Source organism: Leucopleurus acutus, assembly GCF_964270905.1.
Source record: "Leucopleurus acutus genome assembly, chromosome: 3".
In the NCBI taxonomy this organism is placed as follows: domain Eukaryota; kingdom Metazoa; phylum Chordata; class Mammalia; order Artiodactyla; family Delphinidae; genus Leucopleurus; species Leucopleurus acutus.
The window spans coordinates 73,534,805-73,606,893 of record NC_139145.1 but is presented as its reverse complement, the minus strand read 5'-3'; positions in this window follow the sequence as shown (position 1 = coordinate 73,606,893).

Below are 72,089 nucleotides of genomic sequence, written 5' to 3'. Positions count from 1 at the left end.
GAATTTGAAAAATATGGAAACTAATGTTTGGTTTGAATTCAGTTTAGTTTTGGTCAGTAGGATAGATTATGCCTTTGTCACGCTTTTGGACTGCTTCCTGCTAATATCAGGTATTAAACTGATGACCGTGAAAATCCTTGCTTCTTTGATATTTGGAATCTGATTAAACTTTATTAAGAACACTGTAGATGTTAGATGTAGATTACTGTTTACAGTGGACTGTTAAAGAGATTCTTCCTAAAGCTGTCAGTCCCTGGTTCAACACCCCCAGCTGCACCTGTACACCTCTACCCTTTCAGTCTGATGTAACCATGGATGGAATCTTGGAGTCCCACCAGGTCCTTAAGTCCAAGCAAATCAACAATCATTGAATTTGTCTAACTTGAGAAGCCCCATTCTGCCTTTATTCCCACACTGGGGTTGCCGTTTGCACTGGGTGACCAATAGACACTACCAACACTCTGGAGGCTCTCAGAATTCAAAATCAACAGTCCACATCACATGGGTGTCTCTGGCTCTCTTATGTGACCCAGTCCCAGTCTGTCAAGCACTAACAGTCCAAACACTAAGACGTTGCCCTAAAATTCATGCTTTACTGCTTGCCTTCTCTTGCCAAGACTGAGATCACACGGCCTCCTCTCTGTGCTTTCCGTAGGGAATAGTCGAATGCAGGGGGATGATGGGACTACAGGGGACCCAGATTCAGAGGGAATTGAGAAGTTGGCATTTAGGCAGGCTCCACAATAGGAACTGGCCCTCGCCTGATTTCTACCTCCTTGCTCTATCACAACCTCATGCACACAACTCCCTCTGGCTGGTAACTCAGAATCCACACTCCTGCTTTGAAAATCATGAAGTTGCTATGGCTCAGGATTCTGTGATTGCAACACCACAGTTTTCTTATTTATAAAATGAAGAGCCTGGACTGATGTCTAGGATCAAAAGATAAAAGTTCTAAGATCTTGTGAGTTATTAGCAAAATTCGACTGATTCAGAAATAGAACACCTTGACATGGTAGAGAAGTGCTGCTGTGTAGGACGATATTCACTGGAAGGAAGGCTACAGTCTCTTCTGACAGTGAGTTTCAGAGATTATGGCATCTTTTCAGGTCAGCTCAACAAACATTTCTTTAGCCTTATTACATATTGGGAGCAGTGGGTTTGCAATCAAGTGTTTCACAAATATTTGAGGAGATAACATTTGAATTGATACATAAATAGTGCGACTAGGCAGAGAAAACAGCAAATGCAAAGACCCTAAGACCTAAGTTCGGCATGTTGGAAGAGTTTGAACAACATGAAGGAGGCCAATATTTGTAGGGAAGTTTAGTGGGAGATGAGGCACAGCAGGAGGCCAGGATCAGAGCATGCTGTCCGGGAAAAGACTTCACATTTTCATTCTGAGAGCAACTCAGATATTATCCTTTGTGCTGCTGGAGAATAGGAGATGGAGCAGCCTCAAATTCAACAAGATTGATGGGGTGAGGCGACCTGAATGAACTGCAAAAGTTGATGGCTAAGCTGAATCTCAAAGGATTAACATGTTTCAGTAGGAGGAAAAGTTGAAAAAAAAAAAAAAAAAGGAAAATAGGAGAAAGAGAGAAGTCAATTGAGGTGGAGGCAACACCAAGAATAAAGATACAGGATTGTCCTGGTGTTTGGTGGAAGCCATAAGGGGACTAGAGTTGGTAGAGCATAAAATAGGAGATAGCACAGGCAGTATCTGAGACAGGGCAAGTGGGCAGGTGCTAGAAATGATCACATTACAACCATAGCCACTCAGATATAAAGCACATTTGCTTATACATGCTAAGATTCTATACTGTATTAAACTACACTTGTGGCCAGAGGGCTTACAATTTTAGGCAGTTAGCTTCTCCTTTCAGCATCTAGCATAGGGCTAGTAGGTATTCAATAAATACTTGTGGCTTGAGGACCCTTAAGTAAACCTCACTGATACTTTCTACTCATTTCTGCCAAATGTGTCACCAGAGTTTTAACCAAGTTAGATAGATCAAGACAACTTGTAGGCATTGATAATTGCTGCTTAGAATTCATGGTGAAACAACGTTCAAAGGGCCCCATCACCTCCCTTATTTCTGGACTATAAAGTTAACAAGGCATCCAATTTGTTCAGATGACTTGTCTTGCCCGAGAAATGCTTTATTACTTTACCTGAAGTACAAAGCAACTTCCTTAGGGAAGATAACTTCACAGGAAATAATAATAACTTACACAGAAAAGCTTTACAGTTTTCAAAATGCTTTTACATGTATAATGTTTTATCCTCGTAGAAACTCTTTGAGTTAGGCAAGATATTATCGTTTTCATTTTCCTTATGAAAACTGAGGGTCAGAGAGGTCACACAACATCTAATCCTGGATTAGACGTGAGGCCTTTGACTCATATTTTTGTCACCATGGACTTTCCATGGAACACAATTTTATGACAGACAAATGCATAATAATTTTATTATTTTGGTAGAAAAAGGGCATGAATTTGCTATAAGCTAATCTTTCATATAAAAGATATTCATCTGTTCTTCCATTTCTTTACTGAACAGATATTCATCCAGTGCCTAGTACATATCAGATATTTTTCTAGTCACTGGGGATATAACAAAACTCCCTGACCTTGCGCTGTTTATACTCTAGTGGGAGATGGACAGTCAACAAGTAAATCACATAGAATGTCAGGTGACAAGTGTTATGGAGGCTAATGAAGCAGGGAAGGGAGATGGAAACTGTAGGGTGAGTGGGTGTAGGTTAAATAAGATGATCAGGAAAGGCATGGCTGAGATGATGGACGGTCTTGGCACAAAGGTCTGTGGAAGGTAATGCAGAGCCTAGAAGAGCTGGGGGAAAAGACTCTAGGCAGATAAAATATCATTTGCCAGAGCACTGACATGGTAGGATGCCTTGCTTATTGGAGGAACAGGAAGGGGCTCCAGGTGGCTGGGGCAGAGGGCGAGACTGCAGGAGACGCAGGTAGAGTTAATGATGTGTGTGTTGGGAATGAGGACGCCATTGGAGGGTTTTGAGCACAAGACAGACAACATCTGTTTCACCTTTTAAAAGGATAATTCTGGCTGCTGTGGGAAGAGTAGATTATATAGAGGAGGTGGTGGTAAATGACAGACGTAGCAAGGCTCATATAGAGATGATCACAATAACCCAGATGAGGGATGCCATCGGCTGAGTTGCTGGTGGCAACAGTGGAGGAGGTGAGAAGCGGTTGGGTTGAGAATATATTTTGAGAGTAGGGCCATAAGGACTTGCTAAAGGATTAAATGTAGGTTGTGAGAGACGAATATTTTTGTTGAGTCCCTATCATGTACCAAGGACATGATCAAGAGATAGGGATGCAATGATGCTTCAGACAGACACGGCTCTTGCCTTTGTTGAGTAGCCACCTCCCAGTGAGACAAGCGGCCACACTGATCAAAATAGCCTCATTTGCTTCAGTGTTTCCCGGAACCACAATTCCTACTGCTGACCCATCACCCCAGGCCTGAGCGAATCAACTGTTTTTACTGAGCCTCAATTTCGTCACAGGGAATTGATAAAACAAACAACCAAACATAAATCTCTTTTAGCTTCCATACTTTAAGAGTTGGTGCACCTAACATGAAAGAGGGAGGGTTCTCTTTTTTATTATCTTCTATGAAAAAGGACTACATCTTTCAGGGAACGTAGGATCTCTCCAAAAACTGGAAATGTTGGAATCAGGGAATATGAGGAACCTCCCCTGTATCTGTGTTCTTACCTTGAAAACATGCGATTGCCAATACATCTGTGACAGACTTTGAATTGCAGCCGTTGACTCCAACAGAAAAAAATGAGACCCAAGAGAGTTCTACCTTTGAGGAAATCCCTGGCTGCTTTCTTAGGATGCCAAGGAGGGCAGTGAAGCAGGAGGCTTGGCTCTGCTTTTCCCCAGCAGAGAGTTAGAGAGCCAGGTTTACAGCCCCATCTTGAACTTGGTCTCTCTGTGTCCTTGCTTGATCTCTCTAAGCCGCTGAAAGGCTTTGTCTTTTTATCTCATTTTCTCACTATTTACCGTTGCTCCTTTGTTTCCTCAGAGCAGAAAGCTACATAGACTGTGGGTGATACACGAGGTGCATTCTAACCATCACATTCACTCTCGCCACTGTAGCTGAAGTCCAGCTGGGGAAACGGGCAGAGCAATCGCCCAGCTGGAGCCCAGGAAGACTCAGTAACTTCTTCCCACAGGTTGGAGCTCTGCCCAGGGAGATGCATGGGAACCAAATTCTTCCCTTGCCTCCTGCTTTGCTCCCCAATGTTCACTCCTCTCCACTGCCTCACCTCTCACAAAATGACCCTGCCTGTCACTCAGGCCCGCACCTTCCCATCCAGGTTAATGGATGATTCCACCTCTCTGCATCTCCAAGCTCAGCTAACCCTCATAGCGAGTGTAGCTTTTCTCTGATCATCCCTCTGTTCAACTGGCCTCATATACAGCACCTAGAAAAGAGGCAAAGCTTAAAAAAAAACCCGCGTCATTAAATTTCTGTATATAGAATCCTGTGATGCCACCCATTTTGCTTTCATGAAGATTTTTTTCTAGGAGAAAAACTTGTTCCAGGGCAAAACCAATCATCGGCCCCACTGCAGGCTTGGTGCTACTGCAGCCCGGGGCCACTGTGCCTCCAGACACTGGTTTTCTTCACTCCATTCCCTTGGCCTTTGTCTTATCTGGTTTCCATCCTTATTTTCAGGTGTCCAGGGAGTATTTCTTCTTTCTCCCCTCTCCCCTATAAATTTGTCATTGTTTTGAACTTCTCCCACCTGTGTCCCCTTCCTAGGTTCTGTGCTTAAGATGTGTGGACTGTTAGATGCAGATCCATGGTTAATTTCTTTTTTTTTTTTTTCTTTTTTGGTGGGAATTTGTCTTTTTTATTTCTGTTGAAGCAGTTGATTTACAATGTTGTGTTAGTTTCTGGTGTACAGCAAGGTGATCCAGATTCTTTCTCATTATAGGTTATTACAAGATATTGAATATAGTTCTCAATACCATGGTTAACTTCTGTACAATCCTGTGTTTATTCTGGTGTCTGGGAGGTTTTTTTGCTGCCTATGCTTATAACTCTTTGTTTGTGTTTGGGAGGGGGGGTTATTATTTTTAAATCAAAAATCTTCTATAGCGCTGTGTAGCCCTTGCCAGAGACAGTCACAGTCTGGCTGCCTCTCTACCCAGAAAACACTACCCACCATTCCTGGAGCCTTGGCCAGCGTCAGCATGAGGTACTGGTCTGGGGCCAGGGGACCTCTGCTACTGGTAGGGAGGTGGTGACAGGCTGAGGGGAGCTCAGAATCCTCTCATCACACTTTCTTGGGTAAGCTAGTCCAAATTCATGTCCCTGCTTCATACATTCCATTATAGTCAAAGCCAGCAAGGATCTCATAAAATGGAGATTTTGAAATACACGTAAAACTACAGGATTGGGCTTCCCTGGTGGCGCAGTGGTTGAGAGTCCGCCTGCCGATGCAGGGGACACGGGTTCGTGCCCTGGTCCGGGAAGATCCCACATGCCGTGGAGCGGCTGGGCCCGTGAGCCATGGCCACTGAGCCTGCGCGTCCGAAGCCTGTGCTCCGCAATGGGAGAGGCCACAACAGTGAGAAGCCCGCGTACCGAAAAAAAAAAAAATTACAGGATTGTTTTCTCATGATCAGGTTTGTAAATTACGGAGGAGAGGAAAGGTGCTGGGAGCTTTTCCTACACGCAGAAATGTGTGGTCATGCCTTTGGAATTAGGAAATAAGGTGAACACTGGCAACCTGTCCCCCAGGTGGAGGCGAGGAAGAGAGAGAAGATTTCGGGGTTTCTTTGCCAAATAGTGGTTTTGACTTGCCAAGATCTTCCACGAGTAACTCCTGCTTTCCCGAGAAGGTCCAGGATCCACATGGCAGCAGCTAGATGTGAGAAACCCCTCCAACCCACCCACGGCCCCTCCCCCCAGCTGAGAACTGGAAGGGTGATCCACCTGGCGGCGGGAAGACAGAGGTCCTTCTCTCTGCTTGTAGCTTTATGAGTTGGCAGCTCTGGAAAAGCCTCCCTTTGATCTTGAGCTTTGAAGGGATCAAACAAGCTGCTTTAATGGGTGGGAATGCTGCTCTGAAAATCCTACCTTTTGTCATTAAAGCATTTCTCCTTCTCCTCCTGGGGCAGGTGCAACGGGAGGATGGAGTCTGCTTTCCAGGCCCTGTGCCAGATGTTCGTTCTTGCAACCAGTAGAACAAAGGAGTGAAAGTGAGATCAGGGCAGCAACTGACAAGGCCTTATCCACAAATGAGCTCTGCTGGGTTTGGGAGTTAGTTCTTGATGTGTTCCTTCCTGAAACCTGCTTTAAGTACGCTGCATTGTACAAAGGCCAGAAATCAGCCGCTTTGGTGTTAACCGTGCCGACCATGACTTCTTCGAGGCTTTTCGATTTTGTTTGCAAGAGCTCACCTTAAGCAATGGGATTTGGGCTAACATCCTTTGATTTATGAGATATGTTTCCAACCCCGTTCAGCCTAGGATCCCAGACTTTTCCGAATGCCCAAACAGCCTTTAAATAACCACTTTTATTCCTTCGGCCTGTGTTGCTACTATGACAGCAGAAAGAGAGAAAGAAAAACTGGATCATGGTTGTTTTCCTGAGGACCCTTCCAACATGCTTCTAAGAACATGCTGTTAAAATCTCACATAAGAGAGCTATTTAATACGCTTCCAAAGCTCACCTGAAATAAGCAAATCCTGCACATTTTCTAATTCCTGGATACGTTTAACACTGTTTCTTTATAAATGTTTTCCAGAAATTGCCTTCAATACCTTTAGGGAAGAGATACTGGTGATTATGCCTCCAAATGATTCCATAACTGTTCAAGCTAGCAGTTGAGGTTTTCTTGGTGATGCTTATATTTCATTAAGCATCCCGTGGAACTAGACCTCCCAGGGTGTATTGTGCAAATCCCCATTCCCAGGAGATGTTCCTTGGAGAGAGCGCCCCATAGCCAGAGGACTTAGGAAAAAATTTGAGAACCACAATTACCTCCTGATAATCTCACTGGGCATTGAATTTAAAGTCTTTTAGAAGAAACTTGTTAAATATCATTTAACCTATATATCCCTAAATTATCTGACCAGGGGAAATGTTCTCCATATTATAATTAATATCCCATGGAACTAACTCTTGGGGAAACGCGCTATGAGATATTCTGCCTTAGAGCACGAACACCGGATATACCAGGAGCAATTTCTTAGCCGATTCCCAGGCCCTTCCCTGAGGATCTGATGGGACAGATCTGGAGTGAGGGCTGGGAACCTGAGTTTTAACACGGAATCCTGGTGATTCTTATCAATGAGGTAAGTTTGAGAAATTCCGGCTTTCTGTATACCCATCCTCTCTCTCTCTCTCTCTCTCTCTCTCTCTCTCTCTCTCACACACACACACACACACACACACACACACAAATAGATGCTAATTATAAAAGAACACCTTAAACTACACAAACCCCTGAATGTAACAGAGCTGATTTCTTCTTGCAATAAGAAGGCAGAGGTAATATAGGCAGTAGCCCTCTAGCTTTAGTCAAAGTAGATAAATTAAGTCTATCTTTTTATTGTCTCTAAGAATAAGGAACAGCAGCCTGAGAGTGGGCGCTGGTAGAGGACAGTGGGTCAGCTCACAGACCAGGAATGTAGCCACCTGGACTTGGGATCCTCGCTCTCCTGCCCTTTGTTTTCCAAGTCTTAATTTCCTCATCTGTAAAATCAGGGATGAAAAACATAATAGTTTTCTAACCCAAGCTATTAGAGAGGATTAAATTCGACAACATAGGTAAATTGTTAAGTATAACACCCAGCATGTTCTAAGTGCTTGATAAATATCAGCTTTTTTTTTTTTTTTTTTTTTTTTTTTTGCCGTACGCGGGCCTCTCACTATTGTGGCCTCTCCCGTTGCCGAGCCCAGGCTCCGGACGCGCAGGCCCAGCGGCCATGGCTCACAGGCCCAGCCGCTCCGCGGCACGTGGGATCCTCCCGGTCTGGGGCACGAACCCGTGTCCCCTGCATCGGCAGGCGGACCCCCAACCACTGTGCCACCAGGGAAGCCCTCAGCTATTATTTTGAAGCAAAGAGTTTCAGAGGCACAAAAATACCTGAAAAAAGCAAAAAGAGAGTGGAGAAAAGGCCTGCCCTTGGATATCTGGAAAATCACCCCTGCAGAAGACTCTTCTGAGTAAAACACAAAATAAGCCGTAGTAAGTGTGCTTTGTGCCTTATCCGTTCTGCTATCAGCTGCTCCCAGACTCCTGCAGCTGGAGTAGGTGAGCATTTCTGGAAACGTCCCCTGTTCCCTGTGCATTTAGACCTTCCAAGTTCCAGGCCACCAGCACCCAGGGCTAACCTCAGCTTCCTCCGCAAACAAACTCAAGGCAGCACAAAAAGCGTTACAGCCATGTTTCTAAACAAATAAGAACTGCCAAGGCTTGGTGCTGATATGAAATTATAATCAACGCATTCACGGATTGGTAGTATTTATCATGTTGTTAGCATTGTAAATTTGTACCATTGTAGATAGGAGTCACACAGCTTGGGGCCCTGTAACTTCACCTATTGTTTTCCCTGTGTTATGATAAATTTCCAGCAACACTTGATTAAAACTGCCAATTTGTTGGGAATAAAGAGAATCTCTCGACACCACCAGGACTAATTACGTCGTCCTTGCCAAAGGGGTAGTTGAATAATTGCACGCGATTATTGCTCAGGCCTGGCGCTTTTCACATCAGTAGCAAAGCAATGAAGATTGATTCCCTTTAATTAATCATTCAAAAATAGCCCCCTCGTATCATTCCCTAAATAGGAGGGAGCATGTTCCTACATTTTTCTTCCAAAAGGCGCCCGGATGCAATTGGTTCCCTGATGAGATATCAAAATGTGTGTGCCTGTCTGAGATAGGAGGACCTTCTCTGTAATTGATTGTGGATCCTATTCTGATTCTTTATCCCCAGCCCTGAACTCTCTTTGTAATCTTAACAGCCTGGAGCGCATTTACATAGCTTTCATTAATTGTACTCTGGCTTCTCATTAGAAAGGGAGGCAACAACACTTACCTGATCCAATCTAGGCTTCATTCTGCATTCCTACTAACCTGATAGATGGGGTTCAAGTATTCCCAGCATTTGCTTGGAGGACCAAAGGCTCCACAGGACAGTATACTATAAGAAGGCATTGATATACACTATTATTTATTATTTGTATTGTTTGTTTCTCTCTTTTTCCAACAGTATCCAAATTTGGTCTTGTTTATATTTTTTAAAACACCAGTGTCTACTTTCTCAACTCAACCCTTTAAATTTAAGATACTTAAGTCATCTTAAAACATTTCTTGGGGCTTCCCTGGTGGCGCAGTGGTTGAGAGTACACCTGCCGATGCAGGGGACACAGGTTCGTGCCCCGGTCCGGGAAGATCCCGCACGCTGCGGAGCGGCTGGGCCCGTGAGCCATGGCCGCTGAGCCTGCGAGTCCAGAGCCTGTACTCCGCAAGGGGAGAGGCCACAACAGCGAGAGGCCCGCGTACCGCAAAAAAAAACCCAGAAACATTTCTTGTTTTTTTGTATACTCTTTCATTAACTTGACTGTTATCCGTCTTTGCTGTGGAAAAAGATTCTATCAGCAAAGTTGGTGGATGGTCTTCTGCACAAGAATTCTACTTGATGCTTTGAATTGATGCAAAAGGAGGGCGATGGCACTGTTTTTCTAATTGGAAAGCAAAATTGTCAAGTAGGAAATGTCCAATTTGGGCACATCTCCGCTTCCCACAGCCTGCTCTTACCAACTGTTCCTCTCCCATTTGCAGAAAATATCATTTAATAAGTTTTTATATAATCTGATTTTTTTTTTAGTTGTACATCCAAATTCTTCATTTCACACAACAACCAACCTTAGTCTCAATCTCAGAACAGTTTTAGTCAATATGATCTCTCCATCCTCTTAATAGATTTACAAGAGTGAACATATAGTCTCATTTCAAATATGTATTACGATATATTATGATATGCTTATAATACCAATAGTCCTCTATTTTAACGTCTCACAAAATCCATACTCATAACCACCAGCCAATGGTGGGAGGGGTGGAGAAGATGTGACTCACAAGAGAGTGAGAATTTTCTCCCAAACCCTCCTCTACCTTCCTTAGCAATCATCTCTATCACATGGCTGGTGAGGCCCGTCCCCATCCCTGGACTAGTGCTTTCTCGTTATTGCTCAGGTGTATTCCAGGAAAAAAATGAAGATGGTCTTTAAAAGTGTAATGGCAAGAGAGACATAAAGAAGGGGCTGGATATGAGATTCACAGAAGGTCAAGTACCATATCAAACAAATAATTTAAAATTAAGCTAATATATTTCTGAAACTCATAGTATAAGTCTGCTAGGGCTACCATCACAGAGTACCAGAGTCTGGGTGGATGAAACAACAGAAATTTATTTTCCCACAGTTCTGGAAGCTAGAAGTTGGAGATCAAGGAGTGAGCAAGGTTGGTTTCTTCTGAGACCTCTCTCTTCAGCTTGTCAATGGCTGTCTTCTTCCAGTAGTTCTTCCTCTATGTCTCTCTGTGTCCAGATTTCCTCTTCGTGTGAAGATACCAGTCATACTGGATTAGGGCTCACCCATATGACCTCATTTTATCTTAATTCCTTCTTTCAAGGCCCCATCTCCAAATGTACTGACATTTTGAGGTATGGGCATTAGGACTTTAACATATGACTGTTGAAGAGACACAATTCAGCCCATAAAACTACCCCGTCCTCACTGGTTCTGCACCCAATGCACTGTGCTTAGCCAGTCACCTCCATAACCTGGCAGTGAGAATGTGCTTTCAAATGCACATGCTGGGTTAGAGCAGCTGGGTTAGAACCCCCCAGAGCAGTTCACATGTTTCCATCAGGTCCTCTCAAATCAAAAAGGTACCAAACAAAGATGTAAACAAAAGCTTTTATACTCATGCATTTCTGAAATAGTAGCTCTTGTTTCTGGAAGAGAGGTTCAGGTCAGGGAGATCTGATGCAGTCAGATTGGATCTAATAATATCAACAGCATCCCTGCAGCCTGAGAAGTACTCCTGGTTGCCCATATAGACAGGTCAGAGCAAACTGAGCCGGCTGAATACCTCCTTCCTTTTGTTTCAGCTGTGTTTTTATAGATTCAAAGAAAACCATTTTTACATGTGCAAGCATTTTTATACTAAAGAAATGCAAAAGTCTCTCTCTCTCTCCCTCTCTCTCTCTCTCTCTCACACACACACACACACACACACACACACACACACCCCATACACAATTTCAGGAAGTAGCCCCTTGCCTCTAACTAAACATACCAGCAGGTGCCTGACTGCATTACCATGTTTTTAAGTCCTGAGGTAGCAACAACCAATAAGCAATATTCTAGGTGTCATCTCAAATTCTGTGCTGTTTTCCAAAAGAGCATTAGCCTTTAAGGTTCTCGTTAGGCGGCGTAAACTTTCTTTTGATTTGTCAGTCACTACCTTCCCTAGGTCTCGTCTCCTTCTGCCTTTCTGCTTCCGATGTTTCTCCCACCTGCAAGTCCTGGACAATGCTCTGTCTATGTCATGCTATAACGAAAAATAAAGTACTTTCCAGCTTCCCAAATTGTCTCTTCTGGGAGCCTATTTATCAGAAGGCACAATACAAAAGAGAGGAAGTGCTGTAGGTAGATATTATAAATTCCACTGGGGTTTCAGAAGTTGAAACATCTATTCTAGCAAGAGATGTTTTCTATATATCTGCTGATTGCACATTCATTCTTTAATCTCTATACATGAAAAGCTACAAGCAGAAAGCCATGGACTAAAATTTGCACTGTAAATTGTTGAACATTTGCAACAGATATAGAAAATCACAGTGTGAGAGCTGTTAAAGCTGGGAAAAAATAAATTGGAGTCACCACAGGAAATGAAGGTTTTACATAAGAACAAGGAGCCAGCCAGAGTTTTCACGTCCATTTTGTAATAAAGGAAATCATGATCCACATAAAGCCCACTCTGGGAAATTTACATTTTGATGGATACTACGCTTATAACAATTAGTATGAAATGTTCCTTGTTTCCTGTGACATGTTTCTAATAGACAGTCCACATGCAACTCTAGCAGAATGTAACTGCTAATATTTGAAGTGCAGGTAATTCCTTGGTCCTCATTTAAAATACCATAATGATCTCCTTGCTCCAGGCAGGCAAAAATAAAATCTCAATTCAAATAAAAGCAGGCACGCTTCCAGTTCAGCAACGATCATTTCGAGAATTAATGCCGTAAAGCTTTTTTTCCATAAAGTGCATCGTCAGCACTTTAGGAGCTGACGCACCAGCTTGTAGGAGCAATAGCACCAGATTGCAATTCCGGTTCCCTGGATCCAAAATTGGCTTTTCCTTTACCAGGCTGTTTAACCTCGCACACTTCACTTAACCTCTCTGGGCAACACCTTCCTTGTCGATACAAAATGAAATGGTTGCACTTACCATCTCTTAGGCCTCATTCGGCTTTAAAATGCTGGACTCTACAATATAAGCAACCTGTGGAAATCCTTGTCACATTGAGAAATAAGTCTCAGAGGGGCCTGGCTTCACCACAATCTTAAACTCAAGGAAATGACAGAAATGCTGCAGTGACTAGGAATAGATCTTACAAACTGGCAGCTCTGTACCAGATGTGGTCTTCAGAGCTTTGCCTGATGAACAAAGCATTTTAATTTAAAAAGAGAAACAAATAAAGAACCCTTTAGTCCTCCGGTCTGCCCCGTACCCTGCTTCTCTATTGTCCTCCTGCCAGCTAGAGATTGGCACTTGTCATCTGCCTCTCGAAGGATTAAGTCACTAGCCGCGGCAGCCGCTGACCTTCAACACACCCTGAAAGGAGTTCACAGGGTGGAGATCAGGAATGAGGCACTCTGTACTCTGGGAAAAACTGGCAGAACAGACCTTCAGATAATCAGGTATTTTCAGGAGAAGATTTTATGAGCCCAATTCTTGCATCTCCTCACATCTAGAAAAGCACTAAAATCATTAACAGTGACGTCTGCTCCTCGTGACCAGCAGCAAGTCTCTGCCAAAATGTGTGCCTGACTACACGAACCCCCTTCACTAAAATCATATATAATACTGACCTCTCCCCTGACCTCTTTGGAGCAGTTTCTCAGAACTATCTGAAATGCTGTCTCCCAGGCTCTAGTCCTCATTTTGCCCCAAACAACTTAAATCACAATTCTCACGTCGTACATTTTTTTTTCAGTGGACACTCCATCCAACCTGATGCATTCACTTAAGTCGGCTGCCTGATCCCCCGGGGAATTTGCACTGATGACTTGGACCTGATACTCGTTCATTCTTTACGCAAATAATTGCTGAGCTCCAACTCTAGGTGTCAAACGCTGTTCTAAGTGTTGAGATTATAACAGTAAATAAAAGAGACAAGACTCCTGTAGCACCAACGACTAGTTGGGTTATTTTACTCTGAAGTGAATTTTCATCTTATTTGGAAATGGAAATAGATCAAACTTTTTCACGGCTACCTTTGTTTCTAAAGTAGAGGCCTTAGATGACTCAAGACCCTGCGTTGGTTGTCACAGTGCCTGAGAAGATGCAGAGCTGTCATCGTAAACTTGATCAGGCACTTGAGCTTCAGAAATTATTTCTACGGCTCTCCCCTCTGTTTCTGGCAAAATTTCCCTCCTCCCTCATCTCTGGGGTTTGAGAGTGTCTTACTGCATTGGCGATGAACAAGAATTCTAAGGCAGAAGGAATTAGATTCTTCTGTTTAACGTTCCGGCTCTTCTGCTGCCTTCTGCTCATGTCTTGTGTCATTTCTCCCTCACTCATCCTTCTGTCTCCATCCCAGTTCCCTCTCAATCCACTGCCAATCTCTGAGTGTGAAAAGTAAGGTGGGGCGTCAGGTAACAATGCAAATGCCCAAGAAACAATTGGCTCCTTAAGTCCATCAGCTTATCTTTCGAGGTTGGGAGGAGGAGTGAGACGGGAAATATTAAATCAAAGCATTGATCCAACAGTTATCGTAGCAGGAAAAGAAACTAGGAAAAGAATGAATGAAATTGTGAAACCAACTGCCCACCAAGGTGAGGAGGAAGAAAACTGGTGAAAATTATTCACAGGTTTTTCTGTCCCATGACCTCACAGCTAAAAGAAAAACTGAAGTGTAGTGCAAAGGATGCTGGAAGAACCATCAGGACACCTGAGCATTTCTCTAAACTCTAATATGCCAAGTCCTCACCGAGTCTTAGCTTCTTTTTCTAAAAATGAAGAAAACTGGACTGTGCTGGTTCTCAGCCATGGTTGTACGTTAAAAGGACCTAAGGAGATTTTTTTTTTAATGCCGACGCCTCTGTCTCATCCAGACCAACGAAATCAGAATCCTTGGAGGGAGAGCCCAGAAACAGAATGACTGCTCCCCAAGGGATTCTAATGTCCAGCCAAGGCTGAGAGCCACTGGCTTAAAATATCCATCAAAACAACTTTTGTGTAGCTGGCACTAAATTAATGTTAGTTAAATTGAACTAAATGAGCTTAACATTTCTAAGTCCAAAATTTTATAACTTTCATCCTTTGTAATAATTATATTTTGCTATACAAATCTTTTTTTGTCAAAAATATCTTTCTAATTTGTACTGGAACTTTAGCGTTTCAACACGACTAAAACCAAACCAAAAGAAAAGAAAACAAAATGTAGATGACCCTCTAATCTGAGGATATGGAAGTCACTCCAAACAAATAAATAAATAAAGCATAAAAGGAGCCCAGGGCTTCCCTGGTGGCGCAGTGTTTGAGAGTCCGCCTGCCAATGCAGGGGACACGGGTTTGTGCCCCGGTCTGGGAAGATCCCACATGCCGCAGAGCGGCTGGGCCCGTGAGCCATGGCCACTGAGCCTGCATCCGGAGCCTGTGCTCCGCAACGGGAGAGGCCACAACAGTGAGAGGCCCGCGTACCGCAAAAAAAAAAAAAAAAAAAAAAAGGAGCCCAGAATACATGTTTGTTGATTTGAAAAAAATCTAAAGATTCTGTATATCACAAAATATAAAATACCAATAATAAACTGGTGAAAGTATTTGTACATACACGAAATATAAAGGGATGTTATCTAACTACATAAAGTCCTTTTACAAATGAATAAGTAAAACATAAATATCCTAATAGAAAAATGGGAAAAGTATGCAAACAAACTACACATTGTAGAAGAAATATAAAGAGTTAATAAACATTAACTAGTTTAAACTTCATAGTAATTCTATTTTGTTAGGGAATCTTTTTTGAAGAAATACAATTTAAATTAATAAGGTGGTATTTTCATCTAACAAATCTGAAGGATTTTTTTCTTTCAAGGAATGATCAGACAACCCATGAAGAGGCAAGGGCTGCTCTTTGTCTACGATCAGGGCAATGTTCTTACTAAAATAATCAGCCCCAAATTTGCAAACATACAATATGTGTCTGTTCGCTACTTAAATGTCTTTAACAGCCTCAAAAGTTTGTTCCATGTGAATGTTAACCATGGAATCATTTTTCCAAATATTTAGGAAGCTAAGCAATCAAAGGTTGAAGTTTTTACCCCAAGGCAAGAGAGGTAACTGAGGTCGAGGTAACTGAACCCAGATCAAAATTTTCCAGGTCGAGGTAACTGAACCCAGATCTCAGAATTACATGCCTGCTGGGAGGGAGGTAAAACACATGAACTTGGGGGGAATGAACAGTGAGGACAGGGGAATGGTTGACCTAAGAAATACCTACTCGGTATAAGGAAAGATAAATAAGAGTAACCAGGGACTTTCCTGGTGGCGCAGTGGTTAAGAAACCACCTGATATTGCAGGGGACCCGGGTTCAAGCCCTGGTCCCGGAAGATCCCACATGCCGTGGAGCAACTAAGCCCATGCACCACAACTACTGAAGCCCGTGCGTGTGCGGCAACAAAGACGCAGTGCAGCCATAAATAAATAAATGACCTTTAAAAAAATAAAAATAGAAAGAAATATGGGAACAGAAAGCCTATATATAAAAATAATAATAATAACAGTAACCGAAAACCTTTTCCATTTTCAAATCTTTCTGGATTAGGATGACTTCATGGCATCCAGAAGGCAAGAATCAAGAACTGTAAATGATAAAATGAGAACGGTTTTGACAGTGTTTATGAAGAACCAAACACAGGATGAAAACGTCTTCGTATGGTATTAATACATTGCCTTAAAAAAAGAAAATGCATTTGCAAACATCTCATTGAAGCTATAAGGGAAAGAATGCATCCATTGAATTAAGGGTAAATTAAAATTATTAACTTTGGTGTGGTTTTGTTGTTGTTTGTTTAACTATTGCTCTGTGGGATATGTAAGCAATTACTTAATTTTTTTTTCCCCTTGAAACATTTTAGATGTGGCTGCCACGGATTTTTCTACTCACAGGGCCTTCTTTCACAACCTTCAAAACAGGCAAGGCTTCTCCAGGAAGTGTACCAATTTCATACTGCTTCTGGGTCATTCCAGGGCTTCAGTTTCTAGCACCTTGAGGAGAAGCCCTTTCTCAGTCTTCCAGAGCTAAGTCCCATTTACTCACACCCCTTACTTTTCTCTTAACCACAAAGTGAGAACGCGAGCCAAACTAAAGCCATGTTTTACCTCAAGATTATACTGATTTAGAGGTTGAAGCCTTTCCTGAGTAGCACTGCTACCGGACCCTCTCTAACAACCATCTCTCTTTTAACAGTTTAAAATTGTTGGGAGTTATCAGTTTTTTAAAATGGCTTAAATTATAGATAGGGAGGGAGGGAGATAGACAGACAGACATAAAGAATGTCATATGTCTCCCCACTTATCACCCACAAACCCTGTTGATAAGACAGAGCTGAGTTTACTGCTTACCACAGTGAGGGAGAATACCACCTCAAGAGAGTTTGGTGGTGTCTCAGAGGTGGAAGCAAGATCAGAATTCAGTTAGAATTGGAAGTTTGCGTTAAATTAGGTCTTTCAGTGTGGGGACTCCATTAGGACTGAGTACGAATCATGATGTAACAGTTTAGGATTGGTGTGTAGGGAAAGAAAAACTTTTCATCTATTCTCTCAAGTTTAGTGATTGAGGCCTGCAAATTAAACTGACAAAAGACAGATTAGCAGGAGAAAAGATTTATTTGTACAGGATGCCAAGGAAAGAAGTACCTGGCTCACTACATGGTTAAAGTAAAGGCTTATGTACCTAACTTAGTAGAGGAGGGGGAGAGGGGAGAAAAGGCTTCTTGGGGGAAGAATAAATAGGTTTGTTTAGGAAAGACACAGAGCTTTCAGGATAACAATCAGGAGATAAGAAAGCTTATGATAATGTTCATCTATACAGTATGAGGGGGTCTTTCTTTCTCCTTCAGGGCCATAAAATTTCCCCAGACAAGGGATTTGGGGTAGGTTTTATTCCCATTCCCATTTTCCCCTCTGGGAGTAAATCTGCCCAAAGGAAGGCATTTATGGCAGTGTTATTTTCCAAAAGTTGTTGCTTTTAGTCAGATAAGGGAAAATCTGAGACAGCTTCTCTCTGCCTCTGGTGATTCTCAATTATCTTCAGCTCAAAATAATCCTTATGCCAAAGTGGCATATTTGGGGTGACATATTCTGATCTCCTTCAAGTGGAAACAGCGAGGCAAGGAATTCAAAGAATCTGGGACTTTGTAAACTGTTGATACTTTCCATTGAAGAATTGATGTCTTTTTGGAAAATTCTTATAATGAACAATCAAGTTATCTGCCTGTGCAAAATTCTCCTAGAAGGGTAAAGTTACCTTATTTAAGACAATAGAAAAGTCAAGTCCTATTAATGTAGAGAGTAAGCTCTGTGGGTTAGGTAGTTTAAGTCTTTGGTGTGCGTGTGTGTGTGTATGTGTGTAGCTGAGATGTAGGAGATACTGAACTACTCAACAAATGTTATTTCTTCTCAAATCTGTATAAACAGTAATATTTGCAGAAAATATCGTAATTGCCTATTGATTTGAATAAAACAAAAGTATTGCGCCTGTATTCAAGACTCTTAACCTTGTGTACCTCTATTACTTATAACATTTTTTCTGGCAACCTGGAGTACTCAAGTCCTCACCACTTTCCTGTCTTTCATTTTAAATTATCTTTTCCCCATGTGCCTAAGCAATTTTTTTTTGACTGGTCGATTATGACACACAAAAAAATTATCATTAAACAAGTATAAGAAAAGCTGAGTAAAATAAAGTTTAACAAATTTCTTTACTCAAGGACTTCTCAGGGCCTTTTGGAATTTTTTTAAGGCAAGCAATTGGTATAATATATTTTACCAAATTTATTAGACTACAGAACACTTTTTTGAAGTCCATTTCACATGACTAATTCTCCAAGAAATATACTTGAAGAAACAATGGTCTAAGTCCTACCTACTCCTCAAGCCCTAGCTCAAATACCTCATTAATGGAGTCTTCCTCCAAATCCCTATGAGATACTGAACATGAGACAGACTACTGATTCATAGGGATTTTATTATAACAATAACTGTAGTTTTTATTTCAAATTTAAGTATTTTTCTCATGAGTAATATTGCTCATATTAGGAAATGTTAGAAAATATTAGGAAAACAAAATTAACCTTTTTACTATCTAATGAATATTAATATTCTAGACTAGACCTGATGAGAACAATCAGAAAGGTCTAGGTGTTCCATAAGCTCCTGAATGACTGCATGATAGCTACTATGAGAATATGTGAGGAGAATTATTCAAGTAGAGTTAAGCTACTGCTTTGTCAACTAATACTGAACTTGTATGCACAATGAGGACAGCTATCGAATCAAAATTAATTGTATTTGAAATGAAAGAATGTTTACACACCAAACAATCGTCGACCACAAATACCCACCATTCCTCTTCCCATCCCTTCCCTTTTTTTAAAAAATAGTTCCTCCCTCCCTCCCTCCGTCCCTTTCTTCCTTCATCAAAAAGGCACAGGCAGGCCTGAACAAGGAGGACACCAGAGTAAGCAAGCCTGAGCCAGGATCGGGGCCAGCAGGGGGTCTACGGGAGGGGAAGGGCAGAGAATGGTACCACACAAGGGCAGAGGGACAGGCTAAATGTAGGGATATTAAAATAATGGGAGCCAGAATTCTCCCAGTTGGAAAAGTGATGGAAGCATGGAAAGGAAGAGGCTAGAAGGAACCTGTGGTGTTGGTTTGGAATTGGAGAAATCAATGTAAATTCAAAGTTGTCAATATAGATAAATAGATATAAAATAAATACACTTGTAAACGTGCATATATATGGTTTCCAAAGATCACCCTGAACGTGCCAGAGCTCTTTGAAAACATGGATGATTCTTGTAGCACAGATGATTTTGGCACAAGAGGAGCCTGAGATATAATGTGGTACCAGGAAATGGTCAGAGAATAATGGGGTCATATCAAAAAGACATAGAAGCAAACTTAAAGGAGCTCCCACTGGCCAAATCTGGGGAAAACTGAGCATCAGAATAAATAATTATAAGGATGGATTATAACCCATTGAATAATAAAAGAGTTCTCAGGAAATCTGACACACAGAATCTATGTGTCAACACTGATATAAATAAATTAACTAAAAGCCACATAAATAAAAGAGACAGCTATTCCTTATAACAGAAAGTCACCTAATAAAAATATATACTAAATATAAAGGGAATAATAGCATTAGAAAACCATCTTTTTATTTTTTTTATTTTTTTTTATTTATTATTTTGTGGTACGCCGGCCTCTCAACTGTTGTGGCTTCTCCCGTTGCGGAGCACAGGCTCCGGACGCGCAGGCTCAGCGGCCATGGCTCACAGGCCCAGCTGCTCTGCGGCATGTGGGATCCTCCCGGACTGGGGCATGAACCCGCGTCCCCTACATCGGCAGGCGGACTCTCAACCACTGCGCCACCAGGGAAGCCCAGAAAACCATCTTTTGGCAACCATTATAATGAAATATCAGAGGATGTTAAAACTAATGAATGAACATGTGGTGAGGAACAGAATTTTACATGGTCTTAAAGTCACTGCCCACAAAATATTTGTTAATCCATATTTTTTTTAAAAGTAACTTACAGTGGAAAAACCTGGCAGACGTTACGTAAACCAAATGATAAATGTAAACACCACCATCCGTGGGAAAAATAAACATCACATATCACTCAATAGGATATAACAAAAAGAGTACATCATCTGTAATATTCCAGCCAAAAACATATTACCAGGATCTAATCATAAGGAAACATCAGCCAATCCCAAAGCAAGAGATGTTCTGTAAAATGACTGGCCGATAATCTTTAAAATTGGTAAAGTCATAAAAATCAATGACATACTAAAGAATTATTCCAGATTAAAGAGAATAGAGAGACGTGACAACCAGGAGCAACTCATGATGCTGGACTGGATCCTCTGCTACTAGAAGGACACTGCTGGAAAAATTGGCAAAAGTTGAATCCAGTCTCTGAGCACAGGGGGAGGAGTGCTGTGTATTATTCTTGCAACTTTTCTGTAGTTCTGAAACGTGTTACTTTTCTCCCCCAATTAGAGTTATTTACCTGTTGTCTCCTTTTCTAGTTCATCAGCTGTTTGACTTCCAGATTCACAACTGGCTCAGTTTGCTACCCCTCCACAGTGCCTGCAGCACAACAAACCCTCATAAATATTTGCAGGAGAGGTGGAGGGAGGGAGGGAGGGGGGGGAGTGGGGAGGGAGGGAGGAGGGAGGGAGAGAGGAGGGAGGGAGAGAGGAGGGAGGGAGAGAGGAGGGAGGGAGAGAGGAGGGAGAGAAGGAAGAAGGAGTGAGGGAGGAGGGAGAGAAACTAGCCAAAGGTAGACATGTTACCTCCTCTGCCACACAATTCAGTTGGGCTAGGTTCCTAGATGACGCTGGGCTAGATAATGATTGCAGAAAATTCTATCCTTGCTTTACTTAAAGTGTCTCTGGAGGAAAGAAAAATCATTGAAGTGTGTTTTTGGACCAGCTTGTCATTAAGCTGGAAAAAGCCATTTTGTTGCCTTAATTAGTTTTATTGTTTTGACATTTTAGCTTTTTAAAGGCTTTGTGCTGGAATTCAAGTACAGTATTTTATTGCCACGGAGTCTATTTTAATGAATGATTATTATACAAATGAACCTGCTAATAGGATCCTTTTTTTCCAGAAAACAAACAAAATCCACACAGAAATGCTGAAGGGCCCTACTTCATACTAAACCTGCAAGTTGCTGCTGTCTTCCTTAAAAACAAAACAGGACCAAAAAAAAAAAAAAAAAAAAAAATTGGTTCTGCTACAAAAATCTAAATGGAAGTTTTGGTAAATTGACCTATTAGTAATGCCAAGTATTTAATGATGAGACCTTCTCCACTTCATTTTTTTCCTCAGATTATAAAACTAATGAAATAAAATAATGCTAGTAAAATAATGCATTAGCCTAGGATCCTCAGTTTGTTCTGAGCCATCTTTTAGGTACACTGATTCTCGGCCTTTTCTGTATGAATATCCTGTCCTCAGTGGTTATGCCTTGAATAGGCTGCCAACCACACAAAACAGAAGATCTCGCTCCTGGAAGAAATGCGTCACCCATTTCTCATAAACAAGGATAGCATTTGTAGGAGCTAAACCTCCCTTGGACTTCAATGAATGTGGTATCACCACTTCCTAGGGGATGCTGTGGCATATTACCCAGCAGGATTCCAGTTACAAGAGCATGGTAAACAATTAGACCTCATTTACATTTTACAATTAGGTTTCACTTACATTTTACTGTGATTTTTACACGCATCAAAGGCTTCATTTCACATCTTTACTAAATCCACAAACCGTGAATTGAAGCATCCCACACTTTTGACATGTTATTCCACGTGCTAAATATCGGTCATCTACATGTGGTTGAACAAAGGCTAAGAATTATATAAGAGTGCTCCCAAATTGAAATGAAATGACTCTGAAATCTAAGAGCTGAGCTAAATCATTTACACAGCTTCATAAAAGCCTGAGAGATGAAATGCAAATTTCCTCGGGTGTTAAATAAAATATGTTTTAACTCATGTCATGTATTCTAAAGGTCTCCCTGGATAGATTTCTGAAGGTCTGTCAGTTTATTAGGGCACAGATGATATCCATCAATTGGAAATCAATACTTACTGCTGGGTTCTAATTATAAATTATTGGGAAAATGCAGGTAGTAAACAGGCAGGGCATTTCTTGCTCATAATTTGAAATAAAATCCTTTTGATTTCCAGTATGTGAATTGAGAGATTTTTTGTTGTTGTTCATATGTATTTGCTTTTAATCTTAAACTTTTTTTTCAAGGTTTGGTTGTCAGAGGAACAGTTTCTCTCTATGGATTGTTGCATTTTAAATTCTGGAAAACAGTGCTCTCCAAATCCAATACGATGATGTTCACAGCGAAATAACAAGCATTTACATTTTATTGGTACAAATTGGAAGAAGTTTTCCTGCCTCTTTTCTTTCCTTTTCATGGTCACTTTACTCCGGAGCATACAGCAGTGCGCCTGCATTAGCCTCTTAAAACACTTTCCATACAGAATTTCAATTGCTTTTCTTTTTCAAAGTGCCTTATCCTGCATTTATGCCTATATAATAAAGCATGCCTCCTTCCTTCTTGTAAAGTATACAAAAGCATTTTGCACTCAGCAAAATAAACTGAAACTTCACACAGAGAAAAGAGGTTCTTCTTTACATGGGATGTCTCACTGCTCCAGGAAAATCTGCCACTAATGTTATTTACAATGTAGTTATTCAAAAAATTGGCTTTGTTTGCCTCGCCGGCAGAGGAGAAAGTTTGCACGTCCAGGACTAATTCTTTACACTCACCGTTTGCATTAGATTCTGGGAGCTTTCCCCAGTTACTTGCTATTGATTCATGTATGCCTTCAGGCCAGTATTTAGTTGGTGGTCACATACCAGGAACCAGGCACAAATATGACCACCTCCGCCCTTACGGTACCCAGAGTCCAGTAGTGAAACATGACAACAAAGAGTGACATGCATTGTGGCAAGGAGTAGAAAAGGCGTATTTGGGAATATCTTCAAAATGTCACACACAAAGTACTATATTGGAGGGTAATCTGGCAGTCTTTCCACTATACAAACTGAAAATCAGGGAAGGTACAGAAATCTACAGTGTACTCTCCAATCTCCCTGCTAGTCTATTAAGAAGAGGTGAAGACAAAACAAACAAAAAAACCCCAGAGACTCAAATTAGAGGGGTGGCCACGCACCACCTCAGGAGAACTGAGGACACAGGACTACAGCCTTCACCCAAGCTCTGCAGAAGTGCAATCAGCAAGTCAGCGACTAAGTCAGACCTAGAATATCCTCACATGCAAGTAAGTTACCTAAGATCCTCTCTCTTATTTCTTGGCTTCAAAGAAGACCAAAAGTCTCAGGAAGTTATGAAAAGTTATTTTTAGTGCAGGTGCAAATATTAATTCTACTCACATAGTCAAATATTAATAGAGAGATTTCAGGTGCAAAAAATAAAAAGGAGAACAGTTCAGCCCATCAGTTCATAGCTCTAACCGACTGCCCCAACATTTTACTGTACGTTGTAAAAAAATCCACACACACACCCACACATATACTACACACACATGCACATGTATACATATCAAACACACACAAAGACACACACACACAGGCATTATACCATATACAGAGACACAAATACACCTACACAGACTATCACTTAAAAATAGCATCCTGGAGGCTTCCCTGGTGGCGCAGTTGTTGAGAGTCCGCCTGTCGATGCAGGGGACACGGGTTCGTGCCCCGGTCCGGGAAGATCCCACATGCCGCGGAGCGGCTGGGCCCGTGAGCCATGGCCGGAGCCTGTGCTCCGCAGCGGGAAAGGCCACAAAAAAAAAAAAAAAAAAAAAAAAACATCCTAATGATAATAAAAAAGTATGCACTCTCTAATTTCACTACCCTTTCACATACATTATTCCATTAATCTTTACCAGCTTTCCTCTTCGTTGATTTATCCCAAATTACTGAAAACCCCAATACAGTGCCTACATCCCCAAAGTCCATGTTGTTTTCCTACTCCTATGTCTGCTCTGACACTGGGTGACATTTTCACTCACTATGACTGTAATGGAAAAGCAAATAAACTAGAAAATAAAAGTTAAAGGTCTAATGAGAGGAATGCTAGAACAGGAAATACTACAAGGGTTAAAGAACCCAAACCACAAAGTTCCTCTTGGGACCATTTTCGAATTGTTTATTCTCCTGCTGATGCATCGTGGCAAGACTCATTCAAGCCATCTATGGTTGAATGGAACATTTCTGCTACCCACCTTTTTAAGCCACAGGCGAGGAAGTTCCACCCTCATGACCCTTGTACGAGGGTCCAAATCAAGTTTCTTAATGCTAAGTTTAAGATTTTGTCTTGTATACAAAAGTACAGGAGAAAGACAGAAAACTTTGGTATCGGTCCCAGACCCATCTCTTAGTGGTTGTGAAATACTGCATATGAATTTTATCTGAGTCTCAGTTTCCTCATATGTAAATATCATGTCTATCCACCTTTGGGTTTTGTAATTTGTATCAGCGTGTGTATATCAAAATAAAATAATGGACATGAACACTTTGTGAAGGGAGGGGAAAAAAAACCCTTTTTCTTCTACCCATTTTAGGTTCTCTGGCTGGGGCCCTGTAAATCAGAATGACAAAAGGCAGATTCATGAGTGAAAAACAAACATAAGTTTATGAACATGTGCGTCACGCATGCTCTTGGGGGTACCCAGCGATGAGTAACTCAAAGGGGTGGCTAAAACTTGGACTGATGTAGTATCTTAACAAAAGAACAATAAATTTTTAGAGCAGGGACAAGACAAAGGAAAAGGACTTTGAGCTTCAAGGGACAGTAAACTGTGGGAAGACAAATATATGGGGAAACTAATGGTAGATGAGAGCTAGTCTTAGCGAGGTTTGTTATGTAGGTTCCTCTGGTATTGTCTCTGGGCTAAGGGTCTAAAGTTGTCTCTGGTGATTAACTTCTCTTCCTGGTAGAAAGGAGCAGGGGGCACTTTGCAAATTTATATCCCGCTTTTAAGCAAATAGAGGGAGGACAGAAAAAACCCTTTTTCTTATATCTGCTTCTTCTCAATTTCCTTCAGTTCAAAATAATCCTAATGCCAAAGTGGCATATTTTGGGGTGGCATATTCTGCTACATTTTCAACTGTATGGGCTGTAAGGTACTTAAACATTTTAAGTGCATTATTGTTACCCCAATCATGTTATCATCGCTCAGTAAAAACAGTGCCTAAATATGTACAAATCTATGTCAGATCTAAACAGAGAGAAAGAAATGAGCATAGTCTTACCCCATGCAGGTTTACATTCTGATTAGGTTAAATCCTTCCTCTATAGTATATTTCACTTTTCTCTGACCCACTATTTCAGCCTATCCTAGAAATGCTCATTTATCAAAGGGTTTTAGGGCTACAGCAATTTTGTGGCCTTGAAAAGAAGTACTTTCTAGAGCACACTCAGTTTTATTAAAATGTAGCTTTTATATGTTTACATGAACAAGCATTAACCTTATCGAGCAATAGGTGGATTGTGTTGTCAGTTGACACATTCCTCTTTTTTTCTTCCTCCATAAGTTCATCCTTCGTGGAGCATGATATGGTTCTTTCCATTCTTCGTCACAAGTATAATGATTTTTTTCCCCTCTGATCAGATACTCGAGCTTACAAATTAGACATGGTGGCAGTTTTCCTCCATCTGGCATGTAAGCGAGAGATTTGGCAAATGCAGGTTTTATATTATTCAGTGGTGAGCTTGACAGTCTTGCAGAGTCAGAAATGGCTACAGTAGATTCAGCTGCCCTGTCACATCAGATGGAAAGTCTATCATTGTTTGTGATCTGCTGAGGACGGAGGAGTCGGCATTGTGGTATTACATTCTCCAGTTGAAATCAAGCGACAGAAATTTATAACTCTCCCCAGGTATCATTTATCTAGCTGTAGTAGTGTCTATGGAAAGGGTTACTCAGCCTTGAAGGGTTGCATTTCTACAATGCCTAAATGCAATGAATCTCCAGTCACAGTGACCACAACTGCACAACGCTTCACATGGCCCATCAGATCGGCTCTGTGCTGCATATATGTGGTGGATGAAGTTGGAGCAAGAATGATTTTTGTGAATTACACAATCTGGTGAATTACACTCAATGGTAAATCGTACAGTGACAGTGAGACATAAGTCAAGAATTTTCCTGTGGAGGGCTCCATCTCTGGAAGATATTGCACATACTTATTTGAGGCCCTATTTCCCCACAAATGGGAGTTTAAGTTTAGAAAAATCCTTAGGATCAATCATCTAAAAATAGCCGGAAATGTGAACAATGATCCTAGCTCAAAGATCTCCACCACAGATTAGTAATAATAACAGAAAATGGAAAGGGAAATGTCCAACAACATGGGAATACTCTGCATATATGGTGAGATATAATGGTGCCCTTAAAAGACATTTATAATAATTTTAATGGTAAAAATGTATATCATTAAGTTAAATAAGCCAGGATATAAAACTGTATGTATGCTATAGCTTTAACTATGGAAAAAATCTGTAAAACACTGGAAATAAGATACACTGAAATATGAGTAATAGTTATTACTGATAGCAGAAATATTAGTGGTTGTTTCTTTTCCTCCATATGTTTTTCTATATTTTTCATTTTTTTTTCCTACAGTAGACATGCATGACTTTTAAATTCAGGGGAAAAAATGAACAGATTAAAATAAAGTCTTTTAACTGACTTTTATAGGGATTGGCTGGTGGGACTTTTTGTATCCTTCTTTTATCCTTCTTTTTAAAAATACCCTTCCATAAATTTTTAAAAGGTAACATGCTCTTTGAGGTCTTTCTTAAATTAAAAAAAAAAAGGATAGGACACGAACAAATGAGCCCTACATTGCTACTTTTTCCAATTTCAAGGGGTAAAAAAGAAACATTTCCTTTCCAGTGACCCATATTTTCCCCCTTCATCGTGCATCTCTGGTCAGTGGGTTCTGGCCCCCAGGCAGCAGGCAATCCTGCTACGTATTGACTGACCCATCACTCTGACCTGAGGCAGCCTGGGAATTCCTGACCTGTTCTATTCATTTTATTAATCATCAAAACTTTGGCTCTGAGACATGTTCCTATTGAAATAATTTCACCTGTGGGGTTCATTTTGCTTTCATCATTAACTTCAGCTTTCAATCTTTTCCCCTTTATCCCCATCAGAAAACTTTTCAAGCATTCAGTCTGGCTTAGACATTAGCACTGAGGCCTGTTGGTTCAATTAGCCTCTGTGTTTCATTATGATCCATGACATAATGACATAAAGTGATTTGCCCCAGTGTACTCTGAAGTGACTTGCTGGTGTGGTGCAGCAAAGGCAGCAAGAATTTTTGAGAAGCCACATTGTTGTTGGTATCATACTTTTAAAAATACTATATGTCTCACTGATTTTGCAAAAAATTCAGTTTCTATATGGCTAGCTCCACCACCAGACAAACATATGTACTTGTGAGACCTTCAGGATGGTGGAGGAGTAGGACACAGAGATCACCTTCCTCCCCACAGATACATCAGAAATACATCTACATGGAACAACTCCTACAGAACATCTACTGGATGCTGGCAGAAGACCTCAGACCACCCAAAAGGCAAGAAACTCCCCCACGTACCTGGGTAGGGCAAAAGAAAAAAGAATAAACAGAGACAAAAGGATAGGGATGGGACCTGCACCAGTGGGAGGGAGCTGTGAAGGAGGAAAGGTTTCCACATACTAGGAGGCCCCGTCGCGGGCAGAGACTGCGGGTGGTAGAGGGGGAAGCTACGGAGCCGCGGAGGAGAGCACAGCAACAGGGGTGCGGAGGGCAAAGCGGAGAGATTCCTGCACAGAGGATTTGTGCCGACCGGCACTCACCAGCCCAAGAGGCTTGTCTGCTCACCTGCCGGGGTGGGTGGAGGCTGGGAGCTGAGGCTCGGGCTTCGGAGATCAGATCCCAGGGAGAGGATTGGGGTTGGCTATGTGATCACAGCCTGAAGGGGGCTAGTGCGCCACAGCTAGCTGGGAGGGAGTCCAGGAAAAGGTATGGACCTGCCTAAGAGACAGGAGACCACTGTTTCAGGGTGCGCGAGGAGAGGGGATTCAGAGCACCGCCTCAACGAGCTCCAGAGACGGCCGTGAGCCACGGCTATCAGCGTGGACACCAGAGACGGGCATGAGATGCTAAGGCTGCTGCTGCAGTCACGAAGAAGCCTGTGTGCGAGCACAGATCACTATCCCCACCTCCCCTCCCGGACCTGTGCAGCCCGCCACTGCCAGGGTCCCGAGATCCAGGAACAACTTCCCTGGGAGAACACATGGTGCGCCTCAGGCTGTTGCAACGTCACACTGTACTCTGCTGCCGCAGGCTCGCCACACATTCCGTACCCCTCCCTCCAACCTCCCACCCCCAAGTGAGCCAGAGACCCCTAATCAGCTACAACTTTAACCCCGTCCTGTCTGGGCGGGGAACAGACACCCTCAGGTGACCTACACACAGAGGCAGGGCCAAATCCAAAGCTGAACCCCAGGAGCTGTGTGAACAAAGAAGAGAAAGAGAAATCTCTCCCAGCAGCCTGAGGAGCAGCAGATTAAAGCTCCACAATCAACTTGATGTACCCTGCATCTGTGGAATACATGGATACACAACAAATCATCCCAAAATTGAGGCTGTGGACTTGGGGAGCAACTGTAGACTTGGGGTTTGCTTTCTGCATCTAATTTGTTTCTGGTTTTATGTTTATCTTAGTTAAGTAGTTAGAGTTTATTATCATTGGTAGATTTGTTTATTGATTTGGTTGGTCTCTCCTTTTTTTCTTTATATATAGATATACATTTTTTTTTCTTTTTCTCTTTTTGTGAGTGTGTATGTGCATGCTGCTTTGTGTGATTTTGTCTGTACAGCTTTGTTTTTACCATTTGTCCTAGGGTTCTCTTTTTTTTTTTTTTTACTACTTTTTAATAATTTTTTTATTTTAATAACTTTATTTTATTTTACTTTTTTCTTCCTTTCTTTCTCTCTCTCTTTCTTTCTTTTTATCTCCCTTTTTTTCTGAGCCATGTAGCTGACAGGGTCTTGCTGCTCAGCTCAGGTGTCAGACCTGTGCCTCTGAGGTGGGAGAGCCAAGTTCAGAACACTGGTCCACCAGAGACCTCCCAGCTCCAGGTAATATCAAACGGCAAAAGCTTTCCCAGAGATCTGCATCCCAGTGCTAAGACCCAGCTCCACTCAACCACCAGCAAGCTACAGTGCTGGACACCCTAAGCCAAACAACTAGCAAGACAGGGACACACCACCACCCATTAGCAGAGAGGCTGCCTAAAACCATAATAAGGTCACAGACACCCCAAAACACACCTCCGACACGGTCCTGCCCACCAGAAAGAAAATATCGAGCCTCATCCACCAGAACACAGGCACAAATCCCCTCCACCAGGAAGCCTACAAAAACCACTGAACAAATCTTAGTCACTAGGGGCAGACACCAAAAACAATGGGAACTACGAACCTGCAGCCTCCAAAAAGGTGACCCCAAACACAGTAAGATAAGCAAAATGAGAAGACAGAGAAAAACACAGCAGATGAAGGAGCAAGATAAAAACCCACCAGACCTAACAAATGAAGAGGAAATAGGCAGTCTACCTGAAAAAGAATTCAGAGTAATGATAGCAAAGATGATCCAAAATCTTGGAAATCGAATGGAGACAATACAAGAAACGTTTAACAAGAACCTAGAAGAACTAAAGAGCAAACAAACAATGATGAACAAAACAATAAATGAAATTAAAATTTCTCTAGAAGAAATCAATAGCAGAATAACTGAGGCAGAAGAACGGATAAGTGACCTGGAAGACAAAATAGTGGAAATAACTACCGCAGAGCAGAATGAAGAAAAAAGAATGAAAAGAATTGAGGACAATCTCAGAAACCTTTGGGGCATTAAACGAACCAACATTTGAATTACAGGGGTCCCAGAAGAAGAAGAGAAAAAAAAAGGGACTGAGAAAATATTTGAAGAGATTATAGTTGAAAACTTCCCTAATATGGAAAAGGAAATAGTCAAGTCCAGGAAGCACAGAGAGTCCCATACAGGATAAAGCAAAGGAGAAACACACCAAGACACATATTAATACAACTACCAAAATTAAATACAAAGAAAAAAATATTAAAAGCAGCAAGGGAAAAGCAACAAATAATATACAAGGGAATCCCCATAAGGTTAAGAGCTGATCTTTCAGCAGAAACTCTGCAAGCCAGAAGGGAGTGGCAGGACATATTTAAAGTGATGAAAGGGAAAAACCTACAAGCAAGATTACTCTACCCAGCAAGGATCTCATTCAGATTCGACAGTCCTTCCTCTAGAAGGACTGAAACAGGGTAGTTATATGAATCTTGATGGTAGAGAGTAATGGGTCATCTCTCCAGAGTGTTGCCGCCAGAAAGAAACAATTCCCCCACCCCGTGCCATTTCACTTGAGACTCAGATTCACGAGAAAGAGAATGGGATTGGCTTGGCTTGAGTCACATTCCCATTCCTGAATGAATCCAGGATGAGGTGAGAGATGAGAGAGTGGAGTACTTTCTCTCTGATTGGCTGAGTCTCAGTCTTGGACTCATACTTGAGGTTGATAAACTCAGGGTCATGAACAAAATGGATTCCCTACAAGAAGGAGATACTGTGTCACCAGAGAAAGGGGAAGGGATGATAGAAGGGCCAGCTTAATCAACCCCCACTACAATATCCAGCATGGGACTTATTTCTTTGTATTTTATTTTGTCGTTTATATGTCTAACATATGTTTATACGTCTTGCCAGAATTTATATTGCTTTAAACTATGCCTCAATGTCTATTTGCATATGAGAAACATAGAGCTCTCTCAATAAGCATTTTTTAATTGCTAGTTTAAAGTATTATCCATTCAAGACGTACTGGCAGGGATCTTCTAGTAATATTGCCCAATTTTTTGAAGTGATGATATAAATTGCAGATAACATGTTAGGACAAGTGGTTTATCAAAGCACATCAAATCACTCCAAGTGGGGACTCACAAACTTAGGGTGGGAAGGAAAGAGAGTTCACTTTCAGTCTCTTTCCTCATCCTCACATTCACCCCATCACCCCCACCCTACATGTGACACGTTGAGAAAAGGACTTTTCCACAATCTAGGGGGTTTTATTTCAGCGACACTTGAACCTTACGGTTTGAGATGTGCTCTGAGATCCTTAGTGCGAGAATTAAATGTACATCAACTAGGAGAATGGCTGGATAGCACAGCCCCGCAGAAGACAGGCTGTGGAGTCATAATTCCCACCTGACACACTGACTAGTCAGTATGTGAAATGGGAATAATAATATCTACTTCAAGGTTGACATGAAGACTAAACCCAATAACGTTTATAAGGTCTTAGCATAGTTTATGACGTATGATAGAACTCAATAAACAGGATAGCTTTTATTAAATCTGATCTGCCATTAGATTTGATATGTGAATATTTCCTGGGGATTTTTTACAGTAGCCACACACTATAAATAACCTAGTAGAATAATCATGTTGGAATCTTTGCTACTTTGCTAGCTCTGATCCCATTAGCAATGTACTATCGGTCTAACGAATGATCCCCATGCTATCCCTGACACAAATATTAAGTTTTGCCTTTTAGCCCTGGGCCCTTTGTTCCTGTGTGCATTAACTTTGTACTCTTATAAAGTTATTTTCTGTCATTCCTTATTTTTGCTCCTTTACGTGATTTTACACTAATAAGACCTCCTTGCACTTAGCAACCTTGCCATGAACGTTGATTTATCTTGTATCACAGTTTGGACAAGCTACTGCCCAGTAGGCTTTGAAATTAAGCTGTAAAGATTAAAAACATACAGTTTGCAAAACTTCTACAATCACCGCCTATCTGCGCTCCTTTTCTACTTTTCTCTTTTTCCTTTTGCATTCTTTCTGTCCCCCATACACCTGAGGGAGGGGCTAGACATGGGAATCATGCCCACATAAGTGCTCCCTGAGTCTCTAGCTCCTGGGACTAAGAGAACAAGAATGACATCACCTGCCATGGCTCTCCCTGGACTATGTCGATATGGGGCTAATTTAGGTTGCTCTGTAGACATTTATAAATGTGCCAGGTCAACAAATTATCTCATCTTACCCTTCCCTTATGCCAGGTCTTTCTGAGAATGTTCTAAAGACCTCCAGAATGAAAGGATAAAATTTAAACATAGCTTTTCTTAACTCCTTGAGAAGCCTGTCATCTTATTATTATCAGCTGAATGGTGATACTGTTAGCAATATTATGCACATTCTGTCTCCAAACTTTTAAAATATTCACTTACCTATTCATTCCATAAATATTTACTAAGCCTCTCCTTTGTTCTAGACAATAGAGACACAATAGTGAACAAGGCAGATAACAGTCTGTGCCCTTATCCCCATACAATTAGTGGGGAAGGCTGGTTAGAAATTAAACAAGCAATTATAAAGAAAGCAGTAAGCACTGCCATAGAAGACAATTGAGCTGCTATGGAAGCATAGAGCAGGAACCCTTAACATAAAGGGTATCAGGGAAGACTTCCCAGGCAAAGTCCAAGGAGTGAGTTAGCTACATTGAAAGTAGGGTGAAGGAAAGAAAGAGTGAAGGCAGGGAAAACAGCGAAGGTGCTTAGCACATAGTAAATGCTCAGTAAAACCTTGTTGACTGAAAGAGATAGAAAAAGCAAGGCATATTGCAGGAAATAAAATAAGTTTACTAGATTAAAGAGTATATGTAGGGAAAACAGGCAAGATGAAGTAGAATTGATAAGTAGAGTTCAGGTCACGTAACTCACATAAAAGGAGTCAAAGTATTGCCTTTTTCTGGGCAATGGAGAGCTAGTCAAAAAAGACAATGACTTGGATAGATTTTTGTTTTAGTCATATCATTTTCGCTGCAGTATAGGAAGTGAATTGGAAACAATACAGAACATAAAGGGAACAATTAGAAGTCTATGGAGTAATCCAAGCAAGAGAGACAGTGGCCGGGATTAAGGTATGAGGGAAATTGGATGGAACTGAGAAGTATTTAGGGTTGTGTGAAAATGGCTTAGAGACTTTGGATGAGAAGCAGTGCTAGAGAAAGGGGTCAAGCAGGAATCTCAAGATACTGGCCTGGACAACTGGGTGAACTATGTTACCCTTCACTGAGATAAGTAACATGGGAGAAAGAGCAGGTTCGGAACAAAGGATGCTTTGTTCTGTATCGAGTTGAAGATGCCTGTAGAACACCCAAATAGAGATGTCTTGTAGGCATTTGGATAACTGGGTCTGAAATTCAGAATGGACGTATGTGTTGGAAACGAAGATTTGGAAGTTGCCAGGATATGGGTGGAAAATTAAACACAGTGAAACGGATAGGATTATACGTTTAGGAGAACATCTAACCAATGCCAATACTAACGACCTGGGCAGATGAAAATGAGGATGAAAAGAAATCTGAAATGAAATGGCCAGAGAGTTATGGGGGAAACCATGAGTAATATGATGCCATGTATTCAATAAGGAGAGTGTTTTAAGATAAACAAAGTTACCACTGGTGTCAAATGTCGCCCATGGGTTAAATATGATTATGCCTAGGAAGTGTATATCCAATGAATTTTGCCACAAGCTCATCTCTTGGGACCTATAAGGGTAGATTCTGAAGGGTAACAGAGGTAAAACCCAGATACTTTAGGTTGCAGAATAAGTGGGCAGTAATAAATGGAAGCAGTGATACAGACTTCTTATTTCAGGAAGATCTGCTGTGAAAGAAAAGAGAAAGGTAAATCAGGAGCCAGAGGAGATACAGGGTCAGTGGGAGTGGCTTAAGCATACATCGGAAAGAATCAGCAAACAGAATAAATTTAAGGATCAAGAAAGTAAGAGCACAGTGACTAGACTGAGCACGCTGAAACAAGCACAAAGAACTCAGTAGAGACGGAACATTTATTTACGAGAAATGGTACGTATTTCACAGAAATATGAAGGGGAGCAAGATGGGTAGAGGTGTTAAGTGTCGGGGTGTAGAGACAGGAGTTTGAAGGAGACCTTTGTGAACAGCTTCCATTTTCTCTGTAAAATACGGAGTGGGGTCATCGACTGACAATCATCAGGAAATTGGGGGGATGGATAACACGTTGAAGGAGAATGAAGGCTTGAGAAAAAAAGAGCACGTTAGGCAAGCAGAGAAGGACAATCAGGAAACACTGAGAGCCCAGAAGAAGTTGGAGATCTGAAAGTCGTGGTTGTACCATTCTCCTGCTACTGTGATTTCAGTAGTTTTCACCACCCCAAAGTCAAAAAGAGGCAGGTAATAGCACGGACCCACTCAGTTTACTCTTTCAGCTTCAGATGGCAAATAGTTAGGCCTCTCCTGGGATTACAGGGAGGGGTCAAATCTATGGATTTAGAGAGATTCATGTGAAATTGACATATTACCTAAAATTACTTCCATCGCCAAAGCCATGAGAATGGAAGAAATAGTGCAAGCAGCTGTAGGCTAACAGTTGAGACGTGAGTTCTAACCGTAAGTCTGCCCTAAACAGCTATGCCTCCTTCATCAAGTCATTGGGTCTCAGTTTCCTAATCTATAGGATAAAAGGACTGTTTGAGGCATTCTCCTCCAAGTCAGTGATCTCAGTTTCTGTGAAAACATTGCTGCTGCCCTATACCAGGTGTGAGGGTATCTCCACATCACCATAAATGCAGGAAAGGTGATCCTAGCCCAGATTTCATAAACAACAAAACTGAGGGGGAAGCTTCTAGAAACCCGCTTATGTTCAAGAACAGAGATCCCTGACTATCTCCAAACCTATGTCTTATCCGCATTCTGAAACACCCTCAGATTAGGTTTGCCCATGAGAGGTCTATAGACTCTGTGGTATTATCTAGAAAAGGAGCTCAATTGTTAGCACATCACAGAGGGAAAACAGTGTCGCCTGGACTGGGTGAAGTGACTGATCTGGGAAGTAGCCACAGAAATAATCCTCCTCAGAGAGGAAAAGACATATTAGCAGACAGGATTTCACAAACTTTTGTGTAACTCGACAATTAATTGACACACAGTATAAAACCAAATCAAAAAACATTCTTTTAGAAGCTAACATTCCTCGAGACTCAGGCCAGAGAGTAGTGGAGGGATTTTTCTTTCATTTTCTTTCTCTGCCAGATGAGTAATTTCAGAACAACTGCTGAGTGCTGAACAATAAGACATTCAAGGACCAAAACTCGAAAGTCATTTTTTTCACCACAACACCCTCGGGTAGCTGTTCCCTGTCTCTGGCAGACAAAATTATTTTCCAGCTGGCTCCTGGAGGACCATCTATAAACAAATTAGAAATTTCAAAGGGTTTGTTTTCTGCCTCCTGGCTGCCAGTAGGGGCCGTTCCCTTTGTGTCCTTCATATGAAAAAGTAATTTAACAAAGAAAAAAGAGAGCACGCCTTGGTTCAAAACAGAAAAGCGTGTCCCCTCTCTCCCCCTCCCTTTCGTCATCCCCCTCTCTGTCCATTGTCATGTTGGGTCAGTTTTCTGTCAAAACAACTTTTATTGTATGCAGCTTTTCATCCTGCAGGGCTCCGAGAGCCTGAGAGACAAGTTGTTTTCCTCCAGCAATTCCATCAGCAAGGAGAAAATGGAAAATGAGCCCTGATTTATGGCTGATTCTCCATAACAAACAGGGGCAGCAAACGCCCACCCGGCTCTGCAGGGAGAAGTTAAAAGTGGGTCCGCTCGCCTGCCACCCAGCTCAGATTCAGACCAAAGGAAGTACGGCCTCAAAACAAAAGAGAGCTCTTGAAACATTTTACAGCAGCTTGCCCTAGGCAAGGTACAGGACATATTTCAACGGGAAGGGAAAAAATCAAGCGTGCCTTACACCAACTCAGAACAGGAATTAAGCTTAATATCTGGGACCCTTCCCCCTCAAAATATCCCAGCAGATGGGAAGCACCAGGTATTTAGACATAAGAACGCATTATATTCCAAAGGAGAAAGTTAGCAAAATGGGTCCCCGGTTTACGAAAAAGGAAACCAAGACCTAAAGAGAAGGGGGGGTGTGTGTGTAGTGACACAGCAAATTGTTTAAAGACAGGACAGAGTCACCATTTCTTGTTTTATGTGGCCCAAAGTCAGCTTACGGAGACTACGATGCTTTCTTGGGGTTTGGCTTGAAAAGTCCATTTTCTCATTATTATCTCATTTTTCATTCTTTGGGATTGATTTGGGGCTTGGCTGGCAGTCAAGAGCTAGAGAACATGAGGTTCACAAATGCAGCTATTTCTAGCCTGCTGATATGCTCCACTAATCATGTTTTAAGTGGCATGCCAAATCGAGACTTTGCTTTCTAGGTTTGCACTTTAAGGTGAAGAGGTCTTAAAAGCCTTCCCAGCACAGAGCATTTCATTTAAGGAAATTCTTGACTCAGGCAAACCAATTTGGAACTATTTGGGAGTATGCCAATAGAGAGAAAAATACTGTGGGGCTTAATTTGGTTCTGTGCACTTTTTTTAAGCATGTATTTTGCATACCTTTACTTCTAATTCTTTTCCAGCAGAGTGTGTGGATTCTGCAGGTAGATCTCCAGCAGTGATTTCAGCCCTGGGGGTCAAGGAAAGAATGAAAATGGCTTGGAGGAGTAAAAGCTTCCCAAGCGGTCAGAGCCTAAGTCTGGAGTACGTGTGTGTGCACGCACACGTGTACGTGTGTGTTTTTGCTGGAGGAGGTGCACGTGGGCGTGTGGGGTGCTAGTGAATGAAGTGGAGATGCAGGACAGAGATGTGATGCCTCAACTTGGCTAAGGCTCAAATACCACCCCGGAGCCCTGATTAAGCAAAATGCTCAGGACAACATTCGGGTCAAGGGCAGCACCCCCCGCTGGCTCACTGCCCACTCACAGCACTGTTCACTCGCCCTCCCTACATATGTACCTTCCACACATACCCCCGAGTGCATGCTTGGGAGCCAGTTAAGAAACAAACACTATTTTAAATTCATTTCCTTTTTAAAACAATGCTCACAAGAAACGTATTTCAAGTCTGTTTCCCATGAGTGAGATGAAGCCGTTCCTTTCTGGCTACCTTGAAGAAAAGCATAATCTTGGAAGTACAGAAAAGGAGTCAGATTTCAACCAGAGTATTTATAGCACTTGGGCCGAGTTGACTGACCTAGGTTCAAATGACTAATAGAGAACAGACAAATATTCCTTCCCTTCCCCCAACAGCATAAAAGCATACAGTATTATGCTGAGGCCAAGATTTAATAAGCCTAAACACGTGTAATATAAGGAAGATGAAATGTAAACCACAGAAGGGGTCTTGGTAGTGTATTCGATACCACACAGCAGTTTTACAAATTGTTTATTTCCTTTACGAGATGGGCCTTTTAAAATTTCCTCTCTGCATACCTTAGTACCTAATGGCAAACCCACCTGAATCGCTTCCATCCTGCACAGCCCTTGCCGGGATCTTGGCCAGACACAGTGCATGCAGGGTTAATGCCAGCCTTGAGCAGCCCTCTGCCCTGAGTAGGGTTATTAAACAGGAACATTTGACTCATAATTTGTTCTCCTCGTGTTAAGTAGATTGCAATAACTCAGCTGTCCAGGATCTGTTTATCAATGCTTTGTGGCTTTCAGCAGCAAATATTTTATAACCACTAAGTTTGATGTTCAGACCACTCATCAAATGAAAATCTCCTGTACTCAGAGCTGGTTTTATCATCACAACCCACCAACTGGAGAACCCTGGAGAGGCAGTAACCCTGTCCCAGAGCCTATCCGGCTTAGCCATATCTTCATCCTGGGAAATTCTCTTCCACTCAATGACTTTAAGAGAAACTGGCCCACCCTCAGAATAGGCTATAACATTTCAGAGATTCTTCAGCGGCCTACACTGTCCTAGTAAGTTGCCATTTTATTGAGTTTTATTGTCTCCTTTATATGCATCCTAATAAAAGTGAAATGGGGTATATTAATAAAGAGGAATGGAAATGAGGGAAGATGTGGATGAGAAGAAAGCAAAGGAAAGAGAGAGAAATAAGGGAGAGAAAACAGAAGGGAGCTCAAGAAGGGAGAAGGGAGAAAAAGAGAAAGGAAGGTAGATGGATCCCACTACAGGTTGCATTCTGTTGATGCTGAATCCCTAAAACTAGATCATTTGAAATTAATAAAAGAAATTATTGTTGTCACAGATATGCTTTGTCCGTAATAACTGGATTTTTTTAATGAGCTGCAGAGGTTCTGGTATTTCCCACTTAGCGTATAAGGTATTATCCCCCCAAAGAAGGTATACAGCAGTTTATTGTATAACTGCAGAATATTGAGCAGTCATTAAAGAATTAGTAATGAAACCAGAGCCATTGACCTATCATGCCTATAAGAACCTATTAGATAATGTAACATCTAAAATAATACAAGAATAGAAAGTTAACATTCATCATTTTCATTACTAAATGAAACCCACATGTTGAAAAAATGCTTGTGATTCAATTTTTGAGACAAACTTCTTATACTTTTCAGTGACATAAACAAATGAATTGCCTCTATTGACTAAGCTTAAGTTGGGAGACTGTGTCTTGCACCTAAGGAGTATTGAATAATACTGATGTTGGTACTAGGACTAGGGTTCTCAGGTTGGCTCGGCCTCCATCACTTGCCCACCTAGAATAGAAGAGAGGTGTGACTGGGAGGCACTGTACAATAACAGTCCCTCAAGTCTCAGATGCGAGAAGCATCTGTCCAAAGGAATGGGGGCCACTGACAGTTAAAGACATCAAATAGAATGCAAGGCAGACAAAAACACAGCTACTATCCAGAAAATCCCCTCTCCCCCTATCTGTTCCTATTTTCTTTTCTTTTCTTTCTTTTTTAAGAGAGAAGAGGGTTGGGTTTTTTTAATATAAATTTATTTATTTATTTTTGGCTGTGTTTGGCTGGGTCTTCGTTGCTGCATGCGGGCTTTCTCTAGTTGCAGCGAGCAAGGGCTACCCTTCGTTGAGGTGCACAAGCTTCTCTTGTTGCAGAGCACGGGCTCTAGGCGCGCAGTCTTCAGTAGTTGTGGCACACGGGCTCCGTAGTTGCGGCTCGAGGGCTCTAGAGCACAGGCTCAGTAGTTGTGGTGCATGGGCTTAGTTGCTCCACGGCATGTGGGATCTTTCCGGACCAGAGATCGAACCCGTGTCCTCTGCATTGGCAGACGGATTCTTAACCACTGAGCCACCAGGGAAGTCCTGTTCCTATTTTCTGATACAACAGCTACATTAATCACAGAGTATTAGCCCCATCACTATGACAACTACTGAGAATCTCACAAAGATAATGATTTACACTTAGAAGAGAAATAAAAGGATTATTAGAGGAAGTCTCTCATAAGGAAAGGACATTGACGTTGAAACTTGAGCAATATAAGTGAATTAGACAAATTCAAGAGTAAGAGTAAAAAAGCCTTTGAGGTTGAAGGAAACCTAAATGTGAATTCTCTTAATTCTAAGCAATTTGGAAAATTCTGCTTTAATCCATATGTAGAAAGGAACAACAACAGAAGGCTGGAAAACCTGCAAAATCATAGTTTTTTAAAACCCGTCCGAAGCAGACACAAAGAAACCCAAATAACCCATACTCCAGAGAGTGAGGAACACTTTCCAGGAGAAAATAAATAAATAAAGGACTGAGCACTAGTCTCATACCTTGCACAACTGCAGCAGGAGGAGGGATCCACCATAGACTTACTAGTCAAAATTCTGATGGCCTTTTCATAGCCTCATGTGGGAAGCACAATGGATTGCAATTCAAAGAACCCTCAGCCAGCCACAAAGCAAGTCTCCACTCACTCACCATGTCTTTTCCATGGGTCTTCACTCAGTGCTTGGGAGTAGACCTAAAGAGAAGGAGTAGAGGAGATCTGAGAGACAGGCACCTTGAGATGGTGTCTATATCTATCCATCCATCTATCTGTCACAGATTTGTGTGTATTCACACACATACATATTTGTTTTATACAATATGTATTATACACACATATATGATTTCTTTATATGATATTATAGATTATATTTACATATAAACACATTGTTCTTTAAAATTTTTTTGACTAAAGCAAAAATACAAACATTGGTTACGGTATTTATAATATACATCGTGGTAAAGTATAAAGTGACAAGATGACAAAATGTGGAAGGAGATTGAGGGAATTATTCTATTTTAAGGTACTTATGCTGTTCATTAAAGAAGATGACAGGGATTTCCCTGGCGGTCCAGTGGTTAAGACTCCGTGCTTCCAATGCAGGGGGCACGGGTTAGTTGGGGGGAACTAAGATGCCACGTGGTGTGGCCAAAAAAATAAAATATAAACAATAAAGGAGATGACAGTTTAATAATTCGTATTGTACACTCCAAAGCAATTACTAAAAACAAGTTTAACACAAAGACTTATGAAGATAATACATAAAAGAAAATGGGACACTAAAACAAGTACAATTTGCTCAAGAGAAAACAGGAAAGGAGAAAAAGTAGAACAAAGAACAAATGGATTAAATATAAAACATGGGAGACTTAAATGCAATTATACTAATAATTATATTAGATGTAAATGAAATAAACATATATATTAAGTGGCAGAGATAATTAGTTTGGATTAAAAAAAATCAAGACCCAACTTCATGCTGTTCCTAAGAAACATATTTTAATTATGAAGCACAGACAGGTTGAAAGTAAAAGGATGGGAAAACGTATAACGTGCACAGCAGATAATCTCCAGAGAAGGCCACCATCAATCCTACCTTGCACGGCCAAACCTACTGTTTCACACATCAAAAGGTACAAACTAACTCCCCTCCCCTGGAAACCAAGCTGGCTTTAGTGACTTGTTTAATGAACAGAATATAACAGACATGACGTTCTTGGACCACTGAGGCTACTTTATCATAAGCCTTACAGCTTCTGCCTGAGGTGCTTAGAATGCTTACTTTTTGGATGTCGCTTTTGAAAAACCAAGCACCCTACAGTGAGAAGCCTGGGTCCTTCCCTGTGGAATCAGCAAAAGGGGAGAAAGGGGGCAAGAATTATACTATATGAGGTCTCCCCATATGGAGAAAAACATTTGTAATAGGAGAGAAGTATTTCTCCAAAAAATTCCCTCACTTTGCCTTTTTTCCCTTAACACATTGGGCTTAACCATGAAGTATACGGTCAGTTGGGGATGGGAGCCAGGGGTGGCTATCGACCGGGGTGAAAATAGGTAGCTATCAGAAGAGTCCTTCATGAAGTTATTCCCACAACATTCTCTTTTAGATATCCTCCTGAGACCACTGGGGATCAATACTGATTGATCAGAATGCTCGAAAAATGAGTTTGAATGATACAGTAAGTAAATTAACTTCAAATTTCTTCTGCACCCAAAGCTGAAAACCCATTCACTGTTTTATTTTTGGCCCTAAATAATGTCCAGGCACATTGTCTGACATAACATATGAGAGAGTCAGCAATGAGATTAAGTGACAACATGAAAATATAGATACTCCAATAATAAAATGTCAACAATGTAGAGATGACAGACTTTAATATACATACCCTCCCATTATCATATTAAAATTCAGAAGTATTGCATTTTACATGAAAGTCCAAATCAAATTATCTTGCCCTTGTGAGTCAAAGTGTTTGCGAGTTAAAGTCCAAAGGCATTGAAGTTAAAAATCAGTTTTTCTTGATCAAGTTGAGTGAATGGTCCTAAGTCTGAAATTCTTAAAGTTCAAAATACGTCCTCCTTAATTAAGTATCCTTTCATCTGTCAGGTAAAGGAGTTCTTGATGCCTCCGTAAAATTATTGTTCCTTCAGCAGCTCCATCCTGGGTTGTCTCTCCTTGGAATGGATGTAGTTCCTTCTTGACATTAAAAGCGGCATTCAGTTCAGTGCCAGTTCTCTGTATGCATCCCTCAGATGCTGAACCCTATTCTGATGTAAGTTTTTCCACACAACCGAGCAATTCTCTGACACCAGTTGTGTCTCCTATAATTCAACTCAACTGTCTGACACTTACCAGGAGATAGTATCGGACTACACAGGTAAAGGACACAGTCCCACAAGACCGTCCTACACTTCAGATGCCAATTATAAGTCCAGGTTGTTACCTGTGACTCTGACGGACTGGCTGTAAATCAGAGGTTCCCATGACCCTGTTCTTGGGTTCGATGAATTTGCTAGAGCAGCTCACAAAACTCAGTAAACCTGTTTACTCGGTAGATTACCAGTTTATCACAAAGCATATTAAAGGATTTAATTCAGGAACAGCCAGATAGGAGAGATGCATAAGACAAGCTAGAGGAAAGGATTAGGAATTTCCATGCCCTTACTGGGGTACCATTCTCCCCAAATCTCTATGTGCTCACCAACCAGGAAGCTCTCTGAACCCCATCCTTTTGCGTTTTTATGGAGGCTGCATTACAGAGACATGATGGATTAAATCATCAGCCATTGGTAGTTGAATTCAATCTCCAGATTTTTCAGAGGGGGGGGTAGTGGAATTGAAGGTTCTACTTCTCTAATCACGTGGTTAGTTCCACTGGCAATCAACCCCTATCCCTAGGTACTTTTCATACCATTAACATAGCAAAAGACACCTTTCTCCTTCTCATCTCTTAGGACAGTCCAAGAGTTTTAAGCTCTCTGTGCCAGGACCAGGACAAAGACCAAATATGTATTTCTCATTGTCGATCACAATATCACAATCCCCTTTCTAAGATCCTGAAGACTTCATGTGACACACAAGATTATTACAGCCCTGGCTCCAAAACCTCCAAGTTGAGGAAACAAGATGATCCCCAGCCTCTATCAACAGTTCCTACAGGCAATAGTGTACTCTGAGAATCCCTTCTAAGAGCTGCTAAAGGCCATATAACAAAAATTCAACATCTGAGGGAAGTAAAGTAGATGGAAAAATGCTTGGTTCAGCATCTTCACATGCAGTCAGTTAATGTCTGTTATCCAGAATCCACAAACTGTGAATTCAAAATAAATCGGGTGAAATCTCCCAACAGAATGTTAATGAGGGCACTACTCATTCGCCATTTCGGTGATCTCTCTAAACACTATCACATTTCTCAGAGTGCATTTCAGATATTGCTGCCTACTTACAAAGATTAGAAATTTGAAATCATGGGAACCCAATCACTAAGAATTATTTGCAGTGCCTATCTTTTCCATCCAAGTTATTAAACGACTTTAGTTTCACTTGCCCTTTTGTCTTCAGCATTCCTGGAACTTTGGTGCTGCCTGAGGGTGAGGTCTGTCTGGTAATACAGACTTCACATTATGTTACGAGAAAGTACTTCTGAGCTTGGGCTGCCACTTCTGCCTCTTGTATTAGAATTGCTTAGGGAAGAATTTCACTCCCACACTGAATACATTCAACTAGAAGAGTACTCACAACCGGACACCCACTTACAGAGAAGAAATTGGACTCCCTACCTCACGCTGTATACAGAAGTTAACCCAAGAAGGATCAAAGATCTAAACATAAGAGCTAAAATTATACACTAATTGAAAGAAACCAAACAGAAGGCCACATGTTATATGATTCCATTTATATGAAATGTCCAGAATAGGCAAGTCCACAGAGACAGAAGTAGATTAGTGGCTGCAAGGAGTTGAGGAAGAGGGGAATGGAGACTGACTGCTAATGGGTATGGGACTTATTTTAGGGGTGATAAAACTGCTCTGGATTAGATAGTGGGGATAGTTGCATAGACTTATGAATATACTAAAATTCATTAGATTGTATACTTTAAAAGTGTGAATTTTATAGTATGTGAATTATCTCTAAAAGTTTTTGTTTTTTTTTAAGTACATTCAACATATTCTAGAAACAAAGCTGTTGCTGATACATCAAATTCCCAGCTCCCAGGGCCTAGGAGATGCCGTCTTTACTCCTCCCATCAATTCATCTGGCACATTTTCTTGGAGCCAGTTGTATCAGAATTTGTATAAGTACTCTAAAACTTAGTGGTTTTAAATAGCAACTATTTATTTAGCTTGAGATTCTGCGGGTTGACCAGTTGAGCTAGGCTTAGCTGAGTAGTTCTGATCGTAGATGGTTTCATGTGTCTGCAATCAAATTCTGGATCAGCTAGGGTCTACCTAATCTAGGACAGCCTCAGTGGGGTCGTCATCTTGGTTCCACATGGTTGCTCATCCTCCAGCTAGACTGGGATTGTTGTCACATGGGCAGTAGGGTTCCAAGAGTGAAAGAGGAAGTGAGCCTAGAGGAAGAGGCACATCATCACTTCCGGTGCATTCTATTGGCTAAAGTAAGTCACGATGCCAGTCAAGATTCAAGGGCAGGGAAATAAATTCCACTGCCTGTTGGGAGGAGCTATGAAGACACAATGTAAAGAGTGGGGATTCAGGTAAGGGTAAAGGACACTGAGAACTTTTGTAACCTACCATTTCCTAGAGCAGATGTTGCAAGACAAGAGTTGTGCAGTGGGTCTAGAGAACAACCAGTACAGATCAGAGAGAGAGGCTAGAGGATTCCAAGAGGGAATTTCTAAGAGAAACAAAAATAGGAACTAAACAGACGACCTGATGTATTAGACTAGATTGAAAGGAGTTTCAGAGTTCTTTCAGAAAGTACTAGTACGGATTATAGGATCACAGAAAACAATTCCTTCAGGGAATATTACTTCAGGTGGGTAATATAAGTGTGCAAAGTGGCCAGATGGAAGTCAGCAAAGAATGAGGTGCAGAGTGCATGCCCATCTTAAAACACTGAAATCATTAATTTCAGGGAAAATAAAAAGGATTTCATATATACTTTAGTATAATATAGAGTTCATTGTATATATGGTCATATTTACATATTTACCTACTTATATATTTACATGGTCATAATAATCCAAACACTGAATATTAATTTAGCAAGAAAATATGTAATGCAAGTACAATGAGAAAATAAAGTACAGAAAGATGCATGTTTTTGGATCAGGGAATGGGGTGAAGTTTGGAGAATCGCAATCCCAGGATCAAGAGAAAACTCAAAACATCTCCAGTACTGCTGATAGGAACTGAGACAAGTCTTTGATTTACTGAGAAAGTCCCAGGATGCATGCTAAAAGCAAGGATGTAAAACTAAGCAGTTAATGTTACAGACTTAGATTGTCCTACATATTATATTAGCATACTGTATTTGTCTGTCTAAGGATAAGTTTATTTGAAGAAATCTGGGCAAAGTAGTACAAAGTTTAATTCAAAACATGTGGTAATTACACTTAAATAAACATAAGGAAAGAGTTTTAAGATTTCCAGTTGCACATGGTCAATCGTTGTGGTTGCCCTTAAAAATAGTACTTATGTAGCCACAGAATGTTAATAAATGATTTCAAAACCTCAAAGTTTATTGGGAAGATTTCCAAAATGTATCAGTATTTGCTTGAAATGACTCCACCCATGAGCATGGGTTTAAAATCATTACAGGACAATTAGCCTTCTCCTCCTTTAAGATAAATTTGGAAACTTTGCCTTAAGTAGAGCCTTCTATATTAAGAACAACCTTGAACTTCATACCGAGAAAATTAGTATGTGTAAATTTATACAAAGTCTACAACATGTCTAAACATGTCTACAAAGTCTACAAAGTCTAGAACATGAAGGCAAACAACATTCCTGAATGACGAAATAATCTCTTCATCCTCTAGTTTGGGTCAGGCACTTATTTTTCGCTCAGAGGCTTTATAATTTTTATAAGATTACCCATATATCTTCCTTGCCAGAAAACCAACAGTAAGCAACAGTTTTTTGGATCTCTGTTTCCTTGAAGCAATTCTCTTTCATTTTCTGAAAACCACATACCAGGGTTTCTGCTTGAGGCCAATCAGATTGATGTATTGACTAGCGGGGATGGGTAACCTATAGAATGAAGAAATGGCCAGAGCCACTGTTCCCACTGGCATTCTCATGAGACACACCTAAGTTTCGTTCAAGGCTTCACTGTGTAATACCCTCATTTAAGCAGAGCTTGTGGATAATAAAATGCATCTCAGGGGTGAAACCACTCTGTCCTGTTCAGCAGGCCACATCTTCAGGACCACTGTAAAACCAAGCGTCTGTTTTGTGATGTTTGAGGCCAAAAAAAGAGGAATCAGACCAATCTGTAAGTTTTGGCCTTGGTGTCTCATCTCTTACCTCAAAATTCTAGATGGGTGGTTGAGAGAGGTTAGATTTTAACCAAACCATCTTAATAGTTTTAAATTACCTTGGTATAAATAGATTCTATAGAAACAAAATTACTATGAATTTGAAGATTAAAGGCAAGTTTTTCATTTTTTCAATTAATTGAGCGGACATCTTTTGGGTATCTACTTTGGGAAGAGGCCTGGACAAGACACTGAGGGTTTGCTAAAATGAGGAGTTTTCAGGCCCAGCCCTGGAGATTTTACTTTAGTCATGGAATCCGGTGTTTAACCGGGGTTTGCAAACTCGTGGCCTGTAGGCAAATTTTTTCAGCCTTGTTTTGTTGGCTTGCTTTGTTGAGTGTCTAATTTGAATGTTTTAAGCTAGGCATGCATTCTCCAGCTCATTCTCTGCTAATTTACATTTGACCACTCCTCACAATTATATTACCCACCTGACCCGAGAGGGAATTGACTTTGCAACTTTGAAGACTAGATATATTACATAAGAAATGAAATAAATTGGAAACCTGTGCTATAGAGAGAAACATAGACTTTTAATGTGAGAGAGACTACTATGAATCCTGGTTCTGCTACTTAATATCTATGTGATCTTAAGCAAGTTGTAATAACTTCTTTGAGCCTTAGTTTTCTTGCCTGTAAAGGGAGCTACAAATACTATCTCACAGTGTGGTTGTGAAGATTAAACAAGATAATATTTCTTATTTGTACAAGAGCCATCACATTGTGAAGGCTGTATAGTTTGGTAGCCACTCTTTGCCTCCCCTTACAGTAGATGCCTATGGAAGCTCAGAGGAAGGATCCATTAGTTCTGGCTGGGTGGGCGGGAACACTTGGCAAATCAAGTGATGATTTGAACTGGGCCGTGATGGATGGAAAGGATTACCATGGACAAGGAAGGGGTGTGGGGATTTCTATGTTTTAGGATCTTCTGTTTTGGGAGAGTGTGTTTTGAGTCAGGCCATGTGATGAGAATTCTTTGGGGTTGAGGATAGTAGAGAACATCTCCGTAGCATAAGCAGAGAGCTAGTCTGGATCAGGCATTGCTGTTCATCACTTGCTTTCATGCTTTCCCATCATGGGGTATGAAGCACCGCTGCTATATTTATGGGGCAGAAAGTAATTACCAGGTTCCTGGAGCAGAGATGGGGGGCTTAAAAGGCCATTCACGGAAGATGGCCATGAAAGGAAATATGAGGCTCCAGGGACCAATCCTATAGTTGTAAGCGTGCACAGCTATTTCTTGAGAACAAACCAGATGCCATATCTTAGTCAAATGACCTTTCCTAGGGTTTAGTGATGGGCAAATTGTGTTATACGTGGTTCTTAGGATTACTAGAGTATATCCTGTAAGTCCTTCTGAGTGGACCGTAACTTCTACAGGCAGTAGTTAACTACCTGAGATGAGGGAAGAGTTAGTTGCTAGAGTGGTGGCACTGTGGGTGGATGAGTAGGGGGGTAGTCCTGTACAGATTCTGCAGTGTCTGAAGAAGTCATGATTGTGTAGGGTAAGTAGGAATAGGGCATTCCTGAAGGAGCAGTTGAATTGTTCCATCAGGCCATCAGTCTGTAGCAAGCAATGATGAACATGTTGGTGGACATGAAGGAATTTGAACAGTGCTCCCAAAATATAAGATAAGAACTTGGACCAAGTATCTGAGATCCAGAAGATTGGTATTTCAAGGAGACGAACATTTTCCTTCATCACAAGAGTTGCAGAAACTATCATGAATGTGGGGAGAACGGAGGAATGGTGACATTCAGGGGATAAAGTGCGCCATCTAAGAAAGTGTGTCCATCCTCATGACTACAGGAGGAGAGAAGACATAAGATATGAAAGAAAGTCCATCATGAGACTATCCAAAGGAGTATAGGGGTTAGGAGTAGGAGGTTTCCCCCAACAGAGGTCTTGGTTATTTTTGTAGTGGTCTGCTTGCCGTCTCTCAGACTGGTGACCCAAGCACTAGGCACCTGGCCCTACCACACCCATGGCACTGTTGACCCTACCTAGTGACATGTTGTTTTCAAGTACCCATGAGAGAACCAGCAAGCCACTACTTGTATAGGCGCGTCGGACATCCCCACTCCAATATGAGGGTTAAGTACTATGGTAGGAGTTTTGGCAAAACTCTAGCCTTGTAGAAGTCTGTAAGTTCCAAGAAATCAGAGAATTCTAATGCTCTGGACTCATCATGTACTTTTCTGAGATCTCTTCTAATTCTCTAGTCAAAGGATGAACCCATTCTACCCAGGTGACCAGGTGAGAATGCAGAACCTGGGTATGAAGGTCCACAAAACCTACCTTCTAAAGAGTTCATTCATAGCATCGGCCACATCCTAGGTGATAAAGCTGTCAGACACGATCATCCTGAGGTCAGGAATCTGGGGTTAGCCCTGCATCCAGGGTCACCCTGTTAGAAAATGTAAATTACCCATCTCCACCACTTCAGAAAAACAGTACTTTATTGCATTCTCCCTTGATCACTGGATCTGGGTCACCACAGGTAGCTAGCTGCTTTTGCCATCATATGTTGGGAAAATGGAGGGACTCCCCCCAGATCTCTCAGGAGACAGGAATGTGAGCAGGTTTCAGCTTCCAACGTTTGAGAATCATCAGATGGCTGCCTTGCTCTATATTTTTTACCACAGAGCTATACTGCTTACATGTAGTACATAGAATATGGCCATTGACCCCCACTGGATAATGAGCAGAGGGATCTGGAACCTTGTGTAGCACATGGAATGTCCAAATTGCTCTCTTCGGGGGATGTCTGATGTGCCTCTCTAGGGTTTTATTGAACTGAAACTGTCAGAGATGCTCTTACACAAGTAGATCCTGGACATATGATAAACTCACACGATTGTTGGTTCTTGCAGATATGCCTACCGGAGCGTCACGTAAAAATTCAAATTTTCAGGTTCTCCTGAAAAAATAAACATGCCAAGACAAAGGATCTACATTCCCACATGGCAACAATCCACAGGACCAGAAAAAAAAATCTTTACACTAGCACGTGCTCTCCAATCTCCACAGTCTTCTTCAGTCCTTGTCATGTTAAATGGATGACCTCCCTCATTTACTTTTGTGATTGCATATCTTAATTTAAAGGAAGAGAGAAGACAGAGGGAGGAGCATGATAAAAGGAAGGGAGGTATGAAGTATGAATTACTTAAAAGGACATATACTAGGCTATGAGAAGAGAAAGATAGGTGGGGACTACAACGAAATAGTCTATGAAAACTCTCCTAAGCTACTGAGCTTATTTTTTACATAACGTTAAGACAATGAAGGCTTTCACTTAAGAGTTTGGCAAAATGTGAACTGCTTTAGAAAGATAACTTCAGAAGCAGTGTGGATGACACAATGTAAAAGTTAAAGACTAGAAGCAAGGACGTTTTTATTTTAAAAAACAGTACACCGGAGAAAAACATGAGAGTATGACCTAGCCTTGCCCAGAGTGATAGAAAGGAGGGAAGGAATATTGTAGAGAATTTGGAGATGGAATTCATAGAACTTAGGAGACAACTGGCTAGGTAAGAGGGAGGAAATAAAGATGAGTGTGATGAGTCTCTGGGAGGAGGACATGAACTCTGGATAGAGTTCAGGGAGAACTCATTGGAGAGAAAGATGAGTTCCAGTTGAATGTGTTAAAATAGAGGGAGTGGTGAGTCATTTCCTACGGACACATCTAACAAGTGGAGCTTGGGAGAAAAAATACTAGAGATAGGGACTTGGAAATCAAAAACAAATGCTATTTGAAGCCAGAAACTAGATGAGATTGTTTAGGGCGTGGAGAAGAGGGGTATACAGAGCCCTCAGGAGCACTATACTTACAGAAATGGTGATGGAAGGAGTGCCAACAAGTGAGAGTAAAAAGAAAATAGGAGACATGGGGATGCAGTGGATATTTTCCATTGGTCCTTCCAAACCCACTTTCTACCCAGCTCTGTGCCTGGGGAGGCTGACCTGTGTGGGCTGCTTCCATTGGCTCCCTTGTCCTCTGGCAGCGGGTCTGATTTGGCCAATAGGAAGCACAGGCAGAGATCAGAGGCTGGGAAGAGAAGGATGCTGGGGGTATTTATTCCTCTCACTCGCTCCCTACTGGGTGTTCCAGGTTAGCTACATTTCTCTCTTGATGTTCACAGCTCTGTTGGGTAGGTTCTCTCCATGCAGCCGGTTGGCTAACTGGTCCCATCTCTCGCCCCTAAGGGTAGTCACAGCTCCCCTTCCGTAGTCCCAGTGTACTGCCCCTACCCTGATCTTCATAAAGAGTCCCTTGGTTACACTCCTTTCAATCACTCAGTGTGAATATGCCATCTGTTTCCTGCTGGGATCCTGACTGATTCAAAGGTAAATCCAGGAGGGGGCACTGTCCTGGAAGCCATGGTAGAAGGACCTGCATAAATGCTCCAAACCACATCATGGGATAAGGATTAACAAGAAGCAGGGTTTGACATTTGTTTTTAGAAGACTGGTGTGGGCGGGAGTCAAGATGCAAGGTCTGGTGGAGGAAATGAACAGTGAAAGAAAATAGAAGCAGTGAGTAAGAAATATTACTTCAAAAAGGCTGGTGGTCTAGGGAGAAAAAAGAGAGTACATCAGTCTGAAGCAGAACTAATCTATTCCTTTAAAGTTAAGGAGAGATGGAAATAGCCCCATAAAACTGCTTTTTTGGTCAATTGCCTCATTGTCACATGATTCAAATGGCCTCCTTAAATTAGCATATCACTTTCTCCCTAGGATTTTAATTTGACGGAAAGGTTTCAAATATGACCAAGAGACAGCTAAAGATGAAATATCTAGTTCAGGCTTACCTCTCTGAGTCATTCCAGCTATTAATCACTTATAGGACTCTATAAGCCACCTCTAGGAAAATGATGATTCTTTATTGCTTGTTAAAAATATTTACATTTTCCTCTACCAGCTGTATACAAGGAATTGATATTTTCTGATTTGCTAAGTCAATAACATCTTCCTCGAGCCATCAAAGGATTTGATAAACCAGCAAAACACGAGAGCCTCTGCCACAGATAAAGTGGGAGGCACGCAGGCTGTCAGGCAATTAAGTGGACCTGAATAAGCTGATGTAATTAAGCCTCTTACTGCCTAATTATCTTTATTTTAAATGTCTTTTGATGAAACATCTGTTCCCTGCTCCGGATATGAAAAGAGGGACCCATGCTCATGAAGAAAACAGGCTTGTGAGGCTCTCACACATGCTGCCTGGGCTGCTCAGATCCAAGGCAACAAATGTTGTCATTTGTTCCATCTTTGCATGCGGGAGGCAGGTGTCCTCACGTCCTGAGCCCGGATTCATCTGACCTCCAACTCACAGCAGCTGCCTAAGGCACTGTCACACAAAGCAGTCCCTGGGTGCCAAAGGGGACCCTGAGAAGCAAGCAAGGCATCTAGCTGTAAGGGCTCGTGCTCTGACCATCTCAAAGGAGGACAATCAGAGGTGTTCAGCGAGCTGGGGAATTGGTCAGCAGGATCTCCTCGGGTCCCCATCTCCTGACCACATCTCCTTCATCAAAGGTAAATACGATGAGTCAAACCTGACTAATGCCGGGCAGCATCATTCTGGTGAATTTCTGTATGGCGAATTTGTTGGTCCTCAGTTCTGTAGACCTCAGACTCTAATTTGTCAATTTCCTACGTTTTTCCAAATCAGGAATTTTGAATCATGCTAATGGACATTTAAGTGAGAAAGTCACAGCTCTGGAAAAGAAATAGATCTGGTTTTATGCAGGCATACCTCGTTTTATTGCACTCCATTTTATTGTGCTTCGCAGACATTGAGGTTTTGACAAATTGAAGGTTTGTGGCAACTCTCCATTGTCAGATGATAAATAGCACTTCTCAGAAATGGAGTATTTTTAAATTAAGGAATATACTTTTTTTAGACATAATGCTATTACACGCTTGATAGATTATAGTATAGTCTTTTATATACACTGGGAAACCCCAAAATTCGCGTGCCTTGCTTTACTGTGATATTCACTTCATTGTGGTGATCAGGAACCGAAGCAACAGTATCTCTGAGGTCTGCCTATATTCTGATGCTGCCACCTGTGGCCTTGGTAACCAACCACCTGTTGCTCCCTTTCAGCCTCAATTCACTCAACTCTAAATTGCAAATAAGAAGACCTATCTTACAGACTAATTGTGAGAATTCAAAAGTAGGCAGAAAGCCTCAGAGTATACATTAAGTATAGCAGCTGATCTGAATAAACATTAACTCCCTCCCCTTCCTCTGATCCACCTCTTCCCACTGCCCATGAAGGAGCCTAAATGCCCGTTTCTTAATTAACGGTGAGAAGACTCCTGTCAAGAACGCTGACCGGGGTTTATGGTTCAAGATGGAAGGGGATCGTGAACTCACATCCTCCTGCAAACACACTGCATCTACAGCTACACATGGAACAATTTCCTCTGCAAAAAACTGGCTGAGCAACTCCTATGCATCCGACAGACAAGGAAAGGCCCAAATCAAAGAGGGTAGGGGAGACTGGGACAGCATTTCACCATAAACCCCATCCTGGGCACAGCAACCCACACTAGGGACAGAACTCAAAATCTAGATCTTCTCCCTGAGGAGTGAAGGAGTTGAACTCCACATCGGGTACCCCTAACTTTTGAAACCTCCACCTGAGAGATGAACTCCCAAAACATCTAGCTTTGAAAACCAACAAGGTTTGTGTCCACGAGACCCACAAAGTCACAGCAATCTAAGGAACGGCTCTTAAACGGCTGAGGCATGGACTCTCCCCGCACAGGGCTCAGCAAAAAGCAGCTGATCAAGCAGCGCCTGGATTTTGTGTGGGATAGGCTAACTTGCTGTCTTGGAATGTTGGCCTGATGGGCAGTCATCTGATTTGACACACATTCGGGGGCTACTCGGTGCTCCTTGGTGATGGAGAATCATGGGCACCATCTTTGCACTCTCCCTCTGCCTTGCTCTAGCCAGCAGTACCACCTTTTTTTCTCTTCTTTTCTTTTCTTTTTGGCTTTTAAAACTCTAGGCTTTTTCCTTTTCTCTTTCTCATTTTTTCCTGGCAGGCGCCATCTCGACCCTATATCCCTTGGCCTCTCTCCCATCAGTGGGCTCCACCTTTGCACTTTCCCTGTGCTGCACTCCAGGGCACCACTATCTCCCAGAAGAGAGTTGATACACTCTTCCGGTGCCCTGGTTTTTGTGGCTGCCACCAGGGAGCCCTCTAGATTCCCTGGCACAGGTGGTCGGTGGGGCTTACGCTTGCAGTCCTATGGGACTGTCTAGATTTTCATAATTTCAAAGCTGCTGCCTGGGGGGCTAGTTTCCAATCAGCGTGAATCCAGGTGCTGACTGAGATCTTCCCCTTTGGAACACTGACAGGTCTTGGTATACCTTCAACTCACGGGAGCCATGAAATGTGAAATAGGCTGCTTGGACAATCACAAAGATTTGAGGGACAATCAAGAGCTAGGGCAGGGTTGAACGATAAGGTTCATCCCCTACACAAGGCCATTCCTTCAAGACTGGGAGAGATGGCTCTTTTTTCTAATGCAGAGAAGCCAACACAGAGTCAAGCAAAATGAAAAAACAGAGGAGTATATTCCAAAGGAAAGAATAAGATAAAACCTCAGAAGAACAGTGACCAGCACACACCTCTCTCTGCAGCATCCAGAAAATTGGGGAACAAGGGGTCAGATCATGGGATGGGTGTTTAACAGAATCAACATCCTGGTGCATCGTTAGTAAATAAGACCATCCTCAGTGACCAGAGGCCATTTCTCTAAGCCCGGGTCACAGATTTCCTGCTTAATAATGGAGACAGACTTCCAGTGCTTTTACTTCCAATGTCCATATTCTGTATTTTGGGAAGATCACTCCCTTTATGACTATATACTCTCCTTCCACATCTTAATATCATTCATACTAGATCAGCTTTTGGCATGCTAATATCTTGAGCCAATGCCTCAGCCTCTCTTTTTGTTCTTTAACAAGCCTACTGAAATATAATTCATACGTCACAAAATTCACCCATTTAAATTGTACAGTTAAATAGCTTTTAGCATATTCAGACTTGGGCATCTTCATCGCAGTCAATTTAGAACACTTTCACCACCCAGAAAGAAATCCTACGCCCTTAGTCATCACCTCCCAAGCTATTTCCCCCACAGCTCGAGGACCACTAATCTACTCTCTATCTATTTGCCTATTTGGGATATTTCCTGTAAATAGACTCATACAGTATATGCCATTATGTCTGTCTTCTTTCATGTAGCATAATGTCTTCAAGATTCATCCATGTGGTAGCATATATTAGTACTTCATTCCTTTTTATTGCCAAATAATGTTCCATTGTATGGATAGACCACATTTATCCATTTACCAGTTGATAGACTTTTGGGTCATTTGGGGGGTATTTTGACAAATGCTGCTATGAACAGTCCTGTACAAGATTTTGCATGAATACATTTCAATTCTCTTGAGTGTATGTGTAAATGTGAAACTACCGGGCTATATAGTAACTCGATTTTGAGAAACTGTCAAGCTGTTTTTCAAAGTGGCTACACTATTTTAAGTTCCCACCAGTAGTACATGACAGTTATAATTTTCCCAAATCTCCCCAGCACTTGTTATTTTCTATCCTTTTGACTACAGCCATCATAATGGGTGTGAAGTGTTATCACCTTGAGGGTTTCTCTTTTCATAATTTTTTTTTTCTTTTTGGTGTGGTGAGAACACTTAAGATCTAATCTCTTAGTAAATTTCAAGAATACAATAGAGTATTATTAACTGTAGTCACCATGCTGTACATTACACCCCCAGAAGTTATTCATCTTATAACTGAAAGTTTGTACACTTTGACCAACATCGCCCCATTTTCCCCACCCTCCAGACCCTGGTAATCATGGTTCTAGTCTCTGGTTCCACAAGTTCAACTTTTTTAGATTTTACATATAAATGAAATCATACAGTATTTGTCTTTCTCTATCTGGCTAATTTCACTTAGCATCGTGTTCTCCAGTTTCATCCATGTTGTTGCAAATGGTAGGATTTGCTTTCAGAAGAGTGAATATCCCATTACATATTTCTTCATCCATTCATCAGTCAATGGACACTTAGATTGTTTCCACATCTTGACTATCATGAGTAATGCTCTAATGAACATAGGAGTACAGATATCTCTTCAAGATAGGAATTTTTTTCCTCTGGATATACACCCAGAAGTAGGATTCCTGGATCATTATGATAGTTCTACTTTTAATTTTGGGGAGAACCTCATTTTGTTTTCAATGGTGGCTGCACCAGTTTACATTCTCACCAAAATTGCATGAGTGTTTTCTTTTCTCCACATCCTCAAAAACATTTGTTGTCTTTTGTCTTTTTCATAATAGATATCCTAACAGGAGTAGGGTAACATCTTGTTGTGATCTTGATTTGCCTTTGCCTGATGCTTAGTGATGCTGAGCAGCTTTAAATGTACCTGTTAACCACCTGTATATTTTCTTTGGAAAAATTTCTATTCAGTTTCTCTTCCCATTTTTCATATGCTTATTTGTTTTTTTTTACTATTGAATTGTATGAGTTCCTTGTATATTTCAGATGTTAACCCCTTACTGAATACGAGGTTTGCAAATATTTTTTACAATTTCATAGGTTGCCTTTTCCTTTTGTTAATGGTTTCTTGTGCTGTGCAGAAGATTTTTAGTTTAATATAGTTCCACTTATTTTTGCTTTTATTGTCTTTCCTTTTGGTATCAAATCCAAAAAAATTATTGCCAAGAATGATGTAAAAGAGCTTACTTCTTATGTTTCCTTCTGGAGCTTTATTGTTTTGTGTCTTACATTAAAGTCTTTAATCCATTTTGAATTGCTTTTTCATATGGTGTAAAATAGGGGTCTAGTTTCATTCTTTTGCATGTGGCTGTCCAGTTTTCCTAACACCATTTGTTGAAGAGACCATGCTCCTCCCATTGTATATTCTTGGCTCCTTTGTTGAAAATCAGTTGACTATATACACATAGGCTTATCTCTGGACTCTCTATTCTGTTCCACTGATCTCTGTGTCTGTTTTTATACCAATACCATATGGCTTTGATTACTATAGATTTGTAATATAGTTTGAAATCAGGAAGTAAAATGTCTCCAGCTTTGGTCTTCCTTCCCAAATTTGCTTTAGCTATTCAAGTTCTTTTGTAATTCTATAAAAATTTTAGAGTTGTTGTATCTATTTCTGTAAAAAAACAATGTCACTGGAATGTTGGTAAGGATTACAAGGAATCTGTAAAGCACTTTGGGTACTACGGACGTGTTTCCAATATTAATTCTACCAGTCCATGAACACAGAATGCCTTTCAATTTATTTGTGTCTTCTTCAATTTCATTAATTAATGTTTTATAGTTTCCAGTGTACAGACCTTTCACCTCCTTGGTTAAATATATTCCTAAGCATTTTATTTATTTATTTTTTGATGCTATTGGAATGAGATTGTTTTCTTATGTTATCTTTCCAATAGTTTGTTGTTAGCATATAGAAACATAACTGGTATTCAACACCCATTTATGATAAAAACTCTCCAGAAAGTGGGCATAGAGGGAACCTACCTCAACATAATAAAGAACATATATGACAAACCCACAGCAAACATCATTCTCAATGGTGAAAAACTGAAAGCATTTCCTCTAAGATCAGGAACAACACAAGGATGTCCACTCTCGCCACTATTATTCAACCTAGTTTGGGAAGTCCTAGCCATGGCAATCAGAAAAGAAAAAGAAATAAAAAGAATCCAAATTGGAAAACAAGAAGTAAAACTGTCACTGTTTGCAGATGACATGATACTATACATAGAGAATCCTAAAGATGCTACCAGAAAATGACTAGAGCTAATTTAATGAATTTGGTAAAGTTGCAAGATGCAAAATTAATGCACAGAAATCTCTTGCATTCCTATACAATAATGATGAAAAATCTGAAAGGGAAATTAAGGAAACACTCCCATTTACCACTGCAACAAAAAGAATAAAATACCTAGGAATAAACCTACCTAAGGAGACAACAGACCTGTATGAAGAAAACTACAAGACACTGATGAAAGAAATCAAAGACAAACAGATGGAGAGATATACCATGTTCTCGGATTGGAAGAATCAATACTGTGAAAATGACTATACTACCCAAAGCAATCTACAGATTCAATGTAATCCCTATCAAATTACCAATGGCATTTTTTACAGAACTAGAATAAAAAAAATCTTAAAATTTGTAAGGAGACACAAAAGACCCTGAATAGCCAAAGCAATCTTGAAGGAAAAAAACAGAGCTGGAGGAATCAGATTCCCTGATTTCAGACTATACTACAAGCTACAGTAATCAAGACAGTATGGTACTGGCACAAAAACAGAAATATAGAACTATGAAACAGGAGAGAAAGCCCAGAGATAAACCCATGCACCTATGGTCAACTAATCTATGACAAAGGAGGCAAGGGTATACAATGGAGAAAAGACAGTCTCTTCAATAAGTGGTGCTAGGAAACTGGACAGCTACATGTAAAAGAATGAAGTTAGAACACTCCCTAACACCATTCACAAAAACAAACTCAAAATGCATTAAAGACCTAAATGTAAGACCGGACACTATAAAACTCTTAGAGGAAAACATAGGAAGAAAACTTTTTGACATAAATCACAGTAAGATCTTTTTTGACCCACCTCCTAGAGTAATGGAAATAAAAACAAAAATAAATAAATGGGACCTAATGTAACTTAAAAGCTTTTGCACAGCAAAGGAAACTAAAAAACAAGATGAAAAGACAACCCTCAGAATGGGAGAAAATATTTACAAACGAATCAACAGACAAAGGATTAATCTGCAAAATATACAAACAGCTCATGCAGCTCAATATTAAAAAAAACAACCCAATCAAAAAATGGGCAGAAGGCCTAAATAGACATTTCTCCAAAGAAGATATACAGATGGCCAAGAGGCACATGAAAAGCTGCTCAACATCACTAACAATTTGAGAAATGCAAATCAAAACTACAGTGAGGTATCACCTCACACCAGTTAGAATGGGCATCATCAGAAAAGCTACAAACAATAAATGCTGGAGAGGGTGAGGAGAAAAGGGAACCCTCCTGCATTGTTGGTGGGAATGTAAATTGATACAGACACTATGGAGAACAGTGTGGACGTCCTTAAAAAACTAAAAATAGAACTACCATATGACCCAGCAATCCCACTACTGGGCATATACCCTGAGAAAACCATAATTCAAAAACAGACATGCACTCCAATGTTCACTGCAGCACTATTTACAATAGCCAGGTAACGGAAGCAACCTAAATGCCCATCGACAAATGAATGCATAAAGAAGATGTGGTACATATATACAATGGAATATTACTCAGCCATAAAAAGAAACAAAACTGGGTCATTTGTAGAGACATGGATGGACCTAAAGACTGTCATACAGAGTGAAGTCAGAAAGAGACAAACAAATATCGTATACTAACGCATATATGTGGAATCTAGAAAAATGGTACAGGTCAACCAGTTTGCAAGGCAGAAATAGAGACACAGATGTAGAGAACAAATGTATGGACACCAAGAGGGGAAAGAGGAGACATGAACTGAGAGACTGGGATTGACATATATACACTAATACGTATAAAATAGATAATAAGAAACTGCTGTATAAAAAAATAAAATAAAGTTCAAAAAAAAAAAGAAACATATTTGGCTTTGGCCATGATCTTACTGCAACACCATGGGGTCAATAATTATTTTAGCCATTTGTCAGGTAAGAATTTTGAGACCCAGGCTTAAGAGCATGGCTTGTGTGACAGATACAGGTTTAGACCCAGGTCTGTCTCTGCCACCTACTAATGACCCTAAAAATTTGAGAAAGGTAATCTTGCTTGCTATGACCAAACTCATATAGAAGTTTCTCTTCTCCACCCCTCAGTACATCAGGACTCAAACAGATGGTTTCCTTTAAGTATTTTTATCCAAGAGATTCAACTTCCCCTTCAGAAGGTTTTAATGACCTCTCCCTGATCTACAATTTTGCTCTTCCCTTAAAACCTAGCTCACAAAAAAAACTGTAAAAAATACAAACACACTGGAGACTAAACAATACGTTACTCAATAACCAAGAGATCACTGAAGGAATCAAAGAAGAAATCAAAAAATATCTAGAAACAACTGACAGTGAAACCACAATGACCCAAACCTATGGGATGCAGCAAAAGCTGTTCTAAGAGGGAAGTTTATAGCAATACAACCCTACCTCAAGAAACAAGAATATTCTCAAATAAACATCTAACCTTACACCAAAAGCAATTAGAGAAAGAACAAAAAAACTTGAAGTTAGCAGAATGTAAGAAATCATAAAGATCAGATCAGACATAAATGAAAAAGAAATGGAGGAAATGATAGCAAAGATAAATAAAACTAAAAGCTGGTCCTCTGAGAAGATAAACAAAATTGATAAGCCATTAGCCAGACGCATCAAGAAAAAAGGGGAGAGGACTCCAATCAACAGAGATAGAAATGAAAAAGGAGAAGTAAAAACTGACACTGCAGAAATACAAAGGATCATGAGAGATTTATTACAAGCAACTATATGCAATAAAATGGACAACCTGGAAGAAATGGACAAATACTTAGAAAAGCACAACCTTCTGAGACTGAGCCAGGAAGAAACAGAAAATATAAACAGACCAATCACAAACACTAAAATTGAAACTGTGATTAAAAATCTTCCAACCGGGCTTTCCTGGTGGCACGGTGGTTGAGAGTCTGCCTGCCGATGCAGGGGACATGGGTTCGTGCCCCGGTCTGGGAGGATCCCACATGCCATGGAGCGGATGGGCCCGTGAGCCATGGCCACTGGGCCTGCGCATCCAGAACCTGTGCTCCACAACGGGAGAGCCCACGAATGGTGAGAGGCCTGTGTACCGCAAAAAAAAAAAAAAAAAAAATCTTCCAACCAACAAAAGCCCAGGACCAGATGACTTCACAGGCAAATCCTATCAAACATTTAGAGAAGAGTTAACACCTATCCTTCTCAAACTCTTCCAAAATATACCAGAGGGAGGAACACTCCCAAACTCATTCTATGCGGCCACCGTCACCCTGATACCAAAACCAGACAACGATGTCACAAAAAAAGAAAACTACAGGCCAATATCACCGATGAACACAGATACAAAAATCCTCAACAAAAAACTAGCAAACAGAATCCAACAGTACATTAAAAGGATCATACACCATGGTCAAGTGGGGTTTATCCCAGGAATGAAAGGATTCTTCAAAACACACAACTCAATCAATGTGATACACCATATTAAAAAATCAAAGGAGAAAAAGCATATGACCATCTCAATAGATGCAGAGAAAGCTTTTGGCAAAATTCAACAGCGATTTATCATTAAAAAATCCTCCAGAAAGTAGGCATAGAGGGAACTTACCTCAACATAATGAAGGCCATATATGACAGACCCACAGCCAACATCGTTCTCAATGGTAAAAAACTGAAACCATTTCCACTAAGATCAGGAACAAGACAAGGTTGCCCATTCTCACCACTATTATTCAACATAGTTTTGGAAGTTTTAGCCACAGCAATCAGAGAAGAAAAAGAAATAAAAGGAATCCAAATTGGAAAAGAAGAAGTAAAGCTGTCACTGTTTGCAGATGATATGATACTATACATAGAGAATCCTAAAGATGCTACCAGAAAACTACTAGAGCTAATCAATGAATTTGGTAAAGTAGCAGGATACAAAATTAATGCACAAAAATTTCTTCCATTCCTATACACTAATGATGAAAAATCTGAAAGAGAAATTAAGGAAACACTCCCATTTACCACTGCAAAAAAAGAATAAAATATCTAGGAATAAACCTACCTAAGGAGACAAAATACCTATATGCAGAAAACTATAAGACACTGATGAAAGAAATTACAGACAATACAAACAGATGGAGAGATATACCGTGTTCTTCTATTGGAAGAATCAACATTGTGAAAATGACTATACTACCCAAAGCAATCTACAGATTCAGTGCAATCCCTATCAAACTACCAATGGCATTTTTCACTGAACCAGAATAAAAAATTTCACAATTTGTATGGAAACACAAAAGACCCCGAATAGCCAAAGCAATCCTGAGAAAGAAAAATGGAGCTGGAGGAATCAGGCTCCCTGACTTCACGCTATACTACAAAGCTACAGTAATCAAGACAATAGGGTACTGGCACAAAAACAGAAATATAGAACAATGAAACAGGAGAGAAAGCCCAGAGATAAACCCATGCACCTATGGTCAACTAATCTATGACAATGCAGGCAAGGATATACAATGGAGAAAAGACAGCCTCTTCAATAAGTGGTGCTGGGAAAACTGGACAGCTAGATGTAAAAGAGTGAAATGAGAACACTCCCTAACACCATTCACAAAAATAAACTCAAAATGGATTAAAGAGCTAAATGTAAGGCCAAACACTATAAAACTGTTAGAGGAAAACATAGGCAGAACACTCCATGACCTAAATCACAGCAAGATCCTTTTTGACCCACCTCCTAGAGAAATGGAAATAAAAACAAAAATAAACAAATGGGACCTAATGAAACTTAAAAGCTTTTGCACAGCAAAGGAAACCATAAACAAGACGAAAAGACAACCCTCAGAATGGGAGAAAATATTTGCAAATGAAGCAACTGACAAAGGATTAATCTCCAAAATATACAAGCAGCTCATGCAGCTCAATATCAAAAAAACAAACTACCCAATCCAAAAATGGGCAGACGACCTAAATAGACATTTCTCCAAAGAAGATATACAGATTGCCAACAAACACATGAATGGATGCTCAACATCACTAATCATTTGAGAAATGAAAATCAAAACTACATTGAGGTATCACCTCACACTGGTCAGAATGGCCAACATCAAAAAATCTACAAACAATAAATGCTGGAGTGGGTGTGGAGAAAAGGGAACCCTCTTGCACTGTTGGTGGGAATGTAAATTGATACAGCCACTATGCAGAACAGTATGGAGATTCCTTAAAAAACTAAAAATAGAATTACCATATGACCCAGCAATCCCACTACTGGGCATATACCCTGAGAAAACCATAATTCAAAAAGAGACATGTACCACAATATTTACTGTAGCGCTATTTACAATAGCCAGGATATGGAAGCAACCTAAGTGCCCACTGACAGATGAATGGATAAAGAAGATGTGGCACATATATACAATGGAATACTACTGAGCCATAAAAAGAAACGAAATTGAGCTATTTGTAGTGAAGTGGATGGACATAGAGTCTGTCATACAGAGTGAAGTAAGTCAGAAAGAGAAAAACAAATACCGTATGCTAACACATATATATGGAATCAAAAAAAAAAAAAGTGGTTCTGATGAACCTAGGGGCAGGACAGAAATAAAGACGCAGACCTAGAGAAGGGACTTGAGGACACAGGCAGGGGGAAGGGTAAGCTCGGATGAAGTGAGAGAGTGGCATGGACATATATACACTACCAAATGTAAAATAGATAGCTAGTGGGAAGCAGCCACATAGCACAGGGAGATCAGCTCGGTGCTTTGTGACCACCTAGAGGGGTGGGATAGGGAGGGTGGGTGGGAGATACAAAAGGAAGGGGTTATGGGGATATATGTATACCTATAGCTGATTCACTTTGTTATACAGCAGAAATTAACGCAACACTGTAAAGCAGTTATACTCCAATAAAGATGTTAAAAGAAAAGATAGGAGAGAAATATGTAAGTTTAAATGCTTCATTTATAGTAAAAATTAATGTCAATGAACTAAACATCCAAATTAAGAAATAAAAATTTTTAAAAGGGGAAAAAAGAAAAGAAGAAAAAATGTAGTTCACTGTTTAGAAATGGGTTCTAAGTCAGGCCAAATTCAGTCAAGAACCATGATGTAAACTTCAGAGAAAACATAAATTTTTCCTACTTACTTGAAGAGTTGTTTCTATTTTTTAGGCTAATGGAAGAGATGCAGAGGTTCTATTGACTGGGTAATGACTTAGCCTTGGTTTTAATTTTCAGTCTTTCATTGGGTATTCCAATACACTTTCATTGACTCAATAGAAGTATTATCCAAAGTGGTCTTTTAAATGTGAGGAGAAGGTCCATAGAGAGAACACATCACCATCTTTATGGAAAGGTAGAAAGAACAGTAGACAAAGATTCTAAGGTCAGACTCACTTGGACTCTGCAAATTACTAGCTATTTGATCTTGGGCAAGTCATTTCACAAGTTTGGACCCCAATTTTCTCATCATTTAAGTGAGCAGTAAGCTGGATACCCTCTCAGCTCTTTCAGCTCTGACATTATTTGATTCTAGTGCCAGAGCATAACTTCACGATATACTCTACATGTTTTTTTTTTCTCCCAAACACATTGACATCATGTTAAATTAGATTGACTCATGTTCCCCCATGTAAACAATTGTGGCTATTGCCAAAATTTGCTAACAAACAGAAGACAGGAGTGGCATGTTTCAAATTCTTTTTCCTTTAATGCTCTGAGCACATTTTTGATGTGTTGAAAAACTGAAGGGTATTTCTGTATGCTGTTCTGTATATGACTGATGAGATCACCCCAAAAATATTTCACAGAGCCTCTTTCATACCTTTGCCAGAACATCCAAAGTTGAGCAAAAATATTTGAACTAGACGTCTAGATTTCTTTTTAAATACGTCTGTGTTAGAGAAAAAAGCAAATGCACAAGCTAGATGTTAATCTTTCTGTTTGATAAACCAAAGCATGTTGATAAGCACCTGTCAAATAGCTGAGATGTATTATAAATGAACGTAACTTTTGTTGGACAGCATGCTGAGCTGTAGAATACAGCCTAGAGGCATTTGTAACTAGAAAGAGATACCATAGGACATAGTGTTCTCAGGGGAAAAAACACATGGAAATTGTGAAATGTTTTGGAAAGCAGGAATTCCAAACTATCATCTTCCTAGCAGATCTGATTACTCTCATGTGTTCTGATTTCACAGCAAACTCCGATCCAGTTGACATTTAGGGAGGAAGTTTCCCAAAGAAACCATTTGTGGCATCCTTGGAAATATTTCTGGATGGTTATGCATTATGGGAAGGCTTGGTATCATCCTAAACTGAAATTTGAGTTTTTTGATTAAAGGAAATCTTGTGTAAGGACATAAGCTCAGACCTTAACATATACTGCTAGTTGACATCCAGACTGGTAACTACTTGACTTTTACAAGAAGTCCTGACACAGGGCAGCTTAACCTAAGGCTTAGTGAGATTCGGTAGCTCTGATCGTTTCCCTTCTTCCTGAATGTCTCATAGGGCTCATCTGAACACGTGGCTCTCATCTTTTTTGCAAGTGACTTGATATTTAAGATCAGCTCAGAAGGCCAAAAAACACGAGAATAAGCCAAGTCTTCCATTCCCTAACCTTGTTTCCTCACAAAAGCCACTATACCTTGTCCTGGGATGGGAAGAGGAGAACGGCATAGGTGTATTTCTTCACTAGAATTTTCTATTGGCCTCACCTCAGCAGCTTGAGAGGCCAGCCTCCACACATGCTTCCTTAATGTCTACCACAGTCTTTTACGTCAAATTCACCTGTCTTTCCCCAACTACTGTGCTTCCACTACCAACACAGGCGCTATCACTTTTCTTCTTTATTTGGTTATACCAACCTGGTACCTAGAAGGACCCGTGGAAAGATAAGCTTTCCATCTTCATATGAGCAAAGTGGGCCAACCCTGTGAAAGAATGGGAAGAACTCAGATAGGGGCAGGAGAAGAAGAGCCAGAAGACACACAGCATTTGCCTCAACAAGATGACCACTCCCACTTCCCTAGCTGCATCTCTGCCCTTATTTTAAGTGCTCTAATTTTCTCTGATTCAATTTGCATTCAAAACCAAGTTGTTCTTTCTTCTGAAGGAGTGGTTAGACATACTAACTGACATACACAACATTCTTGTACTTCCCTCTCAGTCTTTAAGAAAGATCATATAGGCAGTAATAATACCCTTAAAAGATTGTATTTTCCCATGAAAAAAACAATTCACGGGACTGGGCCTTGGCAAAGAAAAAGGGTGGGACTTCCTCTACCCCTAGGACAATTGGTCAGAGATCAGGAGAAAGGAGAAATCTAGACACAGCATAGGACTGAGACAAGAAATCCTCTGCATCCAGCCATCAGCATCATGGCGAAGCCGTGAGGGATTGAGGGGACAGGGAGGTGCCCTCTTTAACCTCTGCACACAAAGGACAGCAACTTCACAGCAGCTTTGGATAATGAACAGTACATTTCTTCGGTAGACAGGCCCCCTGATTTATAGTGGGTACCCAGCTAACCCCCAAATTTAAGCAGTGGACCAGGAGGCTGGGTCCAGAGAAGTTGGACCATCTGGATTTCAACAGGGTCATGTGGGCAACAACATCAACAAGGGCCCCAGGCGAGGCCTCTTCAGAAGGCTGAGCCAGATCTCACCCTTTTTTTTCTCTGCTTGAGACCTTGGTAGTCAGGATTGACAATTGGTCTGAGCAATCATTACTGTTCTTGGGAGTGGTCAAGTGAAACCCACGGAATAAAAAATGGCAACCCCTCAGTTGGAAGAGGAACTCAGGATCATTGAATTTGAATGTGTAAATTTTATATCCAAAATTGGGAAGTAAGGAATATAGATTTCACATTGGTAAATATTTGGATTGCCCAATATCCATTCATTTTCTAACAGCACTCTGATTCCTTTTGAGACATGACTTTTTCCCCATTGGACAAAGTCTAGTGGGATAATCATTAGGGGTTATGACCTTCCCTACCCAAGGAACTAGCTCAAGATACAGACTGAACCAACTAGATGCCCCCTTCCTGAATATTTACATCTGAGCAGAGGGTCAAAGTGTCTGGAAGTGACTAGAATCTACCCTATCTAATTGGACGGTTCCTGCTGGGGCCCTAGAGCGTCTGGCTTCTTTGCCTCTGGAACTATCTTATTTCTTGCCACATCCCCAACATGCTCTCCTAGGATCCTGGCAATTTTGTGAGCCCCTGTAACCTTCCAGTAGATTCCTTCTAGCTTTAGTTAGCCAAGATCCATCTCTATAGCTTGTCATTAAAGGCATTTAACTAATATACACCCACATTCATACAGTGGGCTAAAGTTTATAAGGCTTTCGGCCATCTAGTACCCCATTTCACTCCCACAGGACTATGACATTAGTAGAGCAGATACTATGTATGCTCACTGATTCATGAAAAAAAACCTAGACACGAAGGGCTTAGACAACTGGCCCAAGCTCTCCCAGCAAGACAGTGCCCCCAAGCCCAAGACCTCGGCCTTCGCACCCAGCACCCTACACCATACCGCGGTGAGGTGTGAGCTCCTCATCTGTTCTACATAAAGCAGCAAAAGGAAGACAAGTTAACTGGAAACATGCATGCTCTCTTAGCAGCATTCATGTGACTAATACCACAGGCCTCTTTTTAAATTTCCCTTTTAGTGCACAGGGATCAAGATGTAAAAACATTCTTTAATATACTGCAGCAGGTTAATGGAGCCAGACTGCAACAGGGTGACATATTTACATTCAGAAAGATTGGAAGTAATGGCAAATTGGCTCTCATGTCACCTATAATTGTTGTTTTTTAGAGGAGAGATACCTAAGTCCATCATCTCTGTGTAGAAGGAATTGGTTTCTTGGAAACAAAAATAAACATGCCTATCTTCCAAAAGGGAACTGACACTAATCAAGAAGCGTCTGAACATGGGCAACACAGGGGCAATAATTACTCCTTGACTAACAGCAGGGACTTCCAGACTTTTTTCTTTACATATAGAAGGACCAAATTTAAAGTATCAATGAAACTTAACTGATCAGTACAAGATTTGTCTGCAGCCAGTAATGTTCTTTGAGAATTCAAAATCACTAAATAATTTGCCTGACGGCTTCCCTGGTGGCGCAGTGGTTGAGAGTCCGCCTGCCGATGCAGGGGACAAGGGTTCGTGCCCCGGTCCGGGAGGATCCCACGTGCCGCGGAGCGGCTGGGCCCGTGAGCCATGGCCGCTGAGCCTGCGCGTCCGGAGCCTGTGCTCCGCAACGGGAGAGGCCACAACAGTGAGAGGTCCGCGTACAGCAAACATAAAAAAATAATAATAATAATTTGCCTGAAATCACATTGCAGATCCTCGGTACTGTTTAGTGCGGAAGGCAAATAATTCAGGCTAGAATTACAGCAGGGAGGAATCACCCAAAGCAAAGAACTGAGGCCCCCCCACCCGACAACGTAACTAACTGCAAACCTATTGCTTCGAGGCTCACCGTCACCATTTAGGCTCTTCTCTTGGAACAAGTCCTTCTCACAGACAAATAAGAAAAAACTTAGCTCCTGATATCACCTGTTTTATAATGCTACAATATTTCTCAGTTTAGATGAGAGAACCCTTCATGAAAATGCTTGAAATATAAGTACTAAAAACATAAACATGACAGGAACAAGTTCATGGACATGTTGAATTCATGCAGGCATTAACATTTTTTATTTATAGAAACAATTTCTTCTTGTCAACATCTGCTCCCTATCAACATCTATTCTAGACCCTTTTATTATAAAAGACAACATCATCTAGATAGAATATATTTTATAAATAATAGCTATTTCGTGACCTTATATGGAAAACCTGGTGACAAAATTTTTCTTCAGAGTCCCTTGGTGTGCAAATCAGATGTTCTTTTACACCAGGGAAAATGTGAAAACATATTCCCCTTAATATGTACACATACACAAATTAGAGCACATTCCCCATTGGTATCACCCCCACGTGGGTACACAGTTTGTTCTGTTGGTTTGAGTGGACATGCTTCTTAATTTCTACAAAATTGATTTACTGAACAAAAGCTAAAATCTCAATGTCTCTAAAATATAAGTAAAAGACTAAAATTGATCAGTAAGAAAAAGAAATACAGGAAGTAAAGCAGAAAAGAAGACAAGAATTTCTATAAATATCAATAATCACAGCATTACATGATATGCAAATAGGAGTGTCTCCAAACATCTATGAAAAGAGATCCATGAAACTGTTCTTTATATTCCCAGATGAAAGGCAGACCTGAAATAGTAAATAATTCTGAGAGTGATGGTTGTACAGCATCAAGTTCAATGCTAGGACTGCAGGTCAAATTTGATTAACGTACCTCTCTTATCACTGCCTTCTTTTACTGTCTTTACTGTCTTCTTCTAGCTTGGTGATTTGTTAGTACTTTTATTTTATTTTATTTTAAAATATATTGCTCCCTGTTGCAGGACAAGCACATGATTAATCTTTCTATGGATAACAACTATTCTTGACATGTAAATCAAGTATTGTCGAAAGCAAAGAAAGCGTTTTGGAAAACAAATAAAAGCATTTTAGTGTTTCTAAAGAGACTAATTTGTAGGGTGTGATTGGGGGTGGCAATGGGGAATGGGAGGAATGTCGATATAGTTTTCCTTTTTCCCCTTGAGAGTTCTCTTCTGAAAGAAAAATGTTAGATTACTGCAAAGAATACATTCTTTGGCAGCATTCTGTCTTTACTCCATTAAAAAGAAAGTTTTACACATAATGACTTACAGAGTACATAAATGTCCTTGGAGTATAAGTGAATCCTACTTTATTTGGGGTGGAAGGGAGGGAAAGAGTTAGTGTCCACAATTTGCTTGCTTTCTTAGACTTTTTCCATAGCGCTCTTGTCTTCCCATCTGGCAGGCTCTATCTAAGATGCTGAAGTAGATCAAATTTCCTTTCTCCTTTCCCCAGGTTAATGACATTTGCTGTGAAGACCAGGAGATTACTAGAGAATTGGGAACTGGAGTCAGGGATCTGGAAGGCTGTATCTCAGGAATAATTTCCTCCATTTATCTGATGAGAGTATTGTGAAAGTACCCAAGTTATTAGTCTATATATAAATAACACTGCCACCCACCCGGCATTTTCTCTCAGAGAGGCAGGCTGCAAGAGCCCTCTCTAGTTTCTAAAGTGAGGTCCTGTTTCGAGTCACCTTGGGGTGTAATATATTCTATTTATTCCTAAATGTACATCGCTAAAAAGAAAAAAAATTTTTCAGATTATTTGTTTTTCATCACTTCTCTAAATATTCTATTTCCCAGCTTCATCACCCACCCACTTATTCATCAGGCTTGGCTGCAAATACATTTTGACAGTCTTCCAAATCCAAACATACCCTCAAAGGATGAAAAATCACTGATAATTCTTTTGAATGTTCAGAGACCGAGGAAAAGGCCTGATAAAGCTACCCTAACAATAAGGCCAGGATGCTAGAGCCAGCTCTTGCCAGAATGGTATTGATTATGTAAGAAGGATGTTTCAGAGCTAATCGACACCCTTTCCCCTCCACACACACACACACACACACACACACACACACACACACACACACACACACACACCCCAAGGCCTTTAAAACAAGGCAAATCAATAGTGTCCTAAGGTAGAAACAAAAAGAAAAAAAAAAATTCTTAAAGTCGGTTCTTTGTGGAGAGATTATTCAGGACTCCTATTTACTTCCCATTCCATAGTGGCTGCAACTCTGAGCCTCACTAAAATATTACGAAGTGTATACCTTCTGTTTGTATTACATCCCTGGATCTTCACATCTACCAAACATCCAGGTGGTGAGAAATCTCCCATTCATAGCCCTTTCTAATTTTCTCTGTGTGTATGGTGTTATTTTAGGAACCAAAGTGTGAGGAATTTTCATGCTTCTTAAAAATAAGCATGTTTCATGCCATCTTTCTTATGGATTCTGCAATAGGTAGACGAATTGGTTCCAAATGGTTGGGTTTTCACTCTCATTAACTAACACTAAGGCAATGTGCAGTGGATTCGTCAGCATTCAGAATCACAGAAGTCCAGAGGGAAAATAAAGGGCAGGATATATGAACCTTGACTCTTGAATGAGCTTAGGTGCCTGGAGTCACTGACATTCTGGAACGTAGAGTTGAAAAATGGTATTTCTTAGGTAATTATGATCTCAGCCGGTTCTAATGGAGCAATAATAGTTTGGCAGATCCTATGGGTGGTGTGCATTTCACAGCCCTCACAAATTCCAGGGAAAGAAAGTTATTCTTTTATCTCAGGAAAGAAAGAATAATTGACCTATTGGGACAAAGGAGAAAATTGACTACAGTTCCTTTGGTACTACGGTCTCTTGTCATTTAGAAAATAGTGATTGGATTACAGAGTGGATTAGCATAATTTAGTGGTAAAAGCACTTGTAACCGTTTATCTTCTGGATAAATGGTTACTGAACCATATTTCTTCAATTCCCTCCCTTCTACCTATCTCAGTTTGGTGGAGAAAAAAAAAGGGATGGGAAACCGAAGGAGTATAACATAACTCTAAATACAAAACCACATGGCATGGTAAATGTCCCACTGTGAGTCAGGATGACAAGTACTGCACAGTATTACCAGAAACAAAAGGTGGAAATGGGGCTTCCCTGGTGGCACAGCGGTTGAGAGTCCGCCTGCCGATGCAGGGGACACGGGTTCGTGCCCCGGTCCGGGAAGATCCCACATGCCGCGGAGCGGCTGGGCCCGTGAGCCATGGCCGCTGAGCCTGCGCGTCCGGAGCCTGTGCTCTGCAACGGGAGAGGCCACAACAGTGAGAGCCCCGGGTACCACAAAAAAAAAAAAAAAAAAAAAAAAAAAAGAGCTATGAAATGAAAGTACTCATTGGATCTGCAGATTTCATAGAGCTAAGAAGGTCATTTTGAATAATTATGAATTTCTGCTTTGAACTAATTTAATAAACAATTTATCTTAGGGTTTTAATGAGTCCTTAAAAAGACACACACACACAGTAATACATATTCATTGTTTAAAAAAAAAAAGTCAAATACTACGGAAGTGATTTTAAATTTTAAAAATCTGTCCTCATCTCCATTCTGCTCCATCCCAGGGAGCTGCTTCCCAGAGACAACCACCTTAATCTTATTGTCTTTAGTTATTTAGTTAACCCTAAATAATATGTTATACTGAAATTATTGATTTTCTTTGGGCTTTCTTTTTCAACTTGAAGTTGAGGGTTTAGCTAACTGAAGACTGAAAACCAACCAGAGCGTTTGGATTAAAATGACATTTAAAATGGTGTTCACTCCAGAGAGCTAAGCAGGGTGCCAGGATTGTATTTCTCTTTTCACAGGTCCAAAGTAATGACCTTTCTGTCATTCAAAGGAGGAGGAACACGTGAACTAAGCACTCAGTCAAATGAATGAACTTTTCTTTAAGTCATTAAACATAAGAAATCATTTCATGTTGAGTTTGCTCCTTACTTGTATCATTACTCTCTTGTAACATTTTTGTTGTGCTTGTTTTGCTTTATTCTTTCCTGAGTTTTATATTTGCCTTTTTTTTAAAGGAAAAATAGACAACTCATATACTTCTTTATCTGTGAAACATGACCTTCTCTGTTAAGTCTCCCCTGGCTCACCAGTGTAAGGTCAGTGATTCCCACCTTTAAGCTCCTATAGCACACATTTTGTCTGAGTTCTAGTTTAGTAAAAGACTGGTTGGAAACGGAGTGCCTATTTTATTGAATTATAATTATACAGTTAGGTCTATGTCTACTGGAGTAGACTATGAATTCTTTAAAAAGAAAATAATTGTATTACCTTTTCGTGCTTTACCTCCTGCATGCTGCCCAGCACTTAGTGTTTATTACCTTTGTTG